The sequence below is a fragment of the Populus trichocarpa genome, chromosome 6, assembly GCF_000002775.5.
Source record: "Populus trichocarpa isolate Nisqually-1 chromosome 6, P.trichocarpa_v4.1, whole genome shotgun sequence".
Taxonomy (NCBI): Eukaryota; Viridiplantae; Streptophyta; class Magnoliopsida; order Malpighiales; family Salicaceae; genus Populus; species Populus trichocarpa.
In genome coordinates this window covers 13,701,540-13,773,469 of record NC_037290.2, presented here as the reverse complement: position 1 = coordinate 13,773,469, position 71,930 = coordinate 13,701,540, and the positions used below count along the sequence as shown (strand labels likewise).

General features: G+C 31.7%; 6 protein-coding genes and 1 long non-coding RNA gene across 13 annotated transcripts in view; 3 read left to right on the top strand and 4 right to left on the bottom strand.

The window, feature by feature from the left end:
• Window positions 1-5,553: 5,553 nt before the first annotated feature.
• On the bottom strand, window positions 5,554-7,653 carry LOC7497634 (deSI-like protein At4g17486). 2 transcript variants are annotated; one of them, XM_002308275.4, is made up of 4 exons: window positions 7,263-7,653; window positions 6,462-6,749; window positions 6,079-6,159; window positions 5,554-5,947 (listed from the first exon to the last, which is right to left on the bottom strand). In XM_002308275.4, the coding sequence occupies exons 1-4, from the start codon at window positions 7,408-7,410 to the stop codon at window positions 5,808-5,810; spliced, it is 657 nt and encodes a 218-aa protein (XP_002308311.2). In that variant the 5' UTR covers window positions 7,411-7,653; the 3' UTR covers window positions 5,554-5,807. The 2 variants fall into 2 exon arrangements, with proteins under 2 accessions (XP_002308311.2, XP_024458893.1); XM_024603125.2 differs by having other exon boundaries at window positions 5,554-5,944.
• A 1,707-nt stretch (window positions 7,654-9,360) lies between these two features.
• LOC7497633 (uncharacterized) lies at window positions 9,361-13,417 on the bottom strand. 3 transcript variants are annotated; one of them, XM_024604416.2, is made up of 3 exons: window positions 13,270-13,417; window positions 9,898-11,047; window positions 9,361-9,806 (listed from the first exon to the last, which is right to left on the bottom strand). In XM_024604416.2, the coding sequence occupies exon 2, from the start codon at window positions 10,968-10,970 to the stop codon at window positions 9,957-9,959; it is 1,014 nt and encodes a 337-aa protein (XP_024460184.1). In that variant the 5' UTR covers window positions 10,971-11,047; window positions 13,270-13,417; the 3' UTR covers window positions 9,361-9,806; window positions 9,898-9,956. The 3 variants fall into 3 exon arrangements, with proteins under 3 accessions (XP_024460184.1, XP_006381693.1, XP_002308310.1); XM_006381631.3 differs by lacking the exon at window positions 13,270-13,417 and adding an exon at window positions 12,794-12,958 and having other exon boundaries at window positions 9,361-9,798; XM_002308274.4 differs by lacking the exon at window positions 13,270-13,417 and adding an exon at window positions 12,794-12,957.
• LOC112328032 (uncharacterized) lies at window positions 13,393-15,074 on the top strand. The gene is made up of 2 exons (XR_002982622.2): window positions 13,393-13,541; window positions 14,623-15,074. It is a non-coding gene; the product is annotated as an uncharacterized LOC112328032 (long non-coding RNA).
• Window positions 15,075-22,367: 7,293 nt separating this feature from the next.
• Window positions 22,368-30,107, bottom strand: LOC7497632 (nudix hydrolase 19, chloroplastic). Of its 2 annotated transcripts, XM_002308273.4 has the most exons (6): window positions 29,398-30,105; window positions 28,439-28,579; window positions 28,243-28,347; window positions 27,944-28,043; window positions 23,269-23,361; window positions 22,368-22,820 (listed from the first exon to the last, which is right to left on the bottom strand). In XM_002308273.4, exons 1-6 carry the CDS (start codon window positions 29,890-29,892, stop codon window positions 22,531-22,533), a joined length of 1,224 nt encoding a protein of 407 aa, XP_002308309.2. In that variant the 5' UTR covers window positions 29,893-30,105; the 3' UTR covers window positions 22,368-22,530. The 2 variants fall into 2 exon arrangements, with proteins under 2 accessions (XP_002308309.2, XP_024458228.1); XM_024602460.2 differs by lacking the exon at window positions 23,269-23,361 and having other exon boundaries at window positions 29,398-30,107.
• Window positions 30,108-44,381: 14,274 nt separating this feature from the next.
• Window positions 44,382-47,388, bottom strand: LOC18100390 (vacuolar protein sorting-associated protein 32 homolog 2). Of its 2 annotated transcripts, none has more exons than XM_006381629.3 (8): window positions 47,235-47,388; window positions 46,983-47,104; window positions 46,572-46,671; window positions 45,861-45,946; window positions 45,654-45,745; window positions 45,229-45,343; window positions 44,940-45,126; window positions 44,382-44,693 (listed from the first exon to the last, which is right to left on the bottom strand). In XM_006381629.3, exons 2-7 carry the CDS (start codon window positions 47,052-47,054, stop codon window positions 44,944-44,946), a joined length of 648 nt encoding a protein of 215 aa, XP_006381691.2. In that variant the 5' UTR covers window positions 47,055-47,104; window positions 47,235-47,388; the 3' UTR covers window positions 44,382-44,693; window positions 44,940-44,943. The 2 variants fall into 2 exon arrangements, with proteins under 2 accessions (XP_006381691.2, XP_006381692.2); XM_006381630.3 differs by having other exon boundaries at window positions 46,983-47,107; window positions 47,235-47,385.
• A 9,543-nt stretch (window positions 47,389-56,931) lies between these two features.
• On the top strand, window positions 56,932-59,952 carry LOC7484683 (asparagine--tRNA ligase, cytoplasmic 1). The gene is made up of 6 exons (XM_024604354.2): window positions 56,932-57,529; window positions 57,608-58,198; window positions 58,786-59,042; window positions 59,122-59,251; window positions 59,379-59,437; window positions 59,562-59,952. The coding sequence occupies exons 1-6, from the start codon at window positions 57,044-57,046 to the stop codon at window positions 59,743-59,745; spliced, it is 1,707 nt and encodes a 568-aa protein (XP_024460122.1). The 5' UTR covers window positions 56,932-57,043; the 3' UTR covers window positions 59,746-59,952.
• Window positions 59,953-71,657: 11,705 nt separating this feature from the next.
• Window positions 71,658-71,930, top strand: part of LOC7497631 (uncharacterized) — a 5,996-nt gene continuing 5,723 nt past the window's right edge. Inside the window, exons 1-2 of one of the 2 annotated variants that reach the window (XM_024602611.2) lie at window positions 71,658-71,827; window positions 71,907-71,930. The exon at window positions 71,907-71,930 is cut by the window's right edge and continues 38 nt beyond it. In XM_024602611.2, the coding sequence (XP_024458379.1) occupies window positions 71,722-71,827; window positions 71,907-71,930 (130 nt within the window). In that variant the 5' untranslated portion in view covers window positions 71,658-71,721. The remainder of the gene's footprint in view (window positions 71,828-71,906) is intronic. The other variant, XM_024602610.2, reaches the window with a different exon arrangement.

Genomic DNA, 71,930 nt, shown 5'->3' with positions numbered 1-71,930 from the left:
ACAATAAAATTCACAGGATAAATGAATTTATCAACTTCTACTAACACATCTTCAACTACTCCTCTAGGTATTTTTATAGATCTATCAGTAAGTAAAAGAGTTATAGAAGTTGGTTTTAACTCACTTATATTAAGACTTTGAAAAACTAAATATGGAAGTAAATTCACACTAGCTCCAAAAGCGTTTTCAATTTTTTGTTCTCCAATAAAGCATGAGATTGTAGAACAACCAAGTTCTTTATATTTCAAAACATTATTTTTTTGAAGAATGACACTTACTTGTTCGACTAAAAAGGCTTTCTTTTTTCACATTCAGTTTTCTCTTCATGGTACACAAGTCTTTCAAAAATTTAGCATAAGAAGGTACTTGTTTAATAGCATCCAGTAAAGGTGTATTGATCTTTATCTATTTGAAAGTTTCAAAGATTTCATAATTATGATTCACTTTCATTTGATTAGTCATGGCATGTGGAAATAGAATTACTGGTGGGGAATCAGTCTTTTTTTTGTAATGTTCAGGTTCAACCTCTTCCTTACCCTCAAAGATTGACTCATCATCTTTCTAATAAAGTTTAAGATTAGGTTTTTCAATAACCTTATCACTGTGAAGAGTCATGACTGATTTGACTTGATCCATATATTCGCTTCCCGAGCTACTCGCACTTGAGTTATATTGTCCTTTGGTATTTTGTTATGGTTGAGAAGAAATCTTACCTTTCTCCTGAAAACTGAGAGCAAATATGAATTTTACAAAAGCACCTTTTAAATCTTTCATGGTTTGAGCATTTTGAGTGTTGATTGACTCTTGCTTTTCAATGAATACATGTAGTGTTTCCTCAAGATTTCTTCTAGGAGAGGGAACATAAGGAGGTGCGTATCCTTGATAATTTCGATGAGAAGGAAAAGAATTCTTTTAAAAATTATTGTTGCATTTCATCTCAATCACACATAAATCCTGACCTAAGATTTTGTATCCATATTTTAGCTTTTTCTTTAAAGAAAAAGGGAAAAAGCTTTAATTTAATGGTGTTTATGCTATAATTTAAGTCATTATACGTGTTACAAACCTCTTCAAATTCTCTCAAATATAAGTATGAATTTTCTAGATCTAAGCCATGAAAAGTTGGTAAGAGTTGAATACTACCTATTTTAAAATTTAAGTGAGATACATTAGAAGGGAAAACTATACATGATGGTGCACTTGTTCTTATTGGATTCATGTGGTCTCTAAATGTTCTAAGACAATTATTGTCATTATGAAGTGATTGGCTATCTTCTGCAACCATGTTTTCTAAAGAAGATGAAGATTTCCTAGAAAGCCTACCACTTAATATGTGTGACCAAACTCTCATACAAATGCAGAAAGAAAAGAGAAAAGGAAGAAAAAATAAAATTAGATAAAATAAATGTGAAAAGAAAAAAATATATAGTTTATACAGTAACTTACCTTCCAGGCAACGACACCAAAAACTTGACACGATCAAATGATCGATGTCTTCTCCCAAGTGTAGAAGTGTCAAAGTAATAAATAACCCGGCAAGATCAGGGTCGATCCATACGGAGGTTAATTATACAAAATCATAAATAATAAAAGAAACAGAGTTGAAGTGAACTTTGAGATGTTATATCAATGTAAAGATTAAACAAATATAAAACAATTGTCAAGATTAGAGAATCCATTAATGATATTTAAAATAAGTATAATCCAAACTCTTTTTATTACTCAACTAGAAACCACACACAAAGGAGGTTCCAATCGGATGATTCATCATTGATGGCTCATTTTAACTTATTAACATGATCATATTAATTATCTTATTTGAGTAACACCAATATATGTAAATGTTATCAAGTATTCATGTTGCTAACTTATGTCAACAACAAATTGAGTTCTTGTCATAGCATAGGTGTCAGTTATCCATACCTATGAAAGAATCAAGTATTTATTATGTCAAGGGTTGTACACTACGAATCTAGACTCACCACTTAACAAGCAGGGTATTAAGAATAAGTAAGATAATAATTATAAAACATGTTAATAGAAACTTTCTTGAATATAAATATTAAAGTACATGTTGAGTTTGTACTAACTTATGCTTTCGTCATTAGTGTAACCTTTTCACCTTGGCAAAAATAAACTTAACTAAACATAATGAAGAAGAAAAACATAAATAAACAAGATAAGAACATAGCTATGATATTAATTAACTAAGTATAGTAAAAGAAATGATAAGTATAAACAAGATATTAATGAGAATATAACATGAAATAAAATTGAACATTACAAAAATACAAAGAAAAAAAAGCAAGAGAAAGATCTTGATCTGAAAATCAAGATGTCTAAATACATGGCAAATGCCTCCTTTTATAGGCTAAAATTTAGAACTATTAATTCGGTGGCTAATTATTGCTTTGGTGGTTAATTATTGATTTGGTGGCTGGATAAAACATCATTGATAATATCAAAATTTAAACAGATGGTCTTCTTGAAAGTTATGGGTATTTGTCTCATTTTTTCAAAAAAAAAACCTCTAGAACTCGAGATATGGGTTAAACACTGAACAGTGTCTAGGTTGCAGGACAGATTTAGACTTCTCTTTTGATGCTAATAGTTGAACTTCAAAATGACAATATTGAATCTTGGACTCCTAATGAATTTTTTAGGCCTATGTCTTAGCTTTCCATCAAGGTCTACAGCTCCAGTTATAACCCAAAAATCGAATGGTGTTCCAGTTTGAATCGAGCCAACTCAACTAGAATTTCTTCTCTAAGTTTAGCCCTCTTTTTATCTCCTCAATCTCAATAGTTAAACACATCAATTAATTATTTGAATTGTGAGATATGTCTATTTTGCAAACCTGTATTTAAAACGAGAGTTTACCATAAATTAAAGATATCTTATATAATCAAACTTGTTATTAAAAAACATGATTAAATTAAAGAATTTAATAATACTTCAAGTGTAATATGATAATAAAAACCTTAATAAATTTCACTTTTAAGTACTTATCAACAAGTTTTCTTATGATGTCATGTTTGACTGTTTGCCATATCTATATTGTAAATTCCCTTCCCTTGCATCCATCTTGTTATGTAATCTAGTAGGTTTCTTTCAACCCTGACCAGTTTTCCATCTAGAAGGATTTTGTTCTACTTGAGGACTAGTATATTCACTCCACTCTAATTTGTTGCGTAAAAGTTGGAATGGAGTCTCATATGTCTTCTTATTCATTTGAACACTATAATGTGAATTAATGAACTGGATAAAATCAATATGATTTTTTGCACAACATTCAAGAACATGTGAACAATACTGATGAAAACTCTATCATTTATCATATGTGCACGTTTCTTCCACCAATTCAACTATTCATTGAATTTCCTTTGTGAAACCTGGTTTCTGAAGGGTGTTTACCTGAAAAGTATCATCATCAATATTGAACAATCATGTTGTATGCTCTATCTATCCTTGTTCGAGTACAATTCGAGTTGTACAACTGAAGGCCATATTACCCCATATGCATTCCCTTTTTGTGTAACAAGATAAGCATTATTCCTATTAAAGGGAAATTGGACTAAAGTAAAAACATGTAATGCCCATGCACCTTTCAAAACATGATTAAAAGATTCAGAACGATTTGTTATCATATTGTCATATTAATGACCTCAATTATAAGAAAGTTCCTATCTTTCTTTGAGTTCACACTCAATATATTCTTTCCATTCGATCATAGTGCCAAAACTCACATCACATGCAATCGGTATGAGAAAATAATGATGTTCCCCAACAAGACGCCTCCAAGTAATATCTACTTTTAATATTATTATAATTCAACCTAAGTTCTCCACATATAACTTGTTTAATATCTACAAGTGGCATGCCTTTGATAGCATTCAACACAATAGTACTTCTATCATTATAAGTAATATTACTATTCGTATCAAGAATAATAGTATTTTAATCAATTGCATGAAAGCATACCTAATTGCATCAATTAAAACCTAAACTATCTCAATTCAACAAAATCCCCGATTACGGCAATTTATTCCAAAATTCAACGAAACTCTAATTTCTCTAATTTGCAAATCTTAGTTTATCTAATTCTGACCTAATTGATTCCATAAATAACATCAATTGCATGGAAAAACATACATAATTGCTTAATTCAAACCCTAAATTATCTCGATTCAAACAAAATACCTAATTATCAAACACCACACAAACAATAATAAATTAAAACTAAAAATCTAATAACTTAACAATAAAACCATAAAATTAAGAGAAATGTAGTGTTTTTATCCTGATTTGAAGACGACTAGATGGTGGTTTGAGCAGTGGTTGCGGTGAGGAGACTATAGGAGGAGATTGGCCAACAGTTTTATTTATTTTATTTTGTTGAATAAAAACACTAGAAAGATGCATGGAGACGAGGGGAAGATGATTTTGGTGTTTTGGTGGAGGATAAGAGGCTATTTTCGGTGAATTAGGAAGGCGGAGAGGCTCGGTTTGGAGGAGATGAGCAGTGGCTATGAGAGAAAAAAGAAGAGAAAGCTAGGTTTTTATACTAATCGAACACGCAATTCTAAACCATGTTTTTGTAATGTAACCAATGATTGAGAATCATGTATTTGAATGGAAATCATGTTTTTGTTCAAGTTTCAAATACTTTTACAAACCATATCTTTTGCTAAAATTCCACTCACATAATGCTACTGTTCAAAAAAATTTGAATTGCCTGGCAGGAAAAAACTGGAGCAGAAAATATTGACAAGGGCACAAACAAAATTAAGTTGCCACGAGTGGATCTGTGCATATTACACATATATGTGGTCATATATGTGGTGTACTTGTTTACCTAAAAGTTGGGTGGTACTTCATTTTTTTCAACCAGGGAATTGCATATCATTTGGATCATTACTGTGCTGTGCTGTTTGAAAGTTTAGCATTGAAAGTTGATGCAGCCGCTGAGGTTTAAATACATGATCTAAAACCCATAATGAAGGCTCTTAACTAGGTACTGCATGGAACAGAACATAATAAATCTTTACCGCAGAACCTGGAATAAGAAACAATAGAACGACCTTCAAATCCTTTTCTTTACTTGTGATTTTTCATTCCCTCCCTATTTCCCGTGGTCTGGGGAGGACAAATAAAAGCTCGTACGGTTCAGCACGATTGAGAAAGGTTGAGAATATTTAATTAAAGGGAAAAAGGCCAGATTTGCTTCTAAACCCATCATGCATATCCCAGTCAGGTTCTCCATGCACTACTTTTTTTTTAATCAACCCCGCGCATCCATTCAAATTTTGATCAATTCTCCCACCGTGATAATGCGCTCTCATTTAATTCAAAGGCTAGTCCAGTAAGATATGCAGTCATTTCCTGCCTTTTGCATGCCAAAGCTAATAAGCTATCATGTTTACACCGTACACTGTTTGTTGTTACTATATACTGTACGTTTTGCCAACTTCATTTCGACTTTGAAAACAACAGCCCCTGCAAACCACTACTTTCAGTTCCAGAAAATCAAACAAACAAATGGCAAATCAAAAATGGGGAAACAAGGGTAGAAATAAATAAAGGATTTAATGGGGTTACAGCAATTAGATGAACAACCTACACTTGCACACTATCAAACAGTGCCTCGCCATTTTCAGCCTTCAAAGATTAAAATAAGATTTGAGAGGCGAAAGCACGACTTTTAACCAAATTCCAAGCAGCAATTCTTAGACATCTTTTAACCAAATTCCAAGGGGCACACAAACTACTTTCTGATGCATTTTTATCTTTTCATCAAGAAGACAGCTTCACTTGTGAGCCTCCTTAACAAAAGCCACATCCCCACTCACAGCAGTTGGTGACAGCAAGAGTTTCGCTTCATCACTATCATCAATTTCTGTTGACTCACAGGGGGTGCTGGTTGCCAGAGATTCACTTCCACCTTCTTCTGAAGATTATTACCCAAGAATTGAAACACCAACGCCAAGAACACAAACAAGACAATCAAGTTTATAATTGACTAGATGTCAGATTATAGTATATGAAGAAAAGGTTGTATTCAAGAAATAGATTACTCACCTAAGCACTCATGGTATTCAGGTAGCTGTTTAACAGTAGTTACTTGAAGGCTCTCGGGAAGCAGACAACTACAGAGAGCACCTGAAGTTTTGACGAATAGCAACATCAGTTTTCTCTCACAAATGGTGTTTCATTTGTAAGTAAAACTCTAACAGGTGAGATTCCAGCAAAGCCAAACAACTTATTTTGGAATATCTTTTGCACAAACACCCTTAATGATGCTTGACCAACTGAACTTAAAAGCAAACAATGAGCTGGGTACAGCATCGAAGCCCACCACAGCTGGCTCTCTGCCGGTCATGGTGGAAATTCAGGAAAAGTCAACAATTTAAAGAAAAGAAAAGAATTAAAAAAGCTTAACTAAATGGAAGAATACTTCGTACCTAGCCGAGCAAGCCGATTCACCCATCCTGGTATGCACTTGCCTGTCAATCTCCACGACATGTCATCTGTAAAATGGTTGCAATTTTTGGAGATGAGGTGATAGGTATCTCCATGATACTCGGAAGCAGCACTCTCTATAAATGTTCGGAATTCAAAGGGAGGCATATTTATCCGGCCTAAAGGGATGGAACATCTGTAAATAAAACCAGGGCAGCTCCTTGGTTCCACTTCAAAAACTCCACTGGCAGGGAAGTCATGGGCTCCGAATCCATACTCCTTACCATGGACTGTTCGTACATGTAGACAAAGTTAAAGAAGTTCATTAGATTTACAGGGAATGACCATGGACACTAAGATTCTAATGTCGAATTCACGACTTATAAAATGCATGATGACTTGAGGAAATAGCTATTCACATTTCCAAAAACACAACAGATTTTGACAAGCTATGGTTATAAAATATCATTGTCAAAAGAAAAAAAACCAAAAACCACTCACCAAATCAGAACCCTCTACGACTCCTAACCAATAACCATAATAAAACTGAAGCAATACGGGATTTACTATAAGGTATAAGCGGTGAAAATTACAAATTTCAGGCAGGCAGGCCATAAAAAAAGAATATGGGCAGTGACATTGAATTTGGATAAAGAAAATGCAAATCAAAGCACGTACAAATTATATTGGATGAAATTGTTAGCATTTAGGACGACGTAAACCCTAACACAGTAGAACTTCAGTATTCGAAATCATCAAATCAAGAAAGAATCGCCAAATTAAAATAAAAGGGAGAGAAAGACCTTCAATGCCTGAATGAAAAATCCCAAAACCGAACCAATAGGTGTACTGGTTTAGAGGTATGAGATCGTATATGTTCAATACCACCTGCGTGTCACTGTTATTCAGAAAATCAGAGCTCGAACTCGAAATATCATTTGCCGCCCCCATTATCAACCCAGATCAATCAACTTTAGAAATGCCCACTGGAGTCTCTCACAGTCACAGATCTCCTGCCAGAAAGCAATAACTTTTGAGATAACAAACAATAAAAGTTGTAATCTTTTTTTCTATTTAAGGATGACGATGATGTAATAATGATGGGCAATATAAAAAATTAACACACGAATTTATGTTTTTTTTATTGTGTGTTAAAAAACAATAGCAAAGACGAGGATATACAGATTTGAAACATGCCAGAATAAACGGAGATCAACTCTTTGAAACTAAAGTAGTGATGAAACTCACATAAGAAAGCCCAAGCCCCAAAAATCCTAACTATTAATTACTCAATTTTACTATAACACTCCTAATAATAACTCATTTTATTTCTTTCAATCAAATCTCTTCTTCTTCTTTTTTTTGGTGTGTGTATATATATTCAAATGAAAAATAATAATGAAAAGTTATTTGAAAACAAAATATACAACAATTAATTACACTTTCTTAATTTATATAAAAATTCAAATGGGAATAACACTTTTAGAACAAGGATATTATATAGTTTTCATTAATATCATAATTTTTAAAAATCTTTGTAGCTCATACATACATAGTTGTTAATTAAAAAGTAGCCACTAAATTTATGGATTAAAGTTTATTTAGGATGAAGTGTCAAATATAACCCAACATAATTATAATCCAACATAACATTAACGGTGATTGTACATATTTTATTTAAATGGGTGTTTATAAGTGTGGTAATGATTGTTTTTCAAAGTGATTTTCATTTAGAAATGTATCAAAATAATATTTTTTATTTTAAAAAAGTTATTTTTGACATCAGCATATGAAAATGATATGAAAATATAAAAAAAAAAATTTGAAGCAAAATAAAAATAAAAATTTTTAAAATTTTTAAAAAACAAAAATAAATAGATTGATAGGGAAAGAATAGAATCTTCTTTAGACATGCTATGTTCCTTTTTTTTCTAGCTTCATTAATCACGAGGGAACTAGAACTTTGCTTGATGGATTATTTGTTACCGCAAATGGATCTATTGTTTTAGTGTAAAAAAATTTAATGGTTATTATTATTATTATTATTATTATATTAAAGGATTGATTGTTCAAAGAGAATTTGTCGAACAACAATGATCGTTGCTAATGAAAAACTAAAGACTAAATGGATATCAAGAGTCATGCCTAGAATATTTATGACCCCATAATTTTAAGATTTCTTTTTAGATTAATATTGGTGTTTAAATCAGCTTGCGTGCATCTTGATTAATCACATAGATCCTAAAATTAACAATCATATAAACTTTCAGTCGTCCTGAGATTTATGGGATTCAAACTGTTAATCTTTAGAAAACTAGCATAAAACCTGACCAGTTAAACTACACTCCTATATTTGCCTCAGATTCACAGATTCACGTGAGCTTTGTTTTCCATGGTTTTCTTGCCTACCACCTTGAATAATAGTAATCGGAAATGTTAATGGGATAAGTTTTGGATGTTTACATGCATGCATGCATGCATGGTGTTTTCTAGAATTGTTTTTTCAATTAATTAATATGCTAGTGTTTTATAAAAATATTTAGTTGAGTGTTTAAAAAAGTATAACAATTACAAGCCTTTTAAAATATTTAACAGAAATCTTGTTTAGATAGAACTTGAATCAAATTTTAAAAGTACAATAATACTTATTTTTATTTTTATAATAATTTAAATTAACCAAATTCATAACCCAAGCTATTATTAACCCCAATTTTATTTCTAATTGATTCTTGAATCAAATTTTAATATTATAATAATAACTATTTTTATCGAAAAATTCTTAATCAATTCTTGAATTAAGTTTTAATATTATAATAATAATTATTTTCTCTTACTCATCTTAACCGACAATTATGGAATTAAGGTTTTTACAAGAATATTTTAAAAATAAAAAATAAAAAATATTAGAAACTTGCCTTCTTTATACATATCTCTATCTTTTCAAACTCTATTCCATCCAAAACAACAGTAACAAATCGCTACCGACAAACCTTCTTTCAGGCGTCAAATAATCAACAGTTTACCAATTCTCTTCCGACAAATAAAACATTACAGCTGAACTGCTGTAAAACAGTTGAGAGAAACAACAGCCTTCCAAAGGCAACAACCAGCAAATTTATTTCCTACTTTCTTGTAGTTGAAAGAGTGAATATTTGACAGAACCCACCCAACAACAAATGCCAAGGATATAAATTATTTAATTAATAGTATCTTTTCATAAAGTTACAATTTGCTCACTCTTGAGGATAAACAATCAAGCAACTTCTATGAGAAACCATCTGATACTTCGTGGAACTTCATCTAGTGCTTGCCAAAGAACCTCGGTTCATTCTATTCCACCTGCAACACTGCAAAAGTTTAGATTGTGAATTATGATATATATTTTCCATGGAATGGACATAAAATCATTCAACAAAACAGTCCGAAAGCAAAACTTACAGTGGTAGCACCTCCTGGAAACAATAAAATAAAATAAAATAAATCACAGAGTTCCACAATCACAACTGGTCTGGCGTTGTTCTTTGGCGGTTGCGCTCCCTGCGCCTCCGAGGGCCTGACCCACCGTCTGAAGAATCATTGTCATCTTCTCTGGAAGAAGATCCAGTTTCACCTTCATGATTCTCCCCCCAATGCCGGATGGCTCGCCTTCTGAAACCTAGCTGTGCTACTCTTGAGGCACCAGACCAGCTACTACTCCTTGAACTAGATCCAGGTCTAAAAACTCTTATAAGAAAGAATACAGTGAGCCAACCACCATCATCTATAGGCAAAATGTTGTCACCCCTCTCTTCTCCAAATGAAGATTGGAGTGTGCTGAGCATGTCTCCAAAGTCCCTCTGACGCTCCAGCCTCCTCCAATCACGTTGCCGCTCTGGATCAGCCTCTGATGGACGAACAAGTGGGTGTTCAAGCCTAGCATGTTTCCTTAGATCTGAATACGTGCCAGTAAAATTGCAAGTCTCGCAGGCACAGCTCCTTGATTTCGCATTCATGAAACTTCGTGCGGGTTCCATGACAAGCCAGTCTTTTATCTGCCCCCGACAGAGGGGGCACACTAGCTTTGGATGCGCCTTGTTCTCACAAGAAATGGTTTCGGTGGGTAAGGATCCTTCCTCAAATCGATCTTCCGGTGGAACTGTAACTGTTGATGCTGAGCTGACAACTTCAGAAGAATTCATGGTTGCGAGACTACTCTCTTGTGATTGTGGAGTTGATGAAGTTGTTTCTGCAAATGACTTGCAAAACTGATCAAGACAATTAGAATGACGATAGCTTGTATCACACATGTATGGACGGCAACCCTTCTCATGTGAGGAACAAATAAGGAGAACAGCATTGTGTGGATGTTCCATGCATACAGAGCACCTGGCTTCTTCCCATTCCTTCAGATTCTCCTCAGTTTCTGAAGGGAGTTTAGGTGATGAACGTCTTGAACAGCTGGAGTTGCATGTATAAGGAGATGCCCTGCACCTATCAAAAGATATGGAACGATCTCTTCTATCCTTTGGCATGTTGATACTTCAAAAATATCAAGACAAGACTAAAGTATCCAGAGCTCCTCCACCACAGCAGCAAAATGAACAACGTTCTAAGAAAACACATAAAGATCATCTATAAGGCAACCCAATAAGTGAAATAAAGCCTAGTGTTTCTAAGAATGAATAATAATAACAGAAATAGAATCCTAATAGACTTTTGAGAGTTTAATGCAACCTGTGTAAATAAATGAACACAAACCCCAAACAAAAAGGGGGGAAAAGAGAACAGATAAAGAAACTATAGCAAACAGGAAAAAAAAAAGATTTCTAAGCAAACTTGCAAATTCATACACAGACAAGAAAAGGTTCCAAGTTACAGCAGTCTTCATGGAGAAAATTACACAAGTGTAAGATAAACTTTATGAGAGAAAAAGGGTCCACCATTAACAATTCTCTATGACAACACAGAAACATCCTTTATGTTCCCATTTATGAGATTTTCAGACTTTCTGACAGACTTTATCCATAAACAGAGACAATTGTAGCAAATTAAGAATAACAAACAGGCCTGCTTGCGGATAGCCTATGTTCATAGACATCAGCTATGCTTGTCGTCACAAATATGCCCCACAACATTAAAAAAAAAAAAAAAAAAGTTGTATCAGTATCTGTTTACATTGATGGATCCCCAATGGATATTCATACAACTGCAAACTCGAAATGATTAAACCAACATAGAACATAACCATGTTCTATTTATTTGTTAGTGTTGTGGTGGTTAGTTTGGGTACAGCCAAAAGGCTTCAAGGCATCAATATTGATTTGCACTGGACCTTAATGGTATACCCTACCAAATCCGTACTGCTTTCTACATCGATATTATTCTTATGAACAATCACTTGTAATGAATTTATAAAGTCCAGACCCTGAAAGATGGGCAGCTACCAAAAAGAGCAATTCTCCAATCATACAACTATCAGCAGCAGCATAAGATTCAAGAAGAGAAAGAATGAGTTGCAGATACAAGTTAACCGCATCCAACACCATGACAGTGCCATAATGTTTTAGAGCTACAGCCATCATCTTTATGTTATCAATTTTGCACCATGATTTCACCAAGTTGGTAGGTTCACATTCCATATTGCTCTCTGATTTTAACATCATTCAAACCACAGCTCATAATGGCTTTATGGAGTCTGAGTACAGGAATCGAATGAGAGGAGCAGTACACAACCCATCTTTACAAATCCCTGAACTCAACTAGTTGTAAGTTGCAGGAGTCCTTTTACCCTTCAGCTTTACCAGGGCCACAAGGGATACCGCAAACTTGCGCACTGCCTCAATTACTATCTTTTGACCTTCCTCAAAAGTCACAAAACTTGGGATACTTTGACAGTTCAACAACAAAAAAATCACAGACAAAACCCACTTGAGTTTTGCAACTTCACAGATAAATTCCGCTTCAAAATTCAAACCCCATGTGACTTACAAAATAAAAGCTCAGATGAAGTCATCATATACAAGTCCCAAGAACAGAGAGAGATGTGACATTCAAAATAGCAAGAGCAGGATGTGAACTTTCTACTTCCAATTCAATCTAAACAAGTTTCTTTACATTTCATTCCACCACAAGCTCAAGCTAAGGAAATCAAACCCTTTTTTTATTATTAAAATGGTTTCTTCTATTTCCACAATTCTAACCTCAAACACACCTCACAAACATGGAGAAATCAAAACTTGAAAAGATGAAACAATCGAAATGACTAATAAAGTTTCAGAACTACAAGAATCAAGACATGAAAAGTAGAGAGTTAAATCGGAGTAATCAGGCAAACAAAACAAGAAAGAGATATTACCACAACTTCTTTGAGAATTCGATTCCTGTTAAACAGATCGTCGATCGTTACCAAAAAGAGATTGATTTTGAAAGAGGCTGCCCTTTTTTCTTCTTCTTTTTTTAGGGCTACTTTTTTTCGGTTCAGGACAGACGACAAATGAGAGAGAATATATATGGTGTCCGATTGCTGACGTGGTAGACCTCGGTTTCCTATTATTATTGTTTTAAATTAATTATTGTGTTTGGATTTGAATTTGAATTTGAATTTATAATAAATAAATAAATAGAAACAAATCTAAAAATACCTCCTTCTAGAAACCCTAACTTACCTCTCTTTTCTCCCCGCTCTCATTCTGTCTACTGGACACCTCCTTCAGCTGTTAAAAAGACTTCCTAAACTAAACTATAACATTTATTATTTGAAGAATTATATGGCTTTGCAAGGGAAGCATCAAGAACTCTGGGGAAGAAAAGAGCAGACAAATCAAGACTAACCAGCTTTCTCAGCTTTGAGATCTCATTTGGAATCTGGCCTTTAAGGCCAGCGTTGGACAAATCTGTGAGAGGTTGGCAAACTTTGACTGGCCGCAGGGTTGTGTTGAAGTTGTTGAAAGATAAGTGTAGACTCTGGAAAAACTGAAGGCTAAAAGGCCCACTTGAAGCGTCATGTCCACCATTGATTCATTCAGAGCTCAAGTCCCACGCTGAAAACACAACCGCGATCACCCTCGTCACAAGTTATACCTGCCCACTCACAACAATACGAGGTTGAATTCAAAACTTCACTAGTTTTGTAAATGAAAGTTGTGTTGGGTTTATGAATATCGTTATATATATATATATATATATATATATATATATATATATATATTATTTGAAGATTTGACCTTATTTAATTTTAAATAATTCTTTAAAAAAAGTTGCTCGGTAATTTACAAGAGTTATAAATAAGGAATTTACTAAATTTCTATTTAGAAAATAGAAATTGTTTATACCTAAAATATTAACTTTCTATTTGTGACTTACTTAATCTTTTTATGTCTAATAGACAATCACTTCTAAATAAAAGATATAACTCCCTATTTATAGAAAAGTATGAAAAACCTTATATATCAATTTACCTCCTGAATGATATCCATATACTAATTTAGGACAATTTTAGAAATTACTTCAATCAAGTCTTTACTTGATTTTTTTTAGATCTGGAAATATAATATTTATATTAATTATATTCAAGTTCTTAATTTCTAAAATATATTTTAATCAAGTTATACTTAATTAAATCATCCTAGTTTAATTTCTTGCTAATGATTTTTAATGTGTGTAACCCATTAGGTTTCTAATATGTTGGTCCAAATATAAATTCTAATTCTAATTAAATTAAACAATATAATTTATTATCAATTCAACAATTGATTAATTTATATTTCAAGATCAAGTGTATCATCTAATAACATGTCATGATATGGATCAGCTCATGAACACCAAAGAATCATTACATGTTCCAAATGGGTCAATCACAAGGTCCAAAGCGAAGCCATTGAAAAAAGCATTGAATAAGCTGGTTGTGCAAGTTTCGACCAATGCTAAATTTAGGGATCCTTTGAAGCATCAAGAAGAGGCATCAATACATTTAATTCATGTGTAAGAGGGGTTTAATCCACCTTTATTTGGGCCATGAAGTTTTGATAATAAGACTATCAATTTTATATAGTTTTAGCCAACTTTGTTTTATGATGTTTCCAAATATTTTGTGGATTCCTAACTAGTTTTGAATTTTCTATTATATATGGGAACATGAATTATTTCATTTAAATATTAGAATTTATTATTTTATTTCCTTATCAGGTGAGGAGAAAACACAACAAAGAAAAAAAGGAATTCAAGCTGACTTAGGAAACACATGTGGTGGCGAAGTTTCCTTGTTAAGCAAGGAAAATAATTCAACAACTTAATTGTGTTTCCTACTCTTGAAAGGATACCAAGAGGTGACAAAAGAGAGCGCTAAAGGCAACATCCTTTTCCTTCCAAAAAAAAGATAAATACAAGGCTGAGATTAAAATCCTATTTTAACTTGGAAACCAAAGGGGCAACAACTTCTGTTTTAGTTCCTAGGATTATTGGGTAGCATTATAGGCTATAAATAAGTCTTGTATTAAACTTGCAATGTTTTATTTCTTCTCATGGCAAAATAAGACTTGAACTTATGGGCTTTATTTTTATTTTGTTAGCTATAGCTCAAGGCTTGTTTGGGCTTAATTAATACTTTATTTTTAACTAAGACATAAGGCTTGTTTGAATTAAGGTTTGGTTTACTAGTAAAGGTTTTGGGTCAATTCTTATAAGTGGGATGATTCAGCCCACAAGGGTAGATCCATTAGGGTTAATTTCTCAAAACTATTTAAACACATATAAGCCTAAATTTCAAGACTTTTGATCAATAATACTTTTGGACTTTTTCCGTATAACGTGTGAGAGAGATTTTTGCATTCTTTGGTTTTTAAACAAACCGAATCTAACTTATCAAAGATTAACTAGCTTCGTAGCATCATTCGACTTCATTCTACTAGTATTGGTGCTTTAAAACATGTTTTCATTGTGTCACACTCATATCAGAATTTTTCAGCTTTTTGATATCAAATCTTAATCTTGATTATGAATTATGTGATCACATAATCATGAGGTTTGCATCAGTTGGTATCAAAGCTAGGCTCTGAGAATGGGTCATATCTTTTTTATTTTTTTTATTTTTCTAGTGTTCGTTAAGTTTTCAATATTTGATTCAATCTTCTTCTTCTTATTCTTCTTCTTCTCCTTCTTCTTTGTGTTTGTGGCATCCTAGTACATAAAAAAAATATTTTTTTACTATCCCTAAACATATCAGTAGCATAAAATTAAACAAAAATGATGTTGTTCAAAGCTTGTTGCAATTCTGCGTAACAATACAACTCATAAAGAACTCTAAACAAGCCACCTTAGAATTAATTTAAATTTCATATACTTCTTCCTGGGGGTGAAATTGCACTATTTATTAAATTTAATCTTATGTTGATATCAATTTCTTAAGGTTTCAATTTAGGGTTCAATTTTATAGTAAATTGATCGTACATTGATTTCGATATCTAGGCATAAGAGAACAACTTATAAACTGAGATCTATAGTTTGTTGGGTATCAAGATACTACATATTAAATTTCAGGTCAGAAAATCAGTTTTTTCTATTATATTTAGGTTATTTAGGATTCAAATAAGTGTCTCCATTAATTTTGTCTTTTGTTTCATTTCATGTCTTTGTTTTGTCAACAATTCGTAGGAATTTGCATTGCTACTTGTGAAATCATAATCATAGTTTTATTTTGTTTGTTTTTAGTATATTTATTAATTCTTGAGTCTACATTCATAATTGGGTTGCATTTCCAAAGCCTTTGACTTGGATTGATTGGATTTTTAGTTTTGAAAGAACTGAAAGAAAGCAAGTTGTGAGGTAAAAGGCGTAGTGAGTTTTTTAGAGTGAAAAACGTTGATTTTATGTGAAACACGAGAGGTGTGATGATATATTTTATGCCAATAATAATTTTTTATAGATTCAAAATATGTATAAAAATCACAAGTATATGACACCAAATGTTAATGGTGCTTTCCAAATACGAGCTATTGGATAACAACTTGAACTTTTGGCTACGGTGACCAAAGAGCTGAAAAATGATATTGAATCAATGAAGTAATAGATTAGTGGGACTGATCGCCAAGGAAGTAATATCTGAAGGGCTGTATGAAATGTTAAAATTAATTTTGATGAGTTTGTTAATGATAACCCAGATGTGGGTGATGATGACTATAAGTTTGTATCTGTAGGCCAAGGAAATAGGTTTGGGCTTAATAGAGCAAGAAGACATGTAAGCTTTGGCCATGGTACAACTTCTATCATCTATAATTATACTACATACCTTATATGGTCATACAAAAAATATTCTATATGTGCTGCTTTAAACTATATTTTTTTACTTGAACACTTAATGCACGTCTAACCACAAGTGACTTACCGATAAGCAGGTTCTCTACCTCATTATCATTAACAACCTCAAGTGGCGACATCTTCTCATCATCGATGTCACTTTTATTTTTACCTTTCTATGGTCATGAAAGACCATAGCTTTTTCATTTGAACACATAAAAGTTATGTGACTTATTCCCAAACAATGAAAACAATTAATATCATGATTATGAGGTGGTTGAGAATTAGATTTACCTCGAATATTGGTGGAGGCTTCTTTCTTAACCTTAGGTGTCTCGGTATTATTACTCACATTCAAATTAGATTGGGTAGCCCCATCTTTCTTTCAATTTAGCCTTTGTGTCAAAAAAAAAACTTGAATTTATAACTTGTCATGAATTGCCCTTTCTCTTAAGTTATTGTTCCACCTTTGTATCCATATGCATCATATCTTTCAACTCAACAAAGTATTGTAACTCCATAATATTCGATATCTCAAAATTCAAATTATTTAAGAATTTAGCCATGGTAGCTTCTTTACTCACCTCTATGTCCACCTGAAGCCTAACTACCTCTATCTCTTTGTGGTCATCCTTTATACTTTTAGAACATTAAGTAGTTTATACTTTTAGAACATTAAGTTAGTTAAGCTTTGCAATTTCTAATACAAAATACTGATACTAGTGACTAGGAACAAATCACATTCTTATGATTGCCTTCATCTCATCCCAAGTAATAATAGGTCTTTCATGATTTTTTTCTTTTACTTTAAACAGGTTGATCCCACCAAATAATAGCATAATCAATAAATTCATTCACAATTAATTTTACCTTTTTCTCTTTTGAATAGTTGTGATAATAAAAAATAAACTCCATTTTATTTTTCCACTCTAAATAAGCTTCTAAATCATTCCTATATTAGAAGGTAAGAATTTTCATTTTAAACCCAACACTCTTTTAAATCCTCATAATGTTGAAATCTCTTATCATAAACAAGTATCATGATGTTGAATTCTACCTCATTGGTCGAATAAAACTTGATCAAATTCATCTAAATCATCATCCTTATTCTAAAAAACAAACTCATCTATAGATGTGGTAACATGTCTTTCTAGACTTCTAGTATTATTAACCCTTCGGGATGACCCCTCTTATAAACTAGCAATCAAGACATCCTTTCTATCCATTTGATTATTTACCTTGCTAAACAACATATTCATCCTCTCAAACTGTTGTTACATGGCTTGTGAAACAAATAAAGTGTTCTCATTATCCTTCTTTTTCTTAGGTGATGATTCTCATTTGAAAACATCATCAAATCTAAAAAAAATATGTTAGTAAATAATCCTCACACACTCCCTTAGTACTTACTCTTAAAGATGTGTCACTTCACTTGTGTATCACTTATAATTTGGCTTTTCACAATAATATTCTCACACTTTATGCCCTTTACCCTTTTTAACTTCACTCTTTAGTTTTTTAAGGAACTAAACAAAAGCAATAAATTTTTTAGATTATATCATTCAATCAATGGATTCAAAAAGACACAACAATCAAGAAAAATAATAGGAAAACTAGGAATATGGAAAACTCAACAAACAAACCCAAATCAGTACCGAAAAACCAAATTCACTAACAACCCAAATTTAATTTAGAATCAAACCAAACAAATTGATTGCCAATTGAATAGAACTCAAGAATTCAAAATCAACTTAGCTCTTTCAATTCAAACCAATCTTATATCCACAATCCAAAAAACAAACCATTTCAATCAACTATGATTTGCAATTTCTTTCTTCTTTCTTCTTTCTTTTTAAATTTTAGCAGAAACTATTTATCACATAAATTCTCTCTCTCCTCTTATATATATATATATATCAACAGAATACTAGTTTAAAAGATAACCTTTTTTATCAATGAAAACCTAAACTACAAAATTAGGGTAAGGCTGAATCAAGAACACAAAGAAAAATAAAAATTAAGGTAAAGTTGAAATCAATAAAACTAGGGTTCAAAAATTTAAAGAGAAAATAAAATTTAACAACAAAAAACACAATGTAAAATGAACAAAACTAAATTTAAAGATAAATGGATGAAACATGATTTTAGGCCAAGCTTTGATATCAACTGATATGGGAAAATTTCTTCCATATCTATGGCATAATAATGTTTATTGCATTATTTCATTAATGATTAAGATTTTTAGGTTTTAAAGAGTTTAATAAGAGTATAAGATGCGATTCGATAAATCAAGTGTAACTTATAAGTCGACCGTTGGATCAAGCTAAAAGTTTGACAAAAAAATTTAAAGGTTGTGTTTTCTAATAAGTTAAATTTTCATGAAAATCGAAAATTTGAAAATAAGGCTTGGAAGTTACTATACGAAATTGTTTTTATTTACCTTATTGTATTTGGATTTGTTTTTCCTATTTAGATTAAGACTTTTAATTTAATTAGTATCTAGGAATCTTGATGCTAGATGAATTCTATTAGTTACGTAAGATTTTATTAGGAATCATTTTCTATAAAGGATTTTAGTTTTAATTAGAAATCATTTCCTATAAAGGATTATAGGTCCAAAAATAGTATAAATAGGGATGTTCATTTTATTTTATTCACATGCAAATTATTATTTAGGTTTTATAAAATACCAGAGATTTTTCTCTAATTTTTTCTATAGTTTAGGTTTATAACCTTAGAGTTTGAGAATCCTAACTTTTATCCACATTATATACCATGTCAATTAGTATCAGAGTAGGTTGACCTCTTTGATAGACGAAGATGATAGTAACTCACTCCATGATACAAGAGTGAAGGCCCTTCAAGGCATCATACGGGCATAGGAGCAAAAACTAGATCATTTTATGCTAGCTCAAGAATAGAGAATGGATTGTTTAGAGCAAGCCATAGCAAGTCTAACTCGACTAATAGGTAACACAAATAGGGACCATGAATTGGAGAGGAAATTGCTTGGAGACTTACCTCATAGCAGCCAAACCCCAAACTTATTTCTGAATTTGATGAGATTCCATTCTATGATGAGAAATTTTTGAAGAAAATATTTATTAACTTGTTGACAAAGTTGGAAACTTACTTTTTGTTTCAACAAGGTTCCTTATTATCAAAAAGTAGAACTTGTCGCACACAAACTTTATTATGGTGCTAGAGAATGATAGTTTGAATTTCTAGACTTTAGAAATCATATTGGTATGTCTTTAATTCCATCTTTGCAAGATTTGAGACAATCATTAATTTTGGAGTTTATACAAGATGATTATGAAGAAATTTGATATTGGATAGATAAGTAAATATATTGTTATTATTTGCCTTCTATTAAACCTTCTCAAATAGCAATGAAAATAAATATAGAGTAGGTGTTATCTCTTCAAAGTAGACAATTTCAACATCACGTTAGTAATAACAACAACATATCTACAAATATTACTTTACTTGTCAATGTTTCATATACTATTGGTAAATAAAAAATAAAAAAGCTCCTAAATTACTATCACATAGTGATTCTTAAAGCCTTGAAGCACTAAAAGAAAAGCCAGAACAAGTTGGAATTACTCATGAGGATGAAGTTGACATTAAAAAGGACTTAAGTATGGATGTGTCATCTAAACCGAGCTTCCATGTTGGGTCAATATTATGAAATTATCAAATCATCTTATGGTTAAGACATTGTTATTAGAGATAAACCAATATGTCAACTAAATTTTTCATTATCTCAAAAGATAGTTTTATACGAGGTCGATTTTTTAGGTCTTAAATAATTTTGTCTAGATTTAGAAATTTTACATTGATATATTTTTGTTAAAATTGGATTTAAGATATTTGGAATAAGTTATCTCGTGCATACATCAGGGACAATGTTATATTCAAATTATTTATTCCTTTGGAGTTGAAGAGTTTAATTTTTAGCAAATAACTTGAGGGCGAGATTTTTGGAAGTAGAGTGAACTGATGTGAGAAAATTTCTTCCATATTCTTGATATAATAATTTTTACTCCATTATTTCATTAATGGTTAAGATTTTTAATTTTTGAAGATTTTAAGAAAAGTTCTAAACGTAGTTTAGTAAATCAAGCATAACTTGTAATCTGACTGTTGGATCAAGTTAAAATCTTGAAAAGGATTTTAAAGGCTTTATTTTCTATCGGGTTAAAGGTTTATAATGATCGGATATTAGGAAAACCTTTAAATAAAGCTCAAATATTATTGCGTGAGATTGTTTTTATTTACCTTATTGTATTTAGGTTCTTTTTTCTATATAGATTAGGAATTTTAATTTAATTAGTATTTTACTATTTAAGAATTCTAATGCTAAATGGATTCTATTAGTTAGGTAAGTTTTAATTAGAAATCATTTTCTATAAAAGATTTTAGGTTTAATTAGGAATCATTTTCTATAAATGATTCTATGTATGAAACTAGTATGAATAGAGATGTTTAGTTTATTTTATTCATAATCAAATTATTATTCAGATTTTATAAAATACCAAAGAATTTTTTTCTAAATCTCTTTACAGCTTACATCTGTAACATTAGGACTTAAGAACTCTAGATTTTATCCATGTTATACATCTTGTTATCAACTAATACAAACCTAGAGGGTTAGAATCCTAGAACCCACAATCAAGATTCAACACAACCCAATAAAACTAAAATCAAGTTGAAAAGAACCTAACCCAATAATTACATGAACCAAAGAACCGAAGTTATAAAGGTTGAATGCCACAAATAATGAATATTTGATAAGTTCTAAATAGTTCAATGAAGAACCAAGAGTAAAAGAAATCTTCTCTAATATTATTTCTAAAAATCAATGAGTTTTCATAGCTTACACAAAAAAAAAATATTTATAGTTCAATATAATAAACCATACTAAAATATTAGGTTAAAATAAAAACTCAAATATAAAATAGTTTAAGAGTACTTTTAAAATAAAATAAAAAAATCCCAAGTCTTAAAAAATAAATCTCAATCTGCATAGTAACTTTTAGATCTTGTTAAAAGGCCTTCCCGATATGTGATCATTATAAAATTTAACCTAATAGACAACAAGACTTTTAAAATTATATGAAAAATTTTTAATTTAATCCAATAATTAAATTAAAAGTTATAATTATTAATATGAAGTTGTGAAGTCAAGCTGTAGTATATTTTAATGAGTCCAATCTCTTACTTAACAACATTGATTAAGATTTGATACTCATGAACTCAACCATTAATATAAATTTATCATCTGCTCTCTTTTCTTTTCATTCTCTTTTTTCTTTTCATTCCCTTGATATTATAGTCAAGAACTCAATTGCACAAAAATAAAGTTCCTTACATGGTGCAACTATATAAAATAAAGCTTGCAACACACGAGAACGGTTATAAGCTCTTTTTGAAGAGGAAAAAATTGGACAAAGCAAGTAAAAAAGAAAACCTAGAGTATTCTAGGAACTTCTGGGCTTGGAAAATAAGAAATCGTAAAGAAAGAGGGGAAAAGCTGGCTTCCGGATCCAAGTGCACGTAACACAATTATAAAGTCCAGTCTACAACAAACATTTAAATAGAAAATCTTAGCAGACGTTTTCTAGAAAGCAATCTCCCAGAAGATCAACGGATGTCGCTTTCCTTTATTTTGAACGAATATTGGAATACAGAGCACATTAGAATCAAATACTGTCTCTAATCTCTTGACAAACACAAGAGAATGATGAAATTCAAATATACTCTTCCTGTAAGAGTGAAGTTTTTAGCTTGGGACTGCTACAAATTTGACTGATAACTATTTGGTTGTTGTTTCAATTGCAGAGCATCAAATGTTGAACCTTGATTTACCCAGGAAGTTATTAGGCGATGCGCAATTGCGAAAGGTCCAGGGAAAAACATCGGAGCAAGTTCCCCACTTTCTACATTAAAATCTGATGATAAACTCTGTCCTTTCTCAACCCCTCTACACATCTGGTCTACCTTGGCCGCTGCTGTTCTTTGTGCCTTCTCGTATTCCGCAAACATTAAAGCTTTTCGGACATCTTCTCTACTGTGCCATTGAGCATCTAAATGATTCAAAAATTCAATATTAGCCCCATGATATGTCTCCAGCAGACCATCCAAGTATAAAATAAAGTAAACCCAAGCTCGCTTAAGTATTATACATGACATAAACAAAAAGAGATGGAAGAGACCAATAAATGTGTATCGAATGATTTCTTTCCCCCCATTATATGCGCATTACTGTCACCTTTTCCACCAGAAATCATATCAACTTAGTGAAAGTATAGATTTAGTTTCCTTTCCCTTTCTACAGTTAAGGGATCAAAAGCTCTTTCACATCTAAAATGGAGAGATGTGGAACTTCAACCGACCTGAAGGTAAAATCTTGGCTACTCCTTTTGCTCTAGAGTTTGTATTGTGCCCAGAATTTTTTCCATACTAAAGAAAGAGGTTTCAGGAGGGAAAGGAGAGACCCAAGAGTAATCAACCAAATTCTAAATTTTCAATTACCTTCCAACTCTGCCTTGTCTACTTTTATTTCAAGTGATTTTGCATATGCAAAGAAACCCACCATCAGCTGGCATGGCATGCTGCTTGGGCCAACTAGAAAGAAACCAGAACAAGTGCACAATAAGCTAACAGCATATGTAAATAAATAAGTCAGAGAGTAACAAGACATCAACTATAACAGTGCACAAACAGAGGATACTGAGGTCGTGAGATGTAGAGAACACTAATCACCCGTGAAACAAAAACATGAAAGAAAAAAAAAAGCGCAATTGTTGAAAGTGTCATGACCTAAGAGCCAATAGATATTAGCTTGTAGGTGTAACCATAATATAGTTATTTAATGAAATTGCTAAGACATTATCTTTTAAATTTGTTTTAATTACATTATGTACTTAATTATTTGATAAAATTTCATGCAATGATATTTGTAAGATATATGGTGCAACACTTATCTCACACTGTGGATAATATGTTAGGTTCCTGAATATCATATATGCAGCGGAAACAATAAAACAAAATTATTCGAGAGTCCTTAGAATCCTGTTAGACAAATCTAGAGTTGTTTAGGAATTTATTACTTGAAGATCTGATCTTTTTTGGCTTTGAATAATTCTTTAAAGGCTGAGTTGTTGTAAACCACAAGTCGTCCAATTGTCAGCCCCCAATGGTAATCCACATGAACCACCAGTGAGAGATCTTCTAAATCCCTATTTAGAAGAGAGGGATTGTTATGCCTAGAGTGCTAGCTCTCTATTATATGACTTATATAGTTTTTATGTGACTTATATAGTTTTTTTGTCTAACAAACCACTATTTATAGGAAAATCTGAAAAAATCATATAAATTGACAAAACATCAATTTGCCCCTTAAATAATATTTATATATTATTTAAGGATAATTTTATAAATTTAATCAATCACGTCCCTTCTTGTTTATTGTAGGACTAGAATTATAATCCCTAAATTAAATACATTCTAGTGTTTAATTCTAAAATTATTTTCAATCAAGTTACACTTGATTAATTATCTCAGTTTAATTTTTGACTAATGGTTCTTAATGTGTGACCTATTAGGTTCCTAATATGTTGGCTTAAAAATAAATTCTAATTCTAATTAAATAAATTAAATGATTTAATTTATTATCAATTCAATAATTGTTTAATTTATATTTTAGATCAGGTGCATCATCTATAAACGTGTAATGATCCTCTAAATATTAGAAAATACATTAGTGGTTTGAACTAACCTTTCAGTAACCGGTTTCTCAGTGTAATTAATATCATTTCATCAATAATGTCTCAATTTAACGTTAAGCATGAAATATGTCTGCTATGATAATTATGTTTGTTCTCTACATAATAGTCATTGATCGTTTGAATAAGATTTAAAACTCTTTTCAAATCTCATTCCACCTTGGCCGAGAATTTCTCAGTCAATACTATTTGAGAACAGATATAACATTTTTCCTAATTCACCTAGGGTGATGAATCCTTTCTTGATCACTCAAGTACCTTCATATAGTTTATATTATACCCAATGCATGTCCCTTCATCACCTCGATTAAGATAACATGTCACAAAATCAAAACATAACATTCTCTATATAAGATAACTTAGTGATCTCAAGTTTAAGGATCACTTACACAACCGTTATGTGAGTCTTTCCATAAACATAGATGATCTCTTTATATGAAATTCTCATGCGAGTCAATTCAGTGTATATATCTTATGACAAGCTCCTACATATTAGTTATAGATATCTCTTATACCCCAGCTTATGAGAACAATTGCTTTCTTTCATAGAGGAAAGAACATAATATGTATCAGTTTATACAACTCTAATAAATATCCAGTATTTAAGAGAACATCGACTACAAACATTTTAGGAACAATATTTTGATGCAATAGGAATCTCATAATTATAACTTTATAATTTTATTTGCAAAGCATTTTTATCTTATAAACTTTATCTTTACTTTAGATTCATAAATCAAATATTAGATTCATTAATCTAATATTGTATGAATATTAAAGATAAATTAAGCTTTTATTGATAATAAATATGTATTTACATGAATATAATAATATCACGTATAACCAAGTGATTGACTATAAAACATATTAAACAAATATAATACTATTAAACGTCTATGGTCATAGCTTTTTTGAAACTAGACATCAACAAAAAGCAATAAGACTGGCATGCATTAAATCTTTATCATACAATGATATTGGAGATTCTCACTTTATGATGATACTAAGAATATTGTGTGGATGCTTGTTAAGAATTGAGATCATCAAATGTGGCCTAAATGAGAACGCACTTGGTATTTACCTTGCATTAAAAGCTTGCATAAGTGAGATGGGTGTTGCTGGTCTTTAACTTGAGATTATTATATTATCTCGTAGGAGGAATCGTGTACCTCGACACTTTTGGGATGGACTTTGAAGGGTCATACATACATTGGTGAATGGTTACATGAAGACCCATATAGAGGTTAATGAATAACCAGTATATGATTAGTTGCTTCTGGTAAAGGAAGTTAAATGTCATTGGCCACTCATTATGTGGATGACTTCAAAAAATTTGTGCGCACAGTGGAAATTGATTTTAATAGGTTCTCAAATCATATTTCATTTCAAATTTATCTACTAGGTAACCAGAGCAAATTAAGAAGTGGCTATATAAAGTAGGCACAATCCAAGCCCTAGCTCATCTCGTGGCATTGTATGATGATGGGGCTGAATTGCATGGTGACGAGAATCTTGATTGATTCTTTTTGTCACTTTAGGTGTCATGATGGAGAAGTACTAGCTTGAGCACTTGACTATGTAAGACAAGATGCATGGATAAAAATATTCATATTGTATTTAATACGAGTAGTGGCACTAGGACTATAGCCAAGCCTTACTGGGAGTTTACAAGGTCACTTGCATAAAAAGAATTGAATGTCAAAGTAATATGAAAGAATGAGAGAAAGAGTACTTCCTATAAGAGTCTTAAAGAGACCCGGACTCTCTAAAAGTCTCAATGATACTAGGGCTTTATACTAGTCTTAATGGGATTAGGGTTAGGGATCATATTATAACTAGAAGTCTAGTTTTGTCCTTGAAATTAGAACCCTAATGAAATTACAATTCGTTCCAAGAGTCCTAGTTAGACTAGAACTCTTAAAAAGACTCCATGTGTAAATTGTAAATTACAATTTGTCCAGAAGATCGTGTCTCTTGGAAGTTGAATTTGAATGGCAATTCTCAAAGTTCTTGGGGGTTAAAACAAGGGGTAAAGTTGATTAGTACAAGTTGTTACAGGAGACTATTCACGTTTCCTAGGCACCTGGCTTTCCATTCAGAATTGTTTAACAACAAAAGCCAGGCAGGTTCAGGTACAGAGAAACATAAACTCACATGCTTAACAGGGCTTTGGATCATCATGAGAATTTGTTCTTCACATGTTCAGTTACTAAAAATGTCTGGCAGCATAAATTGCAGCTTTGTGGAATAATGTGGATGGAAGTGGTATCAAATGATTTAAAATATCTTGAAGCTGAGACGGATTTGGATTATGATTGCGCAGAAAGGCACAAAAGGATCCATATAACTGAGCTGGCTAGTTTGGTACATAATCCCAATAACTTCAATCTACAATGGTTCATTATTTTGCAGGAAGCAAATTGTCTTGTAACTAGTAAATGGTTTCATTATTTGATAGTTGTATAATTTGATGTAATGTTTTTTCTTTAAGTTCTCTTTAAGCTACAAAGCTTTTTTGATCAGTGAAAATTTTAATTCGTCAAATAATTAAAGAAAAGAAACCTGCAATCTAGGTTTCAAGCTTGAGACTATTGCCACTGCACTATTCGGTGGCACTTTCGTGGATCATGAGCACCAGAATTGGATGAAAATTCTAGTCCTGGATTATGCATGGAGTGAACATTATGGCTTAGGGAATTCATTTTTACTCATACAATTGTTTTGGTTTGCTTGCTTTCAAAGGAAACAGAAATCTACGAGAAAATATGGACACGATGAAAACATAAATATTACTGTGGAAAACCTAGCTCTCTGTTTTTCTGCGTTTTAGAAAACTGATTTGATAATTTTCCAATTTCTTATAACTTCAGATAACTGTTTTATTTTATTTCACCCATCCCTTATATTCCAATAGGAAAATACACTTCAAATCAGGTTTTCTAGTTTTTCCATTTTGAAAAGGTTGCTTGGCATAATAATGTAAGGAATATTTTTTTTCATTTTTCAATAGACAAAAAATTCCAAAGTATATGCATCCAATTGTTTTAATTTATCCACTCATTGTAATAGCACAAAGATGTCATTTTAGATATTCTCCATTTTGTGCCCGATACTTCATATATTCAGTGAAATAATTAAAACCAAAGATGATGAATGACAGGGTAGCGACCCACAATATACTAAATGGAGAATTATTTAACACACACAGAGACAATATTTTAGTTTCAGTATGGATGTACTTTAACCTTTAAGGTGCTAATCTTTGGCCCCCCGCTATATGACGGATGGAATATTAAGGCAATTTTTAATTTTGTTGATTAAAAACAAAAATACTCTTCTTTGTTACATTCCCAGTAAGCTCTATGACACACAAGCGAAAATTTAAAGAAAATGCAATCATATAAGAGTGGTAAAGGAGATACCAGGCCATGGCTGAGAGCTATGATACATAACTTCTCCTACTTCAATGGCAGTCTCTTCCCATGTTTCTCTCCTCACTGCCTCTTCTAAGCTTTCTCCAGGCTAAGGACAATAGAAGAATTCAAAAATTAAAATTCAAGTACAGAAGAGAATAAAATAATTGCCAAATAGATGATTTCTTATGATATTATCATGAGGGTCTATCTCATATAAATTAAATGCTTGTATGCATTTTGGACCCTTCAGCTTACAGGGAATGCTTCTAGCTATGGGAAAACTAGAAATTGGCCAAGACACATACCTCTATGAAACCAGCTAAGCAACTCCACATTCGGGGTACAAATCTTGACTGTCTGCCTAAAAGGGCACGATCATTTTCTCGATCAATAACTAACATGATGACAACCTGCAGTAAGAGAACAGTAATTTTCAAAGCTAATGCATCCAGTAGAAGTTTAAACAACATTCACAGTGGAGTGAGATAAGAATTACAGTACTGGATCCACACGAGGATAAACTTTCCTTCTGCACAACTCATTTGAGCATTGTTTCCGCCTCCCAGATTCCATGGGAACAGTTTTCTCTCCGCAATATCCACAAAAACGTGAGATGTTATGCCACTCCAGCAATGCTTTGGCCTAACCAATGCAAAGACCAAAATGGTTAATATGGAACTCTTAGTGCCACCAAAATGGCATATATATAATAATTAAATGGGGGTATGTTAACAAGGTGGCATGGACCTGGACCTATTAGAATGGGAGAAAGTGAAACATATTTACGTCATGAGGCTACTGACAGCAAGATCAAGGAAACATCCACCCCCCAGGTCCAACTCTAATCTCGAAGTGATGGAGAACAAATATGGAGGGGAAGAGACTTCCGTAGCAAAGTGAGACCTTTCAGTTAAGATGTTAAATTAAAGACAAAAACCAAAGAGGGGATAGAAATAAATAAGTAATAAAGATGATAAATTGGGGCAGGCAGATGTGTGTAGTCTGCTCAGCTCAATTAAACCTCAGTTCCAAATTACATCACTTGTCTACGCTTAGTTATTCATCAAGATACTTGTGTCGCAATACACTTTTAGAGCATAACATGAGATCAGCTCAGGTAAAACTTTTCCTATGTTGCACGAGGCTTGAATTTCAAGTTTCAAGACACTTTTTTCCATGGCTTGTAAAAAGTTGAAACATCCAATTAACTGGCAAGATGATAATCTGAAATTCAAGCCATCGACAAAATGGCACCCTCAAATTTTCACAAACTAAAGTGGTAAAAAATATATCTCAACTATAAAGATGAGAAGGGAAAGAAGCCATTTTTCAGCAACTAGAAAGCTCACATCTATGTTACCATTTTAACTTGAGGCACTTAAAATGATCCAAACCTCATTCTTAGAACCAAGCGCATAAATCTAAGACATTAAACTAATTGAAAAACAAAACCAACTTACATGGCCAGCAACGGCCAAATCAACCATGGCCTGCTTATCAGCCCAATCTGTAGCCACCATAAGTGTTCTTAACTCAATGAAGCAAACCTGCTCACTATCAAATTCAGTGAATAAACTATTTTCACCGGAGACATCAATTGCCCAATAAACCACATCCACATCTTGTTCAGAGCTTGAACCCAGATAAAACAAGCTGTCTCCGGTGAATTCAACCCCAGAAGCAGAAAATAAACCTTTACAATCAGCCAAACTGATCCAGCCCAGATGCCACGTGGGCCCCAAATCAGCATCGGTGCTAGTGGAGGACGCCAAAGGCCTACCCTTCCTAAAGGGTAGAACCTTGAAATTAAGAGAAGAGGATTGGTGGGAATTGTCTACAAGTTGAGTTTTGAGGGTTTCAAGGGCTAAGGCAGGTGATAATGGGTGGGTTGGTTGGGGTGTTTTAGACCTAAGAGGATTGCCTGCAAAGGCGTGGGATTGGAGGCTTATGGGCATGGCGGTTTTGGTACGGAAATAGGAGAAAGATTTCTCTGTGAAGAAGAACGGGGTTGCTTTGGGGGAGAGGAGCTCGTATAAAAAGAGGGAGGAAACGTGGATGATGATGAAAACGCCGACGACGACATTATGATGATGATGATGATGATGATGATGGAGGGGTTCTTGGGTGACTCTTGTTGTGAGTGCTTGGCATCGAAAGCTGGAGCTGTCTCCTATAAAAGGTTTGAATTATAAAATTATAATTAGAGAGAATTTTTATTAGTATCATGATTATTAGTAAATTTATAATTAATAAAAATCTATGTAAGGAGAATAATTATATAGAAAGAAGATATATTACTATTAATGTATAAATTATATTATTGATAAATTATTAATTTAAATTATTTTTTTATTTGTTAGCTTCATCTAAAGTTTAAGGTTGATTTATTTTTATAAAAAAAATATTTATCTTATCAAGTTAAATTCTAATAATTCTAAAACTCTAATTTTAGCATCGCATTTATTTTTTATTTTTAATAATTGAATGTATATTTTACAATGTAATTTTATACCTCAAATATTAAACTTTATAGCTAAATCTTAATTCTTTGAAAATTAATTAAACAAATTTATTGTTGTGAGATTTTCCGTAAATTATCCAAATCCTAATGGATAATAATATCCATTTTATATTTTTCAAACATGATAAAAATATAATTTTATATATTTTAGAAAATATGCATAAAAAACTTTTAGAATTTGATCGTATGCACAAAAACAAAACATATTTGTTTGTGTTTTTGAAATGAAGAGATTTTTTTTATTTATTTATTTTGGATTTTTTGAAATTTCAGAGAAAATCATATATTTTTAATATTAGGTCTGTATCTTACAGTGTAAGTCTACAATCCAATATTAAATGAAATTCTTGAAAAAAAAACATATTTTTGTGTTTTTTGAAATAAGGGGTATGTTTATGCAAAATGGATTCAAAATTGACTTTCTAAACTCATTTTGGTCATGAACAAACTTAGCAAATTCATGATAAACATCATTTCTTCAACATGTATTGCTTAAGTTAAACTAAAACAACATTATTTTATCAAGAAGAAACAACTTGGATAGAAGACTTTTACTACATCAAAAACATCCAAAAGAGCTTTAAAAAATAGAATGAGACTATCATAGTAACAAAAAGAGCAACCATAACACTACTTGCCAAGCATTCCAAACTCCATCTTCATGTTTGTAAACATAAATACAGACTAAATGACAATTAAAAAAAATAACTTAAACAGGCCACATGGACTCCATTTTTAGATTAAAAAGTAATACCTTCAAGTTCCTAGAGCAGCTACTACCCTCTTTGCTTTCCATTGTCAAGTGTTGTTTCTACAAGCTTGATGCCCTTTCAAAACTTAAGAAATCCTTATGCTAGGCTTTTAAACCTTCACGCTTAGAGTTTCTTTATCAATCTTTTCTTTTTTTTTTCTCTCTTTCTTACTCTAATTTTTCAAGGGATATTTATAGTTTTTTCTAGGTTTTTTATAGATTCAAACATAGATTGATCAAAGTTTAGCCCTTTGACCAAAATGAGAGGGTTCTAGAGTACATTTCACTGCTATGAGCTCTGTACTTATGCTAGTTTTACAATGGTGATTTTGCAACAAACTTGGTTTTTGAAAGTTTTTATGGTTTTCCAAACTTGGAGACCAAGAAGCTTGTTTTTTATCTTTTGAACTTGAAAGAAATGTGATCAACCTTTAGTAAGAACTCACTAAGAAAGCTAGAAGTGTGAACACACAAAAAAGATTAGTGGTTTTATGAAATAGGTATCACGTCCATCGATGACTGAGTTACCCACTTTTAAGGTTTTGTCGGAGCAACTCCAATGTAAACATCATCGGGGACGACCTGATCTTCGTAGAGGAGAAGCATACCTTTCGTTTGGATCCATCCTTGCTAATTTAGAAGTGAGCAAGGAAAATGCAATGATAGCTTATCAGGGACAAGATGTTATTGAATTCTTTGAAGAAAATGGGACCTAAATGTTTAATAAGAGTAGCTAATCTTTGTAGAGGGGGTGTTTCTTAGTTGAATAGTGGTGGTTACAACCCTAGAGGTGGTCATAAATGTCATATTTATTCGTTTGAAAGTGCTTAATTAATCAACCAAAACTATCGAATAAGAAGTTAAATAATTGTTGAACGACGCATTGTCTAGGTTAAACCCTAGAAATTAGGGTTTTGTATTTGGGATTTAAAAATTTTCACTTTAGTCCTTGTTCTCCCAATTACTTTTACTTGCACATATAATTGCATCCTCAACTCTTAATTTCATGCAATTTCACCCCTGCCAAACTCAATCATCAGCCCCACAGTCCAGCGTCATTTTCATCTTGGTCCTTGGTTTCTGATTTGTGAACTTGGACCCTTAATTGACCATCAAAATTTTAATTTTCTTCAAATTAACCCCTGATTTGGTTAATTCCAGCCCTTATAATCACACATCTTTTTTAGTGTGGTCTTTGGTTTTGGATTTCTTCAATGAAGTCCTTAATTACTCATCAAACTTTAATGTTTGTGTAATTAAACGTTTGATTTGACCAAATTAAACTCTTTAAAATTGCAATTTGACTCTTAGATTTTAATTTCTTCTAATTAAAGCCTAAATTGACTTCAAAAATCAATTTTTCTTGCAATTAAGTCCTCAATAAAATTAATTACGCCTTCCAAAATTCTCATTCGGTCCTTACCTATCCAAATTTGTATTTCTTTACCCCAAATAAAAATATTTTCACCAACGGAGCCTTTGGTCAATTAGAATTGGGTTGCTAATTTTGCTATTTTTATACGTTTTGGTCCTCTAACTTTTCCACTTGTCACTTTGATCATTCGCCACAAACTTGGGCAGTCTTATAGGCTTTCTTCATGTATATCCTCTTGTATTTTGGATTTTTTTTTCTATTCTTTCTCTTTCTTTTCTTGATTTTTTATAGGGTCAAATATGGGTAACAACAACTTTGTTGATCTTACTTTGTTCATTGTGATTTGTTCAATTATCACCATTTCACTTACGAATTGTACTGTATCCAAAAATAGTATCGTGTGAATAATAGTTTCACTAAATAAGTTCCCAGAAAAGACTGGACAAATGGTCCCGTTTAAAACTTAATCTTCTTAGACAGAACTTCCTAAACCATATTTATTAACCGCACTAACTTTTTGTGTATGTGAACATTAACGTATATATGAACAGTAACCAACGATAACTTTGATGTCAATCTTAGAGAGTATAAGCAAGATAAAAATAAAAATAAAAAAGCATGATCGCTCCAATAAGATAGTGTAAACTATCATTAACAAATCAATAATTCACTTATTCAAAAATATAAATCAATAAGATATATGACATGCATCAAACCATTTAAATTGCATTAAAAAATTAGAAGCTAAACTATAACTTTAAAACAAACATATATAGCAACCTTCTAAAATTAAACAAAAGAAAAAACAAGTCATAACAAATCAAAAGGTTATAAATTGAAGCATATAAAATTAAAATTATATATATATATAGCGACTTAAAAGGAAGTTCAATTATAACTTAAAATTTTAAAGATTCTAAAAACCTCTTTCATAATTATTATTATTATTATTATTATTTACAAGATAAACAAAACAAAGTATAATACGAAAAGAATAGCCTTAAGATTGTTTTTCAAAGTTGTAAATAAATTAAACTAGTGGATAAATGTTTAGTTTATCAAATGTGCTTGTTATCTATGTTTTTTAAAAACACTCCCAACATATAATGTAGTTCTCAAACTAAAGGATTTTTTTTATTTTGAAAATCTTGGGTTTAATGGGTGTAGCTTATGGGGGTAGTAGTTTCTTCCATGCTACTACCATTGCTACGAGACAAAGAAACCAAATTGACAAACTCAAAATAATTCAGTGGTCTTCGAATCCCTAAATTTTTTAGAACGAGATTGTTAATCACTTTAAGAATATCTTTTTTTACATCACTAAAGACATTGGCATGGATGGTATGAGATGCAATGATCATGATAGGCTCTCTACCCATGATGCTCTTGATCTTTTGAATCTTGATACAAAGGACAAGGCATTCTATGTGTTAGTTTAATATGTCTTGTATTCAATCGGTTGGTTACATGTGACATATTATATTCATGTAAATACATATTATTATTAATAAAGGCTTGATTTATCTTTTATATTTATATAATATTAGATTAGTAAATCTAGAGTAACGATAAAATTAATGGGACAAAAATGATTTGCTAAGAAAATTATAAAGTTGTTATAATTATAGGATTCTTATTGCATCAAAGCATTGTTTCTAAAATATTATTGGTCGATGTTCTTTTAAATATTGAACATTCATTAGAGCCGTAAAGACTGGTACATATCATGTTCTTTCTTTTATGAAAGGAAGCAGTTGTTTTCATAAGCCGAGGTATAAGAGATACTTATAACTAATATGTAGTTGTTTGTCATAAGACATATACACTGAACTGATCCGCGTGAAAATTTTATATAGAGAGATCATCTATGCCTATGAAAAGATTTATGTGACGGTTATGTAAGTGATTCGTAGACTTGAGATCATTAAGTTATCTTATATAAGAAATGTTATGTTTTGATCTTGTTACATGTTATCTTAATTAAGATAATGAAAAGGTAGACATTAGGTATAACATGAACTGTATGAATGTACTTAAGTGATCAAGAGAGGATTCATCACCCTATATGAATTAGGAAAAATATTTTATTTGTTCTTAATTAGCATTGACTGAGAAATCCTTGGTTATTTGAAAATAGTTTCAAATCTTATTCAAACGATCAATGATTATTATTTAGAGAACAAACACGATTTAACATGGCAGATATACTCAATGCTTAAATGTTAAATCGAAATATTATTAATGAAAGGATATTAATTATACTGAGAAACCAGTAACTGAAAGGTTAAGTCAAACCACTAATGACTTTTCTAATATTTAGGGGATTATGACACGTTGCTAGAAGATGCATCCGATCTATTTAATTAATCAATTGTTGAATTGATAATAAATTAAATTGTTTAATTTATTTAATTCTATTTAATTAGAATTAGAATTTATATTTGGATCAGCATATTAGGAACATAATGGGTCACACACATTAAGAATTATTAGTCAGAAATTAAACTAGGATGATTTAATTAAATATGACTTGATTAAAATATATTTTAGAAATTAAAGACTAGAATATAATTAATACAGAGATTATATTTCTAAACCTAGAAAAATCAAGTAAAAACTTGATTGAGTTAATTTCTAAAATTGTCTTGAATTAATATATGGATATTATTCAAGGGGCAAATTGATATTTTGTCAATTTATAGAGGTTTTTATATTTTCTTATAAATAGTAAGTTATGCTTTTTATTATGTTGAGATTGTCTATTAGAAAGAAAAACTACGTAAATACAAAATTAAATCCAGCACTCTAGGCCTAATAATCTCTTTCTCCTAAATAGGGATTTAGAAGATTTATCACTTGTGGTTTATGTGGATTATCGTTGGAGGCTAGATAATTGAATGGCTCCCAAATAATTTTGTTTTATTATTTTTGTTGCGTGTATGATATTCAGGAACCCAGCTCTATGCTCTTAAAACAATGAAATCTTATAAGAGTCCTAATCAATATGGATTGCAACTGATATTTTTCAAAACATTTTGGGATATAGATGGGGATACAATTAATATTATGGTTCAGAACGCTTTTAGTATAAGAACTTTTCCTTTGGAGTTGGCGTAGACCATGATTGTGCTCATTCCCAAGGTCCAGAACCATACCAGTTTCGACCAAGGTTCTTGTGAATTGTATCCGTTCCTTGCATGATGATTGCTTTATCACAGGAAGATTGGCCTTTGATTATGATAATATCAGTGTTGCACAGGAACTTAAGTACAGAGGCAATTAACGCAGGATGACTCTCAAAATTGATCCAGTAAAGACGTGTTACCGAGTTGATTGACGTTTTCTCAAACAAGCGTTTGTTGATTTCATTAGTTTATTCAATTTTGAATCCTAAAAGGGAGAAGCTAGATCCGCCCAAAACTTAGGGAGTAAATTAAAATTAACCATTAATTTTTTCATGAATAATTTTAAAAAACTAAAATAGGCTTTTTAAAATAACAATTTTTTATTATATAATCTTACCACATAATCATCACTAAACTACTCACATCCTATCACAATCATCATTAATATTATATTATTGTCATCATCACAATCATTATTATTGTCATAATATCATTACCACTACTATAGTTACCACAATTACCACTATATTTACTATATTTACTATATTATCATTTTTATTTCACTTCTTTTATTATTATTATTCTTATCTCCTTTAACATTACCACAATTATCATTAATCTCATAAACACTACCACTATTATTTCTAAGACATTCACAAGTATTTAATAATCATCTTTACCGCTGCCATATTATTATAAATATTCCTATCATATCATTATTACTCTTCACAATTATTATTATTTATCAATAAAATTACAATCTTAAGAAAATAATTGATATACTATAAACCTTATCACCACTTCTAATATCACATAAATCATTGTCATTATTGCCACAACTGACATGTTTGTCATTATTATGATACAATATTTAGTTATAATGATTAGATAAAGTAATATTATTAGCTTTTATATATTTTTAATGCACTATTGTATTTCTTAAATTAATTCCATGTAAATTTCATACATCTTTGTTAAGAAAAAAATTAGCTTTAAAAACAACAAGCAATAAATATTTTTTCCCTGAAAACAGAAAATCAAAATAAAGAATGGTATTAACAAAAACTAATTGAGGTTATTGTTTCCCTTCTTACAAAGTATTGTTCATTGTAACAATACTTCTTTTTTTCTTAATTTTTCTTAATTTTTTTCAATTTCATTATTTAACATTAAATTTGTCGGGGATTGAGCTACATAATTTATTTGAGTATGCTTTATATGAGGTTATTTTATTCTCATTACCTGAGTCATGAGTTTTGCAAGCTAACACGGTTGACTCGGGTTTTCTTAGGTGCAAGCTAACACGGTTGACTCAGGTTTTCTTAGGTCTTTTTTTTTAAAATCCACAGGGGTTTTTTGGGTCCTTTTTGGAAACTACTATTCCTCTCCCTACAAAGTATTGTTCATTGAAACAATATTTGTTTTTAATTTCATTATTTAACATTAAGTTTATTATGAATTAAACTTTATAATTTATTTTGGTTTACATTCTATGAGGTTATCTTAGTCTCATGACTCGAGTCAAGGGTTTTACAGGTTAACCTAGTTGACATGGGTTTTTTTTGTCAATTGATTTTTTTTTCAATTTCATCATTCACCATTTAGGTTGATTGAGAATTAAACTTCATAATTTGTTTCAGTTTTCTTTCTATGATCTTATCTCGGTCTCATGACCCGAGTCAAAGGTTTGGGGGGTTAAATAGGGTTGACTCATGTTTTTTTCTTTATCTTTTTTTAATATTTTTTTTCAATTTCATCATTCAATGTTGAATTGATTAGGAATGAATATTCATGATTTGTTTTGGTTTGTTTTCTATTGGGTTATACTAGTCTCATGATGCAGGTATGACAAGTTAACCTAGGTTGGTTTAGATTTTTCTTTATTCTTTTTTTAATTGATTTTTTTAATTTTATTATTCAACTTTGAGTTGATTGACAATTGGGCTTCAATATGTTTTTTGATTTTCTTTGTATGAGATTGACATAGTCTCATAGTTTAGGTTATGAATTTTATATGTTAACTTGAGTTGAGTCAGGTCGATCCAATATGTTATCGTTTCAATATTTAAAAAAAAATGTTGTATTGAATATTTTTTTAATCAAACAATTTTTTTTGTTGTTGTATAAGTTGTTTTTGAACTTACCAAGTTGAAATTAAATTATATAAAATAAATCTCTACATAGTTTTTTTTTTTTTTAAAAAAAAACAAGTTAGCAATGTTAGATGTTTCTTTCATCTTGAATAAAAAACATTGATCCAACCCATGAATAGCATGGGTGAATCATCTCGTAAAAAAAAAGGTTATTTTGCGAAGAGATTTTCTAAACTATATCTCCTCACAACCACATATAGGCAATCTTTATGTCAGCATTGCTTCCATGCTATAAATAAAATCGTGCTCATTGTAGGCAAAGGTTAAATTGCAATTTTCTCCCCACAATTAGCTACCATTAAACTCCACCTTCAATGAGTTCAATGGATCCATCATTAAACGAGATGAAACGGTACTCGTTTGCTTCTTCTTATCTAGGTCCAATTGGATCCTAGGTGCAACACTATCATATGAAAGCTCTTTGATTGTCTAATTTTGTGGTCCAAACTATACGTAGAGAAAGCTCTTTGATTGTGTCAATAGAGCCTGGTTATCAGGTTTGTGAACTAACTAATAGCAATAAGTATAGACATCAACGTATTGATTTCCTGTTAAAATGTGAATAATAATATATTTAGATTTGGCCATCCCTCCGTTATTAGTTTATGATTTTGTGGTTCTTTTAATACTTATTAGAAGCAAGCATGTGCCCACGGGCTCTACTTTTACAGGTTTTCTTTGCCACTGAGATCTTTCTTTTTGAATCTATCTGCAGGCAGGAATAACTGATGATTTTGACTACTTGGATCTTTTACAAGTTATTCCACTCGACTCTGTCACAGCTCATAAGCTGGAAGCCGGATGGAGGGGTCACTGAAACTGAAATGATTCGATCGTTATCCTAGAAGCCATTGTTTTGCCACTGAATGTGATATGGTTCAACCATGGATTTCTTATGAAAGACCTTTGATTTTGTGCTTGGGTTTGATAAGAAGACCATTCAGCCAAGATTGTGTTTTTCCTTAGAATTTATATTGTGTTCCATTCGGCCATGATGGGTTTTTGGCATAAGATAGTTTTAGATAACCTTGGTTTGTTCATGATGATGGGTGCAATCCGATCTCTTTGATGGTTCATTCTACCAAATCATGTTAGCCCATGTATGGGTCTGATTTGGGCAACAAAGTAGGCTTGTTAGGAGCTTGTATCAGGTCTGATTTGATTTATATTAATGATTATAGGTTTGAACCACATGGAATCCAAAGTTGGCTTGGGCTAATTAAGATGTTAGTATCCTTTTCTTACAAGGATTGAGAAAATATTATCATAAAATTAAAAGGGAAATTCATTCATTACTATCATAAGATTGATGCAAACACTGAAAAAACTTAATGAACATTAGGAAAACAAAAATTTCAGAAAGATATGACATGTTCTTGGAACCTTGATATGGTACCAACTTATGTAAAGCTCGTGATCACATGATCACACAACCCATAATCAAGTTTAAGATCTTATCCTAGAAAGCCGAAAGAGGTCTGATAGAAGTGTGACACAATGAAAACTTGTCTCAAGGCACCGACATTATTAGAATGAAGTTGAATGATGCCACAAAACCAGTTAATTTTCAATAAGTCAGATTCAGTTCGTTTAAAAACCAAAGAATGCAAGAATCTCTCTCACACGTTAAAACTGAAAAGTTTAGAAGTATTATTCATTAAAGATTTTTTTTTTTTGAATTTTAGGCTTCATATGTGTTTAAATAGTTATGAGAAATTAACCCTAATGGATCTACCATTATAGGCTTAATTGATCCACTTACAAAAAATAACTTAAAATCTTTATTAGTAAGCCCAAATTCTGATCTAAACAAACATTGGATCTTAGCTGAAAACCAGAGTATTAGTATAAAAATAATAATGAAAACAACAAGTCTGGACAATAGCTTATTGATGTCGTATATAATAGAAAGAAAAACAAAATAAAATATCTTAATTTCCTAGCTTAAATAACTTTTGGCCGAGATCCACCTTTTTAAATACTTTAGGACTGCTTAGCGAACTTTTAAAGTCCTTTAGATGTTAGAAAATCTGATCTGAATAGGAATTTAATTGTTAAAGTCTTCTTTCCTTGTAGAACTAGAATTTCCCTTCAGAACATGAAAAATATTCTTGGAAATTAATTCTCATTGTAGCCACCCATCACTTTCCTCCCTTGATTAGGAGAATCAAATCTTTAGCATTAAATAATCCTTTCAAGTCTATGATTCAAACCTGATAGCCCCTTTTAGTTTACTTGTATGACTAGGAAACTTACTTCTTTCTTGCTAAATATTCTCTTAAATAATATGGATAGTAATGAATGAATTTTCCTTTCAATTTTAGGATAATATTTTGTTGATCATTGTAAAAAAAGAATCTCAACATCTTAATTAACCCAAGCTAATTTTAGACCCCATGTGATCCAAACCCATAATCATTAATATAACTTAAATCAAACATATTACAAACTCTCAACAAGCCTACTTAGCTGCCCAAATCATACCCATACGTGGGCTAATCTAATTTGGCCAAATGAATCATTAAAGAGATTGGACCAAACCGGTCATCATGCACAAACCAAGGTTGCCTAAAACTATCAAATGTCAAAAACCCATTATGGTTGAATATAACATAAGCGAAATTCCAAGAAAAACATAATCTTGGTCGAATGGCCTCCCCATCAAACCTAAGCGCAAAATCAAAGGCCTTTCATGAGAAATCCATGGTTAAACCATATCATTCTCTCTCTCTTCAAGAAGAATCATCCCCGAATCTTTAATAGGAATAATGATTTTTTCATAGTCCTGTTGTTTTAGCCTTAAGAATTCTCTTCTTGTTAACACTTACCCCCAATAACACTGGTATGGACATAGAGCCTGATAAGGATTTCAAACAAGTACGTCTAACTAACCACTTACGCATATAATTTTGAATAATAACAATGACTGCCCTCTTTTGTTTTTCATGCTTGCGGTGTTGTTCCATTAAAGCTTGAAGATCATAGAATAATAATTTACACTTATCAACTTCTCATTTTAAAACCCCTACACCAAGCCTTAGTTTCTTCTATTCTTGCTCTGGAATCCTCTTTTATTCCCTCTCACTTGTTGAATACATGACACCTTTTTTAATATACCAAAAGACTCAATTCAATGCAACCAATCAAAGTGAGAGGCTTTCGCGACGCAACCCAATTATAAATATAGACTCAAGAATCAATAAATATACTGAAAATAAGCAAAATAAAACTATAATTATAATTTCACGAGTAGCAAAGCAAATTCATACGAATTATGGATGAAACGAAGATGCAGAATAAAACAAAAAAAATAATGAAGACACTTATTTGACTCTTAAATAACCCAAATATAATAGAAATACATAGTAGACAAACACGTTTTGGAACTTGACGCAAATCTAATTGTTATGCAATTTTAAAGCACCAGAATTGAAACCCGCACCTAACGATATCAAAATGATCTAAAATTCAATATGTAGAGTTTATAGATTGTTCTCTTATGCCTAGGTAACAAAACCCATGTATGATCAATTTGCAGTATAATTAAACCCCGAATCGAAACTTCAAGCAAACAATATTGAAATAAGCTCAAATTTAATATATTATGCGATTTCACCCCCAGTAAAAGTATATGAAATTTAAATTAATTCTAAGGTGGTTTACTTAGGGTTCTCTAAGAGTTATGTTTTTGTGGCAGAATTGCAACAAGCTTTAAATAACATCTTTTTTTCTTCTTTTTTTTACTTTTATTTTACTAATATGTTTATAGACAGTAACAAAATAAATTTTTTTTTTACTAGGATGCTACCGACACAAAAAAGAAGAAGAAGATTGATGCAAACACTAAAAAAACTTAATGAACACTAGGAAAACAGAAAATTCAGAAGGATATGACATGTACTTGGAACCTTGATTTGACACCAACTTATATGAACTTCGTGGTCACGCAAACCACAATTAAGATTGTGATCTAATCCCAAAAAGCTGAAAAAGGTCTGATAGGAGTGTGACACAATAAAAACATATCACAAGGCACCAACACTATTGGAATGAAATCAAATGACGTCATGAAGCCAATTAATCTTTGATAAGTTAGATTCAATTCATTCAAAAACCAAAGAATGCAAGAATATCTCTCACGCGTTAAGACTGCAAAGTTCTGAAATATTATTCATCAAAGTTTTTTTTTTTCAAAATTTAGGCTTTACATTTGTTTAAATAGTTATGAGAAATTAACCCTGATGGATCTATCATTGTGGACTAACTTGACCCACTTATAAAAAATGGCTCAAAACCTTTACTAGTAAGCCCAAACCATGATCCAAACAAACATTGGATCTTAGCTGAAAACAAAAGTATTAATTAAGCTCAAATATAGAAATGATAGTGAAAACAAGTCTGGACAGTAACTTGTTGATGCCACATATAATAGAAAGAAAAACAAGATAAAATATCTTAATTCCTTAGCTTAAATAACTTTTGGTCGAGATCCACCTTCTTAGATACTATAGGGTTGCTTAGCCAACTTTTAAAGTTCTTTAAATGCTAGGAAATCGTATCTGAATAGGATTTAATTGTTAAAGTTTTTTTTCCTTGTAGGATTAGGATTTCCCTTCAGAACATGGAAAACATTCTTGGAAATTAATTCTCCTTGTAGCCACCAATCACTTTTCTTCCTTGACTAGGAAAATTAAATCTTTAGTATTAAATAATTCTTTAAAGTCTAGAATTTAGATCTTACATGCTCTTTAGTTTCCTTGCATGACTAGGAAACTTTCTCATTTATTACTAAATATTCTCCTAAATAAAAGGGATAATAATGAACAAATTTATCTTTTAATTTTAGGATAATATTTTGTTGATCCTTATAAGAAATCCAAACATCTTAATTAGCCCAAGCTAACTTTGAACCCCATGTGATCCAAACTCATAATCATTAATATAACTTAAATCAGACATGATACAAGCTTCTAACAAGCCTACTTTGCTGCTCAATTCAGACCCATACATAAGCTAACTTGATTTAGTCAAATGAACCATTAAAGAGATTGGATCAAATCCGTCATCATGCACAAACCAAGGCTGCCTAAAACTATCATATGCCAAAAACTCATCATAGTCAAATGTAACATAAGCTAAATTCAAAGGAAAAACACCATCTTACCCGAATGGTCTCCCCATTAAACCCAAGCACAAAATCAAAGACCCTTCATAAGAAATTCATATTTAAACCGTATCAGAATGTCCCCTCACGTGCACATCAAATAAAGCGAACACACCGCACACGCTAGTATGTACAATGCATACGCTTGTTTTTTTTAAAATAATATTTGATATATACTAAAATACCAAACTATCACTCAATCAACTTCCTTATAACCAAAAGATCAGGTTTAAAATACAAGAAAACCCTTAACACACCAGTCAAAAATCATTTACTTTTAAGAATATTTTAATTATTTTTTTTAAAATAACTCCTAAACTCTAATTAAATAAATATTACTTTTCAAGATAATTCAATTATTTTATAGTGCTTAAAATTTAAAAATACAAAAAAAACCCTAGATGTAGTTAAATAAATTTTGCTTTTAAAGGTAATTTATATATTTTACTATGCTGTAAAAATATAAAAAGACCACACTATCTTTATTTAATGTGATAATAACCAATAAGTCCTAGAAAAGAAAAAACATATTGCATTCAATAACAAATTCATTGATTTTTTTATTTAGAAAAACAATTTCATTAATACAAGTTTTAATCCAAAATACAAAGCTTCTAGGTGTGCAGTGAATTATATCACTCACTCACTCACATGCTTTAAATTGAAATTTACTCTCTTTTTAATTTAAGTTCAAACTCTTTATTGACCTACTTGATCGAGACTAAGGAAGGGCAAATCTTCTCTATTATTCACTTTCTCCCTTCTCTTTGATGCCCCCTCTCATTCTTCCTCTCCCGACTGTAACTAATACATGCTTAGCAGTTTTCTTCCAAAATCATTTAAGTAATTACTTTACAAATCAATATCAAAAGTTCGAAGCAGGGCTACATCACCACCATTTCTGAGCCCCCTTTGCAGCCCAAATAAAAATTAACCAAAATAAACATTCTAATATCATAATTAAATTTTAAAAAATAAAAAAAATATTATTTTAATACATTTATAAATAAATAAAAAAAACACTTTATAAAACAACTGTCACACTTTCAAATCCCCCCTCCAAACAAGATTTGCTTTCCAGAAAAGAAATGAAACGTTATTATTTGAAAAGTTGAGGAAAGGTGTGGTTTAAAAAGATAGAAAAAAAATTAACAATTAATTGTGGAAACAGATTCTGATTTTAAAAGAAGCATGTAATCCCGTGCTTAAGGGATTACTACTTAAAAAGCTAAAAATAATAAATATAGATTTGATTTTACCAAACACTGTCATGTTGAAATTTAAAAGCACTGTAAATAGATCCACATTTCATAACATTCATTGGAGATGAACTGTAAATACAACCAATAAAACAGTGATACCAAGGGGATATTATATTCAATTATTCACTATATTCTGAACGATAATTGAAGATTACCAAGTTGGTGACACATCATGATAAAAAGTAATTCAAGACAGTCCTACAGAGAAAGAAACAAGGATAACGAACACAATCGAAAGCTCCACGAGGCAGGATACAAATTTGAAGAACTAAATTCAGCTTACGCAATCTTTATATACATTGTCTGTTCACGTTTCAATGCACACTGGATGCGTAGGACTGGCACAAACTCTATCATACAACATGGCCAATCTATAAATAATCTCTTCATTCTCGAACATGATGCCTGCAACAGTCAACCCAGAAAATCAACTCTACATGTACTTGCCCACACTGCAGCCATATTCAACTGCATTCAAGTGTTATTTTGTTGAAAGAAATAACTTCAACATATGGTGTAACATTTTGGGCTCAATGCATCCAACTTGCAATCTATTTTTCCTTAATGGTTCAGCTATCAACTGCTAGCTAGTGCATTAGTGTCTGAAAAGAAGGATCAGATCATTGTTTATAAGAGAATGAAAAGTAGAACCTGCTCAAAGGGCCATCTCAGCCTGTAAGTTAGCAAGTTCTTCTTCCTCAGCTGTGCGTTTTTGAGGAACTGGTTTCTTGCCAGCTGGGACCTGCACTGGAGCAGCAGGAGCTGTTGTTGCTGGCTGAAGAAGCTGCTCTTCCAATTCAGCTCCTTCCAGTTCTTCAAGTTCTGCCTCCAATTCATCCTGAAAAGTTCCAACTATTTTAGATGCTCCAGCAGATGAGAACTTATGCACAATTTCAAGAGCTAGGGCTTTAGAATTGAAATCAGCAATTGAAACACTGACCTCATCGAAATCAGCTGCAGCACCAATGGGGGTTGATAATGCTTCTTGAATCTGTTTCATGTTCTCTGTCTGCTCATTGATCTCATCCATCGTCTTGTCCACGTCATCAATATTCCTATAATCCATCATTTTCACATATATTAACAACATGTATTCGTATCATACAACTTCATTATTCAGATATCAACTGGACCAAGTTGAAGCCAAATAAAGATGGTGTTTCCAAGTTAGCAACCATTTGAAAAGAAATACTTAAAGGGAACAAGAGAATGATAAACACAAACATTTTCAGGGTGAAACAAGCTTTATACGGTTAAGATTTGGGTGCAGCAACCAGGAAAGTGAATATGTTGCCACCAAAGACAATAAGTAAACCATGCGTGAAGATTCCATTAATATGTTTAACTGATAAAATTGGTACATACGTTGCTTTCTGCATTGCCTTCATAGCAGCTGCACCAGTTCTTAACGCATCTACAGTTTCAGTAGTAGCTTTTGCACCTTCTAACATTATCATCTGCAACATTGACATCCAGAGCACAAAATTTAAGGTTTTACTCATTTAGCCAAAACTTACACAGATTTATTAAGATACAGTTGAACCAAAAGCAATAGTAAAAACACCAGCTGACCTGATCATGAATGCGCAATTGAAAGTTTCCAAGTTGTTCTATTTGCTGCTCATACAGCCTCTTCCTCTTCAAACATTGAATTGCAGCTGAAAAAAGCATTGTCAATCAGTGTTTGACTAGCAAACAACCCAAATTTTATAAATAATGCTGCACTTGTTTCAAGATATATATATTCATGTAATAGATGTCTATCTGATAAAAACCATTGCCAACAGTTCTTCACTTGATTACAGTATAAAGATGATAATCCACATCCATAGTCACAAGATTCAACAAGCCACGATGCTAAAGCATAAAAACATTTCAAAGTATAAGATTTAATAGCTCAGTAGAGTTGTCGATTTCAATTAAGGAGTTATCCACAAAATCATTATCTAAGTAAAGAACTCCTAATGAGAATATCAGAAATATGAGAATCAATGAAGATTGAAATCAAGACACCATGACAGGAGTTGGATAACTGAAAGTCACTTGATGTTCCATGCAAAAGCAACGAGGGGACATTGACAGAAAAATAATGCCAATATTTAGCCATAAAAAAATGAGAAGCAATGAAACAGAGACATAGATCTGCCAACTTTCTGTAGCCCATTAAGTACACACTTGCATGTGCATTGTAAAAGTTAAGGAAATAAAAAGGTCTATAGCATTATAATCCAATTGCGAACATCAAACATCATAAATGGCCATTACGAACAAGCAATATCATACCCCTTTTGTTTTTCCCTCGGGTGAATTCCTTAGCCTTTTCAACTTCGGCAGCTGCCTTTTTAAGGAGCACCTTCTCCTTTTTCTCTAGCATTTCAAGTGTCTATATAATGCGGAGAATTAACATCTAAGTTAAATAATAATAATAAATAATAATAGAAGAACAATTTTACATGTACAACTAAAAAAAGTCTAACTAACGCATAAATATAAAAAAATTTAGTTCCTAATCATAAATCCCAGATGACTCATTCTCATAACCAACAAGAAATTCATCAAAAAAATAAAAAAGAAGAAGCCCATGATTACAATAATAATTACTTTCGAAACACATAATTTCAATTTTCAAAATAAAAGGCAGCGAAATCTAACAAACTAAGGATAAGAAAAAAAAAAAAAGAAAAAAAACCCGACCTCGTTTAATTTGTCTAACGTAGTTAGAGCATTGGTTTCCTGCTTAGGTTTTCCAAATAAGCGGTTAAACATGGCGGATTGTTTTCGTTTAAAAACCCTGTCTGTATGTTTTTCCTCGCGATCTTCTACATCGCAAACACAAAACTTAACGTTAGAATATCAAATCAAACCCAAAATCCAAGAATCAAGACAGATAGATCTACTTAAATCGATTTAAATTCAATTGAATAAAAGATCATGATAGAAACAGACCTGTGAAAATCGATCGAATTCAGAGAATAGGGTTCTTGATGATGTTGAAGAACACAGAGAGAGAGCGGAGTTTTTTTGTTTTGGGTTTTTTTTTTTTTCCCCCTTTCCCTCTTAAGCGTGTTGTTCTTGTATTGGAGAGAGAGGAGGAAGCTACTTTGCACTAATTCGTTCTTTTTCTTTTTTTTTGGGGTCCCACTTTCCTTACTCCTTGAGATTTCATTGACTTCTTTAACAAAATACTTCAAAGACCTTTTACTTTCTTTCTTTTTTTTTCTCCTGAAGAGGGACAGGGGAGGAAAAGGTTAAAAAAAATAAAATCTCTGAGGCTTATCAAAATTTTAATTACAGCATCAACAATATTCTTAGAAAGATCTAATAAAATAAATTTAATAACACTAAAAAAAATCATAAATAATAAACAAAGCAAATTACATGAGTTATTTAAAAGTATCGAGGCTTATTTGCCTTTAAGCTACTAATGTGGTACACTCTGATCATTATTTGTGATTTTTTTTTGTATTTTTGAATTTATTTTATTGAGATCTTTCTAACGATACCGGTAGTGTTGTCATTGGACTTTTGATGTGTTTTTATAATCTTTTTTCTTTCTTTCTTTCTTTCTTTCTTTTCTCTCTATCCTCTCTCCTTATTGAATCTTATGTCTATCAATTTTACAATTTGAGAGAGCTGCAAATGACATTTAAAGCTCGGGAATCATAGATATCTATAAACTATATTATTTTTTTAAATATTTTTTATATTGTGTTATTTTATTAATTTTTTTTACCATGCTAGAATCCCAAAAACTCCATATTTTAGCAATAATATGGTCTTAGGTTTTTATTGTTTAGTGGTAAGGTCGACTCCCACCTATTTAGGTTGAATGGATTTTTGTGTGAAAATGCAAGATAAAACACAAGGTTCTTTTTATATTGTCTAATGCAAGTTCAAGGTCACAGACAAAAGGTGTTCAAATTCAATATTCTATTCATTACATTTTTTTTTTATTGAGTGTTAAGTGTTGAAATTTGTTTTAATAAAAATATGATTAATGAACATATTTGATGCTAAATTTAAAGTAGGTTTCATTTAATTTTAAGGTCAAAACTTTGTTGGAAATTATCTTTTACATAAGTTCTTTAATATGAAATATTAACATGGTTAAAACAAATTATGAGTAAATGAGAAATTGATTTAAAAAATCATTGGTTGACATGTTTGTTATAAATTCAAAAACCTTCTATCTTACATAGAAAAAAAATGCAACTCTATTTGAACTTATCTTTTAAATAATCTAAACTAATAACATAATTATAGAGAAAATAATGATAACTAATCTTGATAAACTTCTTTCTTAACCAAATTATCTTTTTACCAGTCGTAAAAAAATCTTTACTAATCTAAACCAACAAAATAACATTTACATATTCCATTCACTACATAGAGTCGTTAATGCTATCAAAAACTTATATGGTAGCCTTTGACTTACTTATTTTAAAAATATTTCATATTAAACAAGAAGAATTAACTAGTTAGAAATTAATTCTTATTTTATAAGGCATCGAGCTTTTGTTCAGTAAGGATTCTTCGACAATTATTTCTTTTAGATATTTTTTTATTATCATATATGATGAAGGGTGAAAATTAATCTTAAACTATTGTCTTATTTATTTTTATTATTTTAAATCTTATTTTAATTAGTTTGAGCTTTATTTAAATTGAGTGCATGTCTGACCTATTAGTTTTAAGATTTACATATAAATACTCTTATATGTAAGGGTTTTTAAGGAGTTGAAGAATTTTATTTAGAAGTTGTCGCATATTGTGTGGTTATTTCTCTTTGTGTGGTTGAGTGATTCTCATACTAAGTTTTTGATTGAACTTGCAAACTCTTCGAAGAATTGATCAACTCCATTGTAATTTATACTTCTCGTTTGCGTCTTGTTATAGGCGTAGGGTGGGGTGATCAATTGCTTATAATTTTGGTTCTTCAAGGCAAGGTTCTTGTTAGATCAAGTAGCAAACGTTTCTTCAAACCTTAAATTAACAATCTAAGGTATAATTCCATATCAGTTTGGTATCAGAGCAAGACTAATTTCATGTTATATCTTTTTAATTTTCATCATTACAAGTAATTCTAGGATTTTTTTTTTAAATCTTGCCATATCTAGGGTTTGTGTTTTTGTTTTTGTTTTTCCTGGTTTAATTTTTTTTCTCCAAGGTTTTGGCTATTACAAAAAAAAAAACATTGAATCTTTATGGTGTTTTGGTGGATCTTGATTAAAAATAAAAGGAAGAAGAAAATCAATTTTCGATAGGAAAAGAAAAAAAAGTCTTGAAGTTGCTTAGAGAAAAAAAATATAAATAACAAATTGTGTTCATTTTGGACTTGAAAAATTCAGAACCTATTAAAAAAAACATCAAAATCACAAATGTTGAAAGGATTCTTAGAGAAGCAATTCAAAAAATTTAAATCTTGCATGAACTACGATTTAACTGGAATTTGTCTTAAAAATTCTTGGTAATCTTGATTGTTTTCTTGCAAATCTGGGTAGAATAGAATTATCTTGCATCAATTTTTTTAGTTTCTTGATTTCTTGCATCGATTTATTTATTTTCTTGAATTTTATAGTTTTCGTTGTTTTTTAATATAATTCTTGCTTTTATTTTGTTTCTTCGTTTTCATCATTGTATTAGCGCAAATTTACATTGCTACTCATAAGTTTGTCCTCAAGTTTTGTTTTGAAAGTTTGAATATTTCTTAATTATTGATTGTTTTAAATATAAAATAAATTATTGTGTAGTTTGGTTAATTGTTTGATAAATCAATAAGTTATTTTTAAGAACTAAAGTACAAGAATAGAGTGGTAAAAGGCATAGCGAGACTATTAGAGTGAAAAACCTAATAAATTATGTGAAACATAAAAGGAGTTAATTTTATTGTAAGTAAACTTTCCTTGCTACTAACCTTTATTTCAAGTATGAATAATGTCTTCAAAAAGTGTTGAAGAAAAAAAGAAGAGAACTGTGGAAGAAAGGCAGAATATAATGGAAGTTATGATGAAGGTATTAATGAGTAAACTTGATGAGATGATTAATAGACAAGGAGTTCCTAGTCGTAAGGAAAAGGAAGTTGAAATGCCTACCATTAGGGTTATAGTGAATGAAAAGAGTGTGGGAGATAATTTTAAAGATAAAGAATAAAAATGTTGCTATAAAATTGGTAAATGAGCAATAAAGAGAGAACATCTTTCATACTAGATGTCACATTAGTAATAAGGTGTGTATTATGATTATTGATAGTGGAAATTGTGTTAATGTTGGTAGTACTATACTTGTTAAGAAATTAAATCTAAACATTGTTAAGCATGATAAACCTTATAAGTTTTGATGGTTGAATGCATGTGGTGAAGTTATGGTGACTAAACATGTTTTGATTTATTTTTTGATTGAAAAGTATAAGGATGAGGTTTTATGTGATGTGGTTCATATGCATACTAGTCATTTATTATTGGGAAGACCTTGACAGTTTGATAGGAAGGCTAAGTATGACGGGTTCAATAATAGGTATACTTTGAAGAAAGATGGAAGGATATACATACTTACATTATTGTCACCTAAAGAGGTTTATGAAGACCAATTAAAATTAAAAAAGAAAGATGAAGCTGAAATGGTAATACAACAATGTGAGGTTGTCATTGCCATGTAAAAATATGTACAAAAATCATTAGTATGACGTGCTTAACTAAAATCATTATCAGCTACTACTTACATACAGTATTGTTGGAGGCAAAAGATGGCAAAATAAAAGCTTCTAAGAAAAAGAGAAAGCAAAGTCGAGGAGACAAATAAACCATATGAGGTCATGAGTTTAAAGAGTGAAAATAAAGTGAGCCTTAAAGGAAAAAAAAATAAGAGAGGAGAGAAAAGACTCAGATTCGGCTAAGGGATAAAAAAGGTCAATTAAAACTAAGAGTGGAAAGAAAAAAATAAGGATGAGAAAAGAAGAGTACGTAGAAAATATAGGTAAATACTTAAGTTTCTTTATAAAAGAGAGCAATATCAAGAGTGCTTATTTTTCTAGACATACCTATGACTTTACTTGTGTATAAGGATGTATATTCTAATACTAACAATTTTGATTCTCTTATTTTAAGTATTGTTATATCTTTGTTATAAAATTTTAAGGATGATATAGAACAATCAAATTTGGATTTGAGCTTAATTTGTTATACTGTGCAAATTTACACCAACAAACATAATTTTTTATTCGATCGTTGGGTCAAGTTGAACTTTTACCAAAAGTTTTCAGAAATCTTTTTTTTTATCTTGAGTTAAAATTTCAGGTCAATTGAAGTTTGGTAAAGCTTTCTGATTAAGGGTTAAAGTTGTTGTCCAAATCTTGCTATATATTCCTGATGAGATCCATAGTGGTTTGCTATTGATAAATGGTGCAATCAATAATAGTATGATAAAGTATAGACATCTTATCCCTGAATTTGATAATATTATTAATGAGTTGCATGAATCTTTAATGTTTAGTAAGATTGATTTAAAAATTGATTACTATCAAATTAAGATGAAAGAAGGGGACATAGAAAAAAATAACTTTAAGACTAAATACATATTATTTGAATGGTTCATGTTATTTAGTCTTACTATTGCAAATAATAATTTAATGAGATTGATGAAACATATATTGTGTGCATTCATAAATAGCTTTGTTATTAATTACTTTGATGATATTCATAGTAAGAATTTAGGTGAACGTATTAAGCATTTATAATTTTTGTTTAATATGTTACAAAATAAATTGTTATATGCTAATTTATTAAATTGGAAAAAATATTTTTCATTTAAAATAGTTTATAGTTTAACTTTACTGGATTTGATTTCTTTACTTATTGATGAAATGGTTAGACTTGATGGCAATATAAAAACACAGGTGATGAAAGTATTGTTTAAGAAGATACAACAATATATTGAGAAAAATAATGAGAAATATGCATTCCAAGCAAACAAAAGACAAAAAAAGGGTTGTCTTGAACTGAGAGATTGAGTTTGGGTGTACTTACACAAATAAACATTTTCTAGATATAGGGAATCAAAATTAATATTTAGAGGAAATGGTTCATTCAGATCCCTTGAAGTAGTCAATGCCTACAAAGTAGATCTACAAGGAGAGTATAATGTTAGTTGTCATCATCCATTTTTGGGTTATTCCCCAAATGCATTTCATTCACTGTAAAAAAAATAAAAAAAATTGAAACAGTGTTGTTTTGAACGATATTATTCTCTTTCTTCCCCTGCGTGCATAAAGGCAGGGAAGAAGGAGATTTTTGAATTTTTTTCGCGCTCTCTCTTTCTCTCTCCTAACATAACATGCCTTGCCACCATTAATGGAGAAACAGGAGACTCATGCCCCCCACCATGATGAAAAACAGAAGACCCATGCCCCGATTACCATGCCCTGCGCTTGGATAAGGTATGGTGACCCTCTCCTCCGACTGCCTATAAATACAGGGGAGAACTGGAGACATAATAGAGGGCGGGAAATTTTGGGGGACGAATGTGAGAGATTGAAGAAAGAATTGTTTAAGATATAGAGGAGAGAAAGAACGAAAAAAATAGAGGAAACAGAAACGAAAAAGAAAGAAAAAAAACAGAAAGCAAAAAAGAACGAACGAGACTGAAATAAAAGAGAAACGAAAAGGAAGAAAACAAGGGAAAGAACAAGACAGAGGGAAGCTGAGGGTGAACGAAGAGCAAAAGAAAAAGGAAACGCAGTGGAGTGAAAAGAGGGAAAAGAAAGCACGCAGAAAAAGATGAAGAATCACCGTCTTTAGCCGAGGTCTGCCACCACCGCCACTAGCACTGCCAATGCCACCGTCATTCTTCCTCAGCCTCTTGCCATCTTTTTCCCCTGTTAGTTTCACTGCAACACTCGAAAAGAAAAAAGAACAAATCTGCGCCTCTACAGAAAGGAAAAACGATAGTGGCCATCGTCCATTTCTTCTCACCACCGCGAACCACCGGCTGCCGCGACAACAACTCCAAGTGCCACCGTGAGCAACCGCCAGCGACAACAACCATGCTCCTTCATTCCAGGTAATTCTCTCCCCCTCGTCTCTGTTTCCCGTTTCATCTTCTTGCATGCAGAATGTGCATTGTGCATGTTTCTGCAAGCAAGGAAAAATAATTACCCGGTTACTGTGCATGAGTAGAGTAACTGGCTAATTATAATTGATTGGTTACTGTGCATGGGCACAGTGACCAATCTGGGTTGGATCATCAGCCCAGTCCACGCGGCTGGGCTGAGTCCAGCCTAATATAAGATAGTTTGTATTTTATTTAGGTCGGTCCCAGCCCAAATTTGTTTCGGGTCTGACCTAGTAAAAAAAATTTAAAAACTCTTTCCGACAAAATCATGATTTTCCCGCGTATTTTCTACTGAATTTTGATTAATATCAATTTGTATTTTTTATACCGTAAAAATATAACTTCGGTATTAAAATATCCGGTTTTTGTCAAAACAAAAAAAATATATTTTTGTTTTCATGCGTATGGCCAAGCCTCTCAAAGCTAAAAGAAAAATCATATTGTATTTTCATACAACAAAGAAAACTTCAAAAAATATATTTTAGCATGCATTTTGGGTTTAATAACCAGTTTATTAAAGTCATGAGAACTAGGCTAATATTTCAAAAAACCTAAAAAAATATTTTGTTTTATTTTAGTACCTGGGATTACGAATTTTCATGTAAAACGTATTCCCGATATTCCAAAGGTATTTCTTTTGTTGACATATAACGGTTAGGTTTTTACCCGATAAGATAAAAACTTCCTTACTAAGGAGGATTTTTCTTAAATCATAGATGGACCAACAATCAGAAAGACAATGAAGTCTTAGCATATATCAGACAATAAAATAATGTAACTTACCTTAAGTAAGGCGTATTTGGGGTGCTAATACTTTTCCTTTACGTAATCAATCCCCATACCCGATCTTTGAGACTAGTTAGGGTTCTTAGTGACCAAAATATTAAGTGGCAACTCCCATTCCATTTTTCTGCTGATAAAAGACAAGAATTCCTTGTCTCTCATATTTGTCAGATAGATACACACACTTGAGGGTGGACGATCGCCGCGACGCCACATACGCGTGACATTAGTGTTATATTCAAAGTTTCTAATCTTTCTTTGTTTGATGTAGGTAATGATTTGAGGTTGAATTCTTTAGAAGAGATAGGGGATGATACGATCCTGGCTAAGACATCAAATGATCCATTAGGAGTGTCCATTGAGTCTATTCTAAGGTCTAAAATAAAGTGAATCCAAGAGGAATTCAATGGGCTAAGTCAAAAGGTTTGCGTTAAAAATATTTAAATTTTTCAGGATGAACCTTTGTCTACTCATCAGGTCATATATGAAGATACATAAGAAGTCTGGATGCAATTCCAAATGGGTTGGAAACTAGACATATATGTCTTTCCAACAATACATGGTAGGTTCGTTAATTCATTCAGACGAGAGAGAACGACGTATTTTAAGTTGGCCATAGAATTTGTTAGCAAAGTGTGAAAACATATATAAAAAAAAACATTGTTTTTTTAAAGAGTCATGGATTTCATTCATTACAAGAAATCCTTAATATTATTGAGAACTTATGTGGCAGCCTTTGGCCATAGTTATCGGACCCGACCCGAGGGTTGACCCGGTCAAGGATCAAGGTCTTGGGTTACACGGGTTGACCTGGGTCAACTCGAATCAACCTGGAAAAATTAAAAAAATTTGAAATTTTAATATTTCATATGAAAAAATTAATAAACAATCCATATGAATATAAGTTATACGTGTTATAAATAATGAAATTTAAAAGATTATTTCAAAAGGTTTTTTTTATTTCACATTGAAAAGATATTATGTTAGTATGTTATCCTTTTAAGTTGAAGTATTTAAACCAAAAAAGTTTTTTATCCCACATTGAAAAAACATAACTTTTTTTTCTTGTAAACATAGAGTATATATACTAAAGGGTTTCAAATCCCACTTTGAAAAAATAATTTTTTTCTTGTGAATATAGAGCATATATACTAAAGGGTTTCAAATCCAACATTGAAAAAATAAAACATTCTTCTAGTATTTATATACTGAAGTTTGAAAAGGGTTAATATATATATAAAGGGTCTCTAGCTAGGAGAAAAAACACATTTGAAAAAAAAACGGGTCTTAACCGAGTTTCGTCGGGTCGCCCGAGTCATGGGTCAACCTAGCAGGCAACTAGGTTTTGCCGGGTTTTTGCTATCCCGGTCTTTTGCTTTACCTGGATCGGTCCAGCCATCGGGTCCGGGGTCGATTTGTCGGGCCGGTCCAGATTTAATAACTATGCATTTGGCTTACTTGTTTTACAATAATTTTATATCAACCAAGAAGAATTAATTGATCATAAATTAATTCTTGTTTTACAAGTCATTAGGCTTTTGTTCAGCAATGATTTTTCAATAATTATTTCTTTTGGGTATTTTTCACTATCATATGTAGCAAAAGGTGAAAAATAATCTTAAACTATTGTTTCATTTATTTTATTTTTTAAAACCTTATTTTAATTAGTTTGAGTTTATTTGAATTGAGTGCATGTCTAACCTATTAATTTTAATATTTGCATATAAATATTCTTATGTAATGATCTTTATTTAGTTGATGATTTTTTATGAAAGGTTACAACATATTATGTGTCTTTTTTCTCTTTGTATGGTTGAATGATTCTCATACTAGCTTCTTGATTGAACTTGCAAACTCTTTAAATAATTGATTAATTTTATTGTGATTTATACTTTTTATTCGCGTCTCGTTATATGAATATTCTTATGTAAGGATCTTTATTCAGTTGATGAATTTTTATAGAAGGTTACCACATATTATGTGTTTTTTTTCTTTTTGTATGGTTGAATGATTCTCATACTAATTTTTTGATTGAACCTGTAAATTCTTTAAATAATTAATTAATTTTATTGTGATTTTTTCGCATCTTGTTATATAGATTGATGCAGGTGATCAATTATATATATATATATATATGTATGGTTTTTCCAGACAAAACTCTTGTTAGGTAAAGTTTCATACTTTTCTTCCAATCTTAAACAAGGTACAATTCTCATAGCAAACCCATCCATGATCCAAATCTCCACTTTAATTCTCACTATGTTAAATTGTATGTTAAGACTATTTGAGTAAAATTCGAAATGCTATATAAAGCTTAAAATAAAATAGGTATAAAGATATTAAATCATATTGTTGGACACAAAAAGAAAAAAGAAAAACTAAACATATTAAGTGTTAAGAGGCAATGTTTGATATTTAGGTATAATTATATTTTTTATATTTTTTAATTTTTTTAAAATTTTAAATTAATATATTGAAATTTTTTTAAAATTTTTAATAATTTTGATTAGCTAATATTAAAAATAATAAAATAATAAAAAATATTATTTTAATATATTTTTAAATTAAAAATGTTTTAAAAGTCAATGACGAAAAAACCGTAACTATAGAAGAATCCATCCTGTGGTTTCGCGTGGAGTATTTATTCTCTCATGTGTTCTGTTAATAAATCAGATTTTAACACGTGTACTTAGTAATCAAATCAAAGCTAGAAGGTCAAAAGAAACAAGCTACCATGGTCCTCACTGCCACCCAATCTTCTCCCTCTGTATTCACCCCCACTCTCCACCAAAATTAGGGTTTTATCAGTAAAACACAACAAGCCTTAAGTCCCTGCGTTACAGCTTTCTCTCCGCCAAAACCAAGCAATGAGTGGCCAGGCCACGCCTCCAGCACCAGAACTCGCAGAGATGGCCATTAGCGACGGCCCTTCTCTTAAGCACCCATTCTCCGACCGGGCCCCGGTCCGATCAATCGTTTGTCGTCCCGATGGAGGAGCTGGGCTGGCAGGCCAACGAGTCCGCGCCGGTGGGTGGGTGAAGACCGGGAGAGAGCAAGGGAAGGGTTCCTTCGCTTTCTTGGAGGTGAACGACGGATCGTGTCCTGCAAACCTTCAGGTTATCGTGGATGCTGGTGTAGCAGATCTGAGCACGCTTGTGCAGACTGGGACTTGCGTGTTAGTTGAGGGCTTGCTTAAGGCCCCCCCTGAAGGTACAAAGCAGAAGATTGAACTCCGTGTTGATAAGGTGCTCCATGTAGGCCCTACCGATCCTGCCAGTTATCCGATTCCCAAGACGAAGCTCTCCCTTGAGTTTTTGAGGGATCATATTCACCTTAGGGCCCGAACTAATACGGTATGCTTGCTTTGTGTTTGCAAATATTTACCGCATGATTGATTGAAAGCTGAAAGCGTGTAATGTCTTTTTTTTTAGATTTCTGCAGTTGCTCGAATTCGCAATGCACTTGCTTTTGCCACGCACTCTTTCTTTCAAGAGCATGGTTTTCTGTATGTTCATACCCCAATTATCACCACAAGTGACTGTGAAGGTGCTGGTGAAATGTTTCAAGCTACAACCTTGATTAGTGAAGCTGAAAAGCTCGAGAAGGAGCTCATTTTGAATCCTCCGCCTACTGAGGCTGACTTAGAAGCAGCTAAGCTTACCGTTGGGGAGAAAGGTAATATTGTTTCTCAACTCAAAGCTGCTAAGGCAACTAAGGAGGAAATTAGTGCTTCTGTGGCTGATCTTAAAATAGCCAAAGAGAATCTCTCAAGGGTGGAGGAAAGAGCTAAGCTTAAACCTGGTATTCCTAAAAAAGATGGCAAGATTGATTATGGTCAAGATTTCTTTTCCCGTCAGGCATTTTTGACAGTCTCTGGCCAACTTCAAGTTGAAACCTATGCTTGTGCTGTCTCCAGTGTCTATACATTTGGACCAACGTTTAGAGCTGAGCATTCTCACACTTCTAGACATTTGGCTGAGTTCTGGATGGTGGAGCCTGAAATAGCATTTGCAGATCTTCAGGTATTTTACAATGTGCTATTCTAATTGATTTATCTGGCTTTTCGGCATTCTAGCGTTTATTGTGCCTGTAATTGCAGGTTTTGGTCTTTATTTAACTGAGCTGTTACTGATATGTTGGCTGTCAACTAATTTACCCATCTACATGGTTTATATTATATGCTGTTGATGGATCTGATCAACAGTCTCCCTCATTATATTGGGTAAGAGGAAATGATAAAATGTAGGGTAGGGAGGGGCAAAACTAAGGGTTCTCTCATCCTTTTACGATCTGCTACCACATATTTAAGTAAAATATTTTTTTTTTGTGAAATCACATGTTTTGTACAAGATAATTGGAAAGTTCCTATTGTCTATTGTTGTTTTGAGCATTAGTATATGTTGTGTATATGAACACTATTCTTGAATAAGAAACAACTTCTCATGTATGAAGTGAAGGTTATTCTTTTAATATACCTCTGTATTTTACACTGACTATAGTGTTAGAATCTTTTGTACTTCACATAGAGTAGGATTCTCAATTCCCTTTCTGTACATATATATGGTATGTGAAATATATTTCAGTTAGCAAATTTTTCATATTTTTTCAGGATGACATGAATTGTGCAGAGGCATATGTGAAATACATGTGCCAATGGCTACTCAACAAGTGCTTTGATGACATGGAACTTATGGCTAAGCTTTATGATAAAGGTTGTATTGATCGTCTAAGAATGGTTTCTTCAACCCCTTTTGAGCGTATTTCTTACACAGAAGCAGTGCAACTGCTAGAGGAGGCAGTGAGAGGTGGTAAGGAGTTTGAGAAGAACGTGGAATGGGGGATTGATCTGGCATCTGAGCATGAAAGGTATGCAAATCTGCCTCTGTAGCATGTTCTGTCCTTTTGATTTGCATGTATTGATGGTTTGGTTTGTCTATTCATACAGATACTTGACAGAGGATATATTTAAAAAGCCTGTAATTGTGTACAACTATCCTAAGGGAATAAAAGCATTCTACATGAGGCTCAATGATGATTCAAAGACAGTGGCTGCTATGGATATCCTTGTACCAAAGGTAAATCATTCCCATGCACATTTTTAAAGTTTGCGTACCATGTGCCCAATTCTTACATTTAACATGGTAGCTATTCACCTACCTACCTTTTTGCATTCATTCCAATTGGCTTTGTCATTTATTGCAGGTGGGAGAATTGATCGGTGGAAGCCAAAGGGAGGAACGCTATGAGGTTATTCAGCAGAGGTATGAGGAGTCTGCTTGAATTGTCCAACATTGTTTTATGCGAAGTTGCATGTACTTTTGTTTTCTTCTTACTATATTCGTTATGCTGATGATTTCATTTTTGTGGGGGCACTCTCCATTGCAGAATTGCTGAGATGGGACTGCCTATTGAGCCATATGAGTGGTACCTCGACCTGCGGCGTTACGGGACTGTAAAACATTGTGGTTTTGGCCTGGGTTTTGAGAGGATGATACTTTTTGCCACTGGAATCGACAATATTAGAGATGTCATTCCATTCCCCAGATACCCTGGCAGAGCAGATCTGTGATATTTTAGTTTTATATAGGTACACATTATATTTTTCTTTTTGCCTATAGAATTCGACAGCAGTTTGTTCTGCTGAAGTTCCCATAACTTCATTTGTTTTAGATTCAAACTTTAATTGCAAACTGAAATTATAGGCGATGAAGGTTTTCTCTTTAGGAAACATCTTTTATGCTAAATGGTCACTGATGCTGCGTGTGATGTTTGTCAATTGAATCTTTTTAGAAAACGTTTTCCTTTGGCAACCACCGGTGACATGTTCTATCATTCAAGATGATAATGCATATGCCTATCTTACAAGCTTTGTCAGAGCCGAAGTCGGATTCTGTAGATTATTGTAGAGCTAAGACTGAAATTTGGTAGATATTTACAAATTTGGTAGATATTTACGTGCTGTTTCTGGGAAGGCATTGCAGCTTGTGCCATTCCAGCCAGTATCGGCATTGCACCGGTGCCATCTAAATCTTGAGTAAAAGTTTTTTCAAGCCCGAGAGAATTTGTTTATGATAAATAACCACAGCATGGTAGCACACGCGGGACGTGGAAATTTCCTTAAAAAATAATGCTTCTGATAGAATTAATTTAAGGAAGAAACTTAGCAGAGGAGAAGTCTGTTTATTGGATTTTTAAGCTTGTCTTTTATTGAAAATAACCTTGGCATTTATAGCCATATAATTCATAATAGAAAATATTAAAAAATAGAAAGAAGATACTTCCACTATTCCACTTCTAAAAAATTCAACAAAATGATACATATCTCAAAAACTAAATAGACTAAGTTCTAGAGACCAAGTCCTATGCCTTTGCCTTGCAAGTCGCTACATGATCCTGTGCGATTTCCTGCACACAAATGGTCCTATCATTTCCGCCCGCTTACGAATCCGTGTCCACGAGGATGAAAATAAGATAGCTCTTAGTAGAACACCACTTATTCTCTCAGGTAGCATCTTCTGTAGGTGCTCCTCTTCACTTGACTAAAACTTCGGACGTAGACCAGTATTTTCCCTTGCGAATTACACGATGATCTAATTGACTTCAGGCTATGGAATGATAGTAGAGGTATCTGATATAGGGGGAAGTTGGGGTGAGGCTGGAGTGACTTGCCCGTTATGCTTTCTTAACAAACTGATATCGAACATATTATGAATTTACGAACCAAGAGCAACACCAATCTATAAGCCACTGGATCAACTTTCCTAATGATTTGATAGGGACCGAAGAAATGCGGGGAGTTTCATAGAGGCCTGAAAAGCCATAGAGGTCTGTCTATAAGGCTGTAATTTTAAATACACATAATCCCCTACAATATATGAGATGTTTCGCTTGTGTTGAAATGCTTGACACTTCATGTGATTTTGGGTCAAAAAAAAATTGTGTCGTAGCTCTTTTAAAATGGCATTGCGATCACGCAAGCACTCATCCACTGCTTGGATGCGAGAAGTACCTGGAACATATATCAACAAGGTTGGGGTGTAGTGCCATAAACAACTTCAAAAGGGGTCATTTTGGTGGAGGAGTGAATAAAGGTGTTGTAATTAAATTCTGCCTATGGAATCCACTCAAACCACTTTTAGGATTGGTCACCAGCAAAGCATCGTAGATATTGCTCCAAGGTACAGTTCATCACTTCTGTTTAGCCATCAAATTAGGGATGATAACTTGAGCTTATGCATAACTGAACTTCTTGTAATTGGAATAATGCTTTCTAAAAGGAATTGAGAAACACCTTATCATGATCACTAACAATGGATGTTGGGGTTCCATGCAAGTGAACCACGTTGGTGACAAAAACCTTAGCCACAATTTGTGCAACAGTAAAAGAATGTTTTAATGCAATAAAATGGGCATATTGTCAAACGATCTACAACAACCATGATAATAGTATACCCATGAGAAGGTGGCAGACCTTCGATAAAATCCATTGAGACATCAATCCATATCCGTGTAGGAATTGGTAGTGGTTGAAGCAATCCTATTGGTTTCATGTAGTCATTTTTGAACCGTTGGCATACATCATATTGTTGTAAAAACTCCTTAACCATCCTACACATTTCAAACCAGAGAAAGCTCTGCTTGATACAAGAGATAGTTTTATGATACCCAAAATAACCATTGATTGGTGAGGAGTGACAGTCTACTAAGATCTTGGGAATTAAAAGTGAAGTGGGACTTAAATAAACTTTGCCTTTCTTAAACCACACGCTATCTCATTGGAGCAGTTGCTGAGTGAGTGGAGAAGACATCTTTTTTAGCTTATCTTCATAAAAAAGGATTTTAGCAGACTTCCTTTTGGAGTATGGACCACTAATCTTCAAAGGGTAGTGAAATAGACAAGAACTAGAACTCAACTACATGAGACAAAGAATCCATACCTTGTTTTCAAGCTCTCATTTATATTCAATCTCATAGTAGTAACCGAGTAACTTTGGCAGCCATTGTGTGTGTAGGAGTAGTAATTCGTTTGTCCAACAAGTACTTAAGATTTTTTTGGCTAGTGTGAACAATAAATGATTTTCCTAACAAGTATGAACACCACTTCTTAATTGCCTTGATAATGACCAACATTTCTTTCTTATAGGTAAAAAATGTCAGGGCTGACCCTTTTAATGCTTCACTTAAATATACCACTGGGCAATTGTTCTGGGTAAGAATTGCACTGAGGTCAACTCCACTTGTATCATATTCCACCACAAATCTTTGGGAGAAGTTTGGAAGACATAAACTAGTAGTGAAGTCAATGCTTCCTTTAGTTGTTTGAGGGCTATTTTTGATGCCTCATTCCAATGAAATCCTTCCTTACTCAAGAGTTGGGTTAGAGGGGCTGCTTGGGTTAGAAGGGCTACTATACTTCCAAAATGATGATAAACTTCTGATAATACCTTGCTAACCAGAGGAAGCCACGCACCTTTTTTTGTTGTTGTTGGTCTCAGCCAATCCACAACCATTTGTATTTTTATTGGGTCTCCCGATACTCCTTGTTCAGAAATTTTATGCCCTATATATTCAACCTGTAAAATGCCAAATCGACATTTTTCTTTTTTTGCAAATAAAGAGTTAGTGGATAAGATTTGTAGTACAATTTATAAATGTGTAAGGTCGTCTTCCTATGATTTTGAATACACAAGGATATCATAAAAAACACCAAGATAAACTTTCAAAGATAAGGACGGAAGAGCTCGTTCATGAGGCTTTGAAAGGTTGCTGACATATTTGTAAGGCCAAATGGCATCACTACAAACTTGTAATGACCTTCGTGGGTTCGAAAGGTTGTTTTAGAAATGTTTTCCTCTTGCACTCTTATTTGATGATAACCCGATTGCAAATCCAATTTGAAGTAAATTTTTGATCCATGTAGCTCATCTAATAATTCCTTAATCACAAGGATATGATATTTATCTTTGATTGTTATATCATTTTAACCACCGTCACTACTTATATAACACCACCTCTCTTACACGACCATCACATGTTAGTTACCATCGACATTAGTGCACCATCACCATGCTTTTATTAATAATGAAACCACAACCCTGACACCACCACTACTATAGTATAACAAGACCTACTCGACCCAACAATATCACTAATATAACTATTATCACGAATATAACCACTATAACTATGATATGATTACCTCACTACTTCTGTCATCAATATTAATATTTTTTTCATTTCATTACTACAACTCCATAATTACCAATGAAAAATAACCATATTATTTTTATAAGAAAATATTTTTCTTGGCATATAAAAACAAATGTCTCATTTTTAAGAAAAATTCTTACAAGAAAATACCTATTTTCTAGGAGAATGTCTTTTGCAAAATTTAATTTTAATGAATTTAAGTTAACATGGACCCATTTTTAAATGATCTCAACTAGTGTTAGCATATTGAATTTTTTGTTGTTATTTTTAACCAACATGTCTTCATTTATTTTTCTTATTAAACTTACAACTTTTCTCCTAATTGTTTTACACATGTGAACATGTTTTTGTTAATTTAACCAACACTTCATGTTGGCTACCAATTTAACTAATTTAATAACATTGTTTTAACAAAATAAATGTCGTGTGTCATGTTGTTTAAAGGAGGGAAGGACATTACAAATTAATAGCATTATAGAATTAGCTAATATTAGATAGGTGCCCATGCTATTTCGTGGGCTAACCTAAATTTTTCATAGCATAAAAAAATAATGTTCAAACAATGATAGCCTTTTTCAATTAAGCAAGAAAAATTTGAGACACAAGTCATTGGTTTGAATGGATTTAATAAACTTGTTTAATTTAATAATATAATTTTAAAAAAAGCATAAACAAAAATAGGATGAAAAAAATGGCAATAATTAACTATAAAAAATAAGTTGTGAATATCATACTTAGAAGGAAAATAAAGAAAAGTCGGTTGGAGACATATTGTCACTCCACTGTGTACCACCAGAAAAAGCTTGCTGAAACGGTTCCAATATCATTACGCATCGCTGCATGACGACACTAAAAGAGAATGAACATGTTGTCAAAGCAATGAGCTGGAAAGCAAATCAAACAAAATATCATAAAGTGAGCATCTCATGTTCATATTTAATCAATTAATTTAGTTTAATTAAATAACAATTTTTTCAAGATAAATTTAACAAAAAACGACAAAGACAAAGACTCGAGATAACCCGAGTTATTTTTAAAATCAGTGAAAAAACTTATAAAAAGAAAAAAAAATACAGAGCCCAATCTCAAATTAAATAAATGTCAAAGGATGAACCTGAAAAACCATGAGCTTTTTTTTTTTTTTTAAAAAAAAGCAAACTCGGACAAATTTTCTAAACTTGGGTTAATTTTCTAAACTCACAACTCATGAAATCATAGACCCTGGCTCAATCAAGAAGATTGATTCTCAAACCAATTTAATTTTGAATGATGAAATAAAAAAATATCAATTTAAAATTTTTTCCTAACAAACCCGTGTAACTCTCTTAAACCTAGGTTAATCTCCCGCACTCGTAACCCGTGAAATCCTATCACTTTTAGTGTCATTTTCCTCGATTTCTACTACCATAACGTTTTCATCTAGAAAATAAAAATTCAAAGGCTTATAATCATCATTGCATTATCCATAAGATGATCTTCAACCACACTCCTTTTCATTGCCTTCCTTGTCATATGGACGATATCATCTTGCTATTGTACTCAACAAGTATGGGTTTTAAAAAATATACTTAAATGGATCCATCTTCAAGATTAACTATGTAGTGCAGGACAACATATATTGTCGGAGTCACCTAACGCTTCACATGAAGCTATAACACAACTTTTCTAATGCTCTATAACAAGACTCGCAATTAGTGAATTTCTTGTTAAGATAGTAAATAACTTGCTCTTTTTTATTTGAATCATCTTGTTAGCCCAACACATATCCCATAACAGCCTTTTTTACTATTTGATACAGGATCGAAGGCTTTCCTGCACTGGCGGGATCAAGAGTAGCAAGTTCTGCAATTATTATTTTATCTTATCAAAGGCTCTTTGACATTCCTCATTCCATTCTTCCAGGTTCTTTTTCTATAGTAGGTGAGAAATGGGTTCACATGTAATCTGCAACATTCTTGCTTTGTATATGCCATTTCTAGATAATTTCTTTTACATTATTTTTTTAAAAAAACTAGGTAATTTTTCTTCTTCTTAGTGATAACGATCAACCGGTTTATTCCATGGTTATACAATTTCTCTTACTTGTTGATTAATAGGTCGATCAGTTTCATTGATCGATTGAGACAATAACGTTTTTAACCACTCATTTTATCAAACAATCGACCAAATAAATTTGTAATTCCATTTGGTCGACCGATATAAATAGAATCATACCATTTTCTTGTTTAAAATTCTACCATAAGTTTTACCAAAACTCTACTAGAATCTCACCTATACGAGAAGATCTCAAGTTATCGAACTAAGACTTATTTCATTATCATTCACGTTTTCACTTTGTAGTTCAATCATCTTGGACCTCACTACACCTCAATTTTACTCATCCTATCACATTTATCTATATGATAACGTATTATAATAATTATGAAGATTTTAAAGAAAATAAAAGCCTTCATATGCATATAATATTTATAGAGATACAATATGTAGAGAAAATCATTTATAATTATACATCATAATCCTAAAGTTTAACATTTATACTCAATATTTAAGTAAATTACATTATAATCTCAAAACATGCATAATATACCTAGCCTATGGTAACAAAAATGAGAAAAAGTAAGGTCACGCTTGATGGGAGCAAGATGGTCTTGAAAAGTACAGCATTCAAATATAACTATTTAAAATAATTAATAATAAAAAATATACTAAAAGATCATTATTAAATTCCTTTTCCCTTTATTTCCACCTGAAAATAAAACATTTCTTATCATACTTTTGTTCTCTTTAATTAACCTTCCACGTTAACAACCTCTTACTATCAGATATTCATAACCTGGATTTTTTTTAATGTTGATATCAATTTCAAATTGATATCATTAACCATTGACTTAAGAATGGTTAATTAATAAAATATCAACACTAGCTCACTAGTATCATTAGCTACCAATTCCTAGTATAGCTAATCAAAACATTAAGGAATGTGCCAATGCTAAGGTATTCACCTTGACATTATTAGCTTCCCCTTATTTTTCAGGAATAGCTGATCAAATCCATTTTCCCCATCCTTTGTGTTGTAACCCAACTTTTTACCCTTATTTTTTTATATATACTTTGAAAAAATTAAAAAAAAAACCATAAAAATATCTTTTCAATAATTTTAGTAATTTTGTTATTATCTTCATTTAATTTTTATGTGTCAAGAAATCTAGAAAATCATAAAAAAGAGAAATATATAAAAAATAAAAAATTAATATAAATAGAAAAAATAAAAAAATTAAATATAAAAAGTATGTAGCTAGGGTTGCAATTGGACCAATATTTGAGTATCACAAGTAAAAATAAAATTTGAATTTTTTTAAGTTATAATTAAGGTCTGAATTGAAGAGAAATGGACTTAAATTGGTTTAATTTGGCTAAAATTAAAAGAAATTGAAGTTCAAGATAAGTTTGAAATAAATAGCCAAGTTAGAAAATAAATTGATGGCTTAATTGAAGAAAAAAAAATTGGATGTCAATTTAGCTTTAAAATGAAGAATTGAAGGACTAGTAACTGAAATGGATAAAGCGGAGAATTTAGGGGACATATTTTAATTAGGGGTATAATTGAAAAAAATTAAGAAAAAGAGTTGAAATTGACCAAATTAAAGAAGATCTAAAGATTAAGGACTGAAATGCAAAAGGCGCTGAACTGTAAGGACTTATATGAATATGTGCCTGATTTAATTAGAAAAGAAACCTTAAGGCCTAAAACACCATCGTTTCATATTAAGTGAAATGATGTGTTTTGATTAAAAAGGGGAAGAACAAAGGATGAAGATACGAAGGAAATGGCGTCGTTGTATTCCCATTTACAGATTTTTGGGCAAAAAAGAGGCAAAAATGACCAACTCTCGTGCACTATTAAGGCTTAATTTTAATTTCGATTGATTCTCTTGGTGGCACAAAAATAAAAGAAACATGTTCTTTGATATGTTGACTAGAATCAAGGTACAATAAACCAGATTTCAACTCTCAGAATCAACTATAGATTTTGTGCCAAACATGCTTACTCAATCAGCCTCCCTTCAAGACCAACAACCATCCTTTTCATTTTGATGCAAGATTCAACTTTAAGAATCTGATCTTATCTTCATGAATAAAGTAAAGAACATGTTCTTTGATATGTTGGCTATAATCATGATATAAGAAATCAAACTTTAACTCTCAGAATCCATTACAGATTTCATGCCAAACATGCTCACTCAAGCAGCCTCCCTCCAAGACTAGCAGGCATCCTTTCCATTTTGATGCAAGATTTAGTTTTCAAAATCTGATCTTATCTTCACGAATCAAGCAACGAAATATTGGTGGCCAACATTTAATTTTCAAGAATCAATCCTCATAGAGATGGTGATCTAATTCCTTTCTAAAAAGGATTGTTACTTATATCTAAAAAGGGAACAACAAGTCCAAGAAAAAGATGGGGGAAGAGAAGGCAGAAAAGAAAAAGACTGAAAAAACTAGGAAGAAGGGCAAACAAGAGGATAGAGGAAAATACAGAGAGTAATAAATACACTAAAAAAGAGCAAGAAGAAGGTAGGGCTATAACAAAAGTAACATATAGTGCAAAGGCAGTCGCATAATATTTTTTTTCTTCTTTATAAAATCTAGTTTGTTCTAGGAGTAAGATTTCTGTAGAACTAGGTTCAAATATATTTGTACAGTGATGTCTCTTTACAATTTCTATATAAAGTTTTGTTTGGAATTTTAGTTTTACTTTACTTCTTAACATATGAATGTATGTGTATAAAACTATGATCTTAGGACTTAACTTTATTAATTTAAACTTTCTTTGATGTTTGCTTTACGTGAAACCAAAAAATGATCTTTGAGATAAGTCAAGAAATAAAGAGATTTTAGTGCAGGGACAACAAGTAATCGGGTTAATAAGGTTTGGAAAATAAATTTACAATATGATTTGTTATATAGCCATTTATTTTCATATTGTAGCAATAAATCACAATAAATTGACATATACAAAAATCCAAAAGAATAGTATTCCTCTTTGATCTATAAGAAGTCCATGATGATGTTTTCTTTGCTTTTCTCTTCTTTTTTTTTATAACCAAAATAGAGTGGCCTTAATAATTTCTTCATTTACAGGTGCTTAGCAATAACAGTTTGAAAGTTGCACTGTTAGACAACTCAAACTTAATAAAAGAAAGAATAGATTATGTTGTGATAAGTGGCCGAGTTGTCTCTAGAAATTAACTCGTGTTCTTTTGTTCTTTCTTTTAATGTTAGCCCAAAACAACCTTAGTGAATCTCCTAAAAAAAATAGAAACATGGTTCTGGTTTTACTTAAGTTTTCATAGGTTGATAAAGTTTTTCTTTTAGGGACACATGTTGGAGGGGGGGTAATTTTTTAAAAACTTGAGTAAAAAGAGTAAACGCTATCAACATCGTCTCTTACTTGTAGTTTCACCCAATCAAAAACAGATTTCAAGTTTTCTTTCTTAAAAAAAAAAGGATTCTAGGGTATGGGGTGTTAACTTTGAAAAAAAAAATACAAGTATGTTTAATTTAGGTTATTCTGAAAAGTCCTTTCTTTTAGAACCAATATTGAATTTTTTTTCAAAATAGAAGGAAAAGAGAAAAGATAGTTTATCATTTCTATGATCAATGTTGAATTTTAATAGTCAAGATGACGTGTCTAAATAATGCCGTTAAATTGTTTAGAAATAAATTGAAAATAAACAAAAAAAGGTTAATTAATGGCAATCAAGAAGACAAATTTAAAAGAAAATATATAGTAATGGTAACCTTTTATGAGAAAGGATGTTGTAAAGGTGACGTCGTTTTTTCCTTAAGCATAACTAACCCATTACCTAAATCTCTAAAACTAATGCATATTTTAGGATCCATAATTTTCCTTAAGATACTTTAACTTTACCATTCAGTAATGTCGATGTCAAAGAATCCTTTGACATCATTAACCTCCATATTAGGAGTAGTTAATCGAGTTTTCTCCATCCATTTTCTTTCTTTTCTTTCTTTTTCTCTATAGATTAAATAATTTTTCCATACTAACACTAGAGAACATATATAAGTAAATTAAGCAGTATTATTAGTGCAAAATTACAAAATATAGGTGTTAGACACCTACATGGAGTTTGTGCATGTGGTGCTATTATCCCTTGTTGTTATCCCGAACCGGTAGCCTCCCCTATGATCACAAGAATCTAATTACCATTATAACATGAACACCATTGGAATCCATATCAAATTTTTTATTTTGTAACAATACTAGTTCATTTTCGGTTAGAACAGTCAACCAGTTCGCCTTGGCACAATCAATCGGTCACCCGATTGCTACTTGAATTTCATTAGAGTCCCTAATGGTTGACCGGTTTGATCAACTAAATTAAATAGTAGCCAAACTCACTGTTCCTTCTGTCAATCATTTGACTAAATCATTTAGTAATCCTAACCGGTCGATCGATTTGTGTAGTACATCAGATATCAAATTCAGTTTCAGTTTTATTTTTCCAAAGTTCAACTATTTAACATTCTTTCTAATCTCATCCCCTAACAATTATTATCAATTGATCCCATCCCCAATAATTTTTTTCTTTGGCCAAAAACCAGTAATTGACAGGGAAAAGAAATGATATTTTCTCTTCCATTCTTCTAATTAAATTATTACCCAATGATATTTCATGCTTAACTAATATAATTTAGTCATTAGAACAACATTTCAAAGAACTAAGCTTCATAACTTAATTCTTACATAAAACTAATATACCTAATTTTCCACATGAGCATTTAAATTATTCTTTTTAGATGAGTTTCTTACTTTAATTTGTTGATAACTCAAGTGAAGAATGCAAGAACAACACAAACTCTCTTCACTTAATCCTTTTCTAGATGATTTCTTTAAGAAATGAGAAGGATAAATAAAAGAACCCTAGCCCTCTTTTTCTCTAGCAAAACCGCCGGTCATTAATGGTTTCCAAGAGAAGCCATTCATGATTTAATTGCTCTCACTTGTTTCATTATACATTTGCACCAAACTTTCTTTAATTACAACACTGTAATTATTATCCACTTTCAAGTCTCATCACACCTATAATAATTTCATTTTAAATTTGTTCCATCATCATCATCATCATCATAATAATATTTTAAATATCACTAACTCGGAAAATTTCTAACCAATGGTTTACATAATCCTAACCAATTTAATATTAAATAATAAAATTAGAAAAAAATATCAATTAAAAGATATACTCAAATAAAAAAAATAGTAATTAAAAAAATAAGGATAAAATCTGATAGGAAAAAAAAACTTAAGGATAATAAAATCATAAAAAACATTCAATTTGATAAACTATCTCAAATAAAACAAATAGTAATAAAAAGAATAAGGACTAAATCTAACATCTAAAAAAATTAAAGGAGAATGAAATTAAAAAATAATTCTAATTTTATAAATTATTTAAAATATAATGAATATTAATTAAAATAAAAAGACACCAAATCCGAAGGAAAAACAAATAAAAAGGTTGTTTTGAAGAATTAGAAGGAAAGAAGTGAGAATCTAGGAACAGAGAATAAAGAAAGAAAGAAAGAAGCTCAACAACACTAAATTGGAGATTTGTTGGCCACATAAGACACCTAGGGATGAGGGCGATCAAGACGATTCAGAAGCCATCGTTTGACCGCTGCTAAAATCATCATGAGTTGCCAGAATAACGTGAGCGTCTCCCAACCACTAGTATGTGAGTTGTAGGCTCTAACCATTTTTTTCAAATAATATTTTATATTTGTTAAAATGCTAAATTGTCAACTCTCAGTCAACTTGATTATAACCAAAAAACCAGGTTGAAAAATCAAAACACCCATGAACGCCAGGTTACTTTTTTTTAGGGCAATTAAGACATTTTACTATGTTTAAAAAAATAAAAAGATAAAAAACCTCCTAGATGTCAATTCATTTTTTTTTTGTTCTTAAGGATAATTCAATTATTTTATTATATAAAAAAATAAAAAAACCCATTTATCTCAATAGTAATGACTAAAGAATCACATGAAAGATCATTTTACACTATTATTAAGTTCATTGGTTGTTTTTGTGAGAAGGGAAAAATAATAATTTGACTGTTCCAATTAATTTTAATTTTAATTGCTTGTTAAAGGTGAAACGCCACGTGAGTAGCATGAAATAGCATACCTGTGGTTTGAAGACAAAACGACAGCGTAGAGCGTGAGGATGTTAAAATGGAAGGCAGGCTCGAATGAATGAATAAGAAATGCAAATGAAGAAGGAAAGTAGAAGGATGTGAAGGAGAAGACGATGATGATGAAGAAGCTGGCGAGAAATTGGAGAAAATCTTGTGAGGTTGATAAATTTACTCTACCAATTCGAGATGAGGACGATTCTCGTCCCATGGACACCCGAGGTCTGTCTGTTTGTTTTAAATTTTGCAACAAAACAGGGATTATTGATTAATTACCTTTTTTTCGTTAAAACAAAAACAGAGCAAGAGGAGTTGATTCTATCAC

Coding starts and splice junctions, on each gene's coding strand:
- LOC7497634 (XM_002308275.4), bottom strand. CDS start 7,410: ATGGGGGCGGCAAATGATATTTCGAGTTCGAGCTCTGATTTTCTGAAT. Junction 6,750..7,262: donor TTTTCATTCAGGCATTGAAG/GTCTTTCTCTCC, acceptor ATGTACGAACAG/TCCATGGTAAGGAGTATGGA. Junction 5,948..6,078: donor TGAATACCATGAGTGCTTAG/GTGAGTAATCTA, acceptor AATAATCTTCAG/AAGAAGGTGGAAGTGAATCT.
- LOC7497633 (XM_024604416.2), bottom strand. CDS start 10,970: ATGCCAAAGGATAGAAGAGATCGTTCCATATCTTTTGATAGGTGCAGG.
- LOC7497632 (XM_002308273.4), bottom strand. CDS start 29,892: ATGCCCATAAGCCTCCAATCCCACGCCTTTGCAGGCAATCCTCTTAGG. Junction 28,580..29,397: donor ATTTGGCCGTTGCTGGCCAT/GTAAGTTGGTTT, acceptor TGCATTGGTTAG/GCCAAAGCATTGCTGGAGTG. Junction 23,362..27,943: donor TAGCTCTCAGCCATGGCCTG/GTATCTCCTTTA, acceptor GTTTCTTTCTAG/TTGGCCCAAGCAGCATGCCA.
- LOC18100390 (XM_006381629.3), bottom strand. CDS start 47,054: ATGTTTAACCGCTTATTTGGAAAACCTAAGCAGGAAACCAATGCTCTA. Junction 45,947..46,571: donor CCGAGGGAAAAACAAAAGGG/GTATGATATTGC, acceptor TGCTTTTTTCAG/CTGCAATTCAATGTTTGAAG. Junction 45,344..45,653: donor AAGGCAATGCAGAAAGCAAC/GTATGTACCAAT, acceptor GATGGATTATAG/GAATATTGATGACGTGGACA.
- LOC7484683 (XM_024604354.2), top strand. CDS start 57,044: ATGAGTGGCCAGGCCACGCCTCCAGCACCAGAACTCGCAGAGATGGCC. Junction 59,043..59,121: donor CTGGCATCTGAGCATGAAAG/GTATGCAAATCT, acceptor CTATTCATACAG/ATACTTGACAGAGGATATAT. Junction 59,438..59,561: donor TATGAGGTTATTCAGCAGAG/GTATGAGGAGTC, acceptor TCTCCATTGCAG/AATTGCTGAGATGGGACTGC.